Source organism: Cavia porcellus, unplaced genomic scaffold (genome assembly GCF_034190915.1).
Source record: "Cavia porcellus strain 051 isolate PalLab524CR breed Dunkin Hartley unplaced genomic scaffold, mCavPor4.1 scaffold_31, whole genome shotgun sequence".
NCBI lineage: Eukaryota > Metazoa > Chordata > Mammalia > Rodentia > Caviidae > Cavia > Cavia porcellus.
The window spans coordinates 17,489,602-17,550,549 of NW_026947514.1; the positions used below are offsets into that span (position 1 = coordinate 17,489,602).

Sequence of the window (60,948 nt, forward strand, 5' to 3'; positions counted from 1 at the left end):
CAGTATTACTGCCAAGATCTAGGAAAATGGTGTGCACAAGCTCCTTGCCCTCTTCATGCCCTGCAGTTCTCACTGCTATGCTTATAACCACAATAGTGTAGTCATCATAGAGCAGGGATACAGAGTGCGGGTGAAACTTAGGTAGAGGGAAGAAGAAGAAGGAAGTAATGCCTGGCATGTGTGTTCTTTTGATTAGCTTGCAAACTCTTCCTTGCAATTGTATTCATGCAGAAAAATAAAGTTTTTTGTTTTGTTTTTGTTTTTAACATAATGTTCACAGTAACGCTGGTTGTGGTGGCTGAGAGCTGGCGTCTTACAGAGAACACAGCTGCGTGCCCAGTGTTCACTCACAGATAACCTTGGATCCAATGATAATCACAGATATCCTTGTACTCATAATATAGGGCTGGAGATCAGGATAGGACTGCCTGGGATTGTCTATGAAAGAGTGTGTGATTGATCAAGTAATGGAGGATGGACATGAGCAAAACATATACCCTGAAATCTCCCCAAAATGTGAAAGCAAGCAAAAGAATAGGGCAGGACAGGGAAGGTGACAAATGGGAGACTGCAAATAATCAAGGTGTGTTATGCACAGTATGAATCTGCCAAAACAAAACTCATTGATCCATATAAGAAAAGACAGCAAAATGAAAAGCAGTCTGAAGATGGCTATGGAGCAAATGCAGGCCATCACTTACCTACAGCAGGCTGAGCAGCGGGCATCTCCTGCTCACTGCCTTGTTTCCACACCTTGATTATTTTTACTCTCCCATTGTCATCTTCCCTGTCCTGCCGTAACCTCTCACATGCTGGGGAGGTTTCAGTGCATGTGTTTTGCTCGTATCCATCCTCCACTATTTGAACCATCACACACTCTTTCACAGATAGTCCCAGCCTGTCCTCTCCTATCCTCCTTTTACTGGATGTGAAAAAGGCATCGATTCATGTCAAATGGATCCCTTGGCCAGAAGCTACCCCAGAATCATACTGGCTTACCAAAAACCATATTCTTAAAATCAAAAACCAGAAAACAGAAACCAAATAAAACTCCCAGAAAGGAGCAAGAGAACAGTGTTTGCTCCAGACGAGCAAGAGTTTCCAGATAAACATGGATAACTTGTGATGGCGACAGGAATGAGTCTTCTTTCACATGAACAAGAGTCGACTTTCTCTCATGGCTTCCACTGAATGGAGCTGACCCACTCAACATACTTCACTCTTAGGCTGCAGAATTTCGCTCATGCTGCCCTTGTTCTATAGAAATAATTCCTTTCTATGCCCAGGTATAATCACAGTGTTCCAGGAAATAGTATTATCCAACCCTTAATTTCTAAAGGATGCTTAAAAAATGAGTAAGGCATGTTTTTACCATTATTTGTTTTTTAGAAATATTAAAATATATAGTTAGTAAGGAAGAGATAATAAATAGCCAAACTATAGAGAAATGATTTTAAAAGATTTTTATCTGTGTATCTCTCATAAAATGAAAAGCATTATAATATCACTAAATAGAGATCTATATGTTTTTGGATCAGTTCACAATATTATTATCAGTTCTTTTTACAGATATTTGTCCAACAAAGCTGATTTAGCCAACACAGTATCACTACATAATACAAAGTAATAGTAATATTAATACATCATACATCAGATTGAGTATACACTTTTTTGAATTATTCTTTGCATCAATTCTTAGAAAAATGTCATTAAAATAGAAAGCTTACAGTATTTCTAAAGCAAATACCTCCAGAAAAATGCAATTAACATTAACTTTTGTAAGCCAGATGCATTTTTTATTTTATTGCTTTAGCAGTAGCGCAATTATAAGTTTTGGTAAATCTGACACTTAAAAATGTTCTTTTATTGTTTTACTAGTTCACATTTCTACTTTTTGTTGAGTGAACATTTTTTATGTTCATTACATTTACAAATTTTTCCACATCTAAGATTTTATATTGATAAAATTATCTAAGTTATCTATTTTTGGATGGTTGATCAGAATATTCTGCAGTTCTCTATTCATAGTGGTGCTGAAAATTAGACTTACATTTTGAATATTTGGTATTTTCCTTGCCTTATTAAGGTTTAAATTATATTTATGCAAAGTTAATTAATATTTTTGCTTCAGATCATCAATTTTATCAAGTCTGCATGTTTAATGTAATATTTTACATGAGATTATATCTTCAATTTTTTCACCATTTATATTTCTCTTTTCCATGATTAGCCTTCCCAGGTTTTCTTCTTTTGCATAATCTAATTTTGTCTTAATCTATACAGTCTTTTCATATTCTATTAGTACTTATTGTCTTAGTAGTGTGTTTACCGTTTTTTGACTATATGGTTCAGATCATATAATTATCCTTTAAACTAAAACTATTAAATGTTATCTTTTTTTATCTTTTGGTAGTTTGGGATAAATACTATATGTTTTCTATGTATTATATGTCTTTTGGAAAAACTTTTAGATAGATTGTAAATTTATAAATTATCTGGTAATCTTAATTGATTTGTTTCAGTAAGAGTGAATTTTTTCTTTGTTATTGAAGTGCAGTGGCTGTTATTAAAGTTCTATTGCACTCAAATATCATAACATTAAAATATCTTGATCAAGGTTTCTGACATTTTTCCTGCGTCATAATACATCAAATTTTGATCCTGCATAAATCTGAAAGGGAGCCGGTGCTTTTATCTGAAGAGAATGTAATTTTATATCCAGGTGCTCCTCAACATATGATGTCACATTCCAAAAAAATCCATAATAATTTGAAAATATTGTGAGTTGAAAATGCATTTAATATACTTGCTTGAACAGCATCATAACTTAACCCAGTAGATTAGGGATCTTTAATCTTCATAATTGCATGACTGACTGAAAGCTGCAGCTGAATATTGCTTCCCTGTGTGCCTTTAGCCTTGGAAACAATCAAAATGCAAAATTCATAAATCAAAACATCGTTCCCTTAAGTGTCTGTTGCTTTGGCACCACTGTAAAAATGAAAAGTCGTACATTAATCAACAGTAAACTAGGGAATTTGCATACATTAAACTGATCCATGTAGTTAATCTCACCTACGGTATTCATTAAAGACAAATCATGTTAAATTTGGGAGGATTTAATAATTATATATATATATATATATATATATATATATAGAGAGAGAGAGAGAGAGAGAGAGACAAACTCAACTACATTTCTAACTACTAATCATAATTTATATCACCTATGATTACTTACATTATTAAAGTGAACTGTATACTACACTAACTAATAATATGTACTTTATTCTGTGGAATATCTTTGCTTAAAAATCAGTTTGATGATCCAATATGAAAACAGCACTGCCTCTTACTGCTACACAACCTGCCAATTGCATGCATGAACATATTAGAGTTTATCTCTGCCCTTCCATTTCGTTGCCTGAAAAGTAGAGAAGATTAGAGAATGACCTGAACCTCTGATGTATCTCTGAGGGTTCAGAACTCTATAACTATTAACTATGGTATCTCCTTTTATTTGCATTTTCCTGAAAATATGTGCTTCCTTACATTTTGGCATAAAAGATTATTTTTTGTTTTGTTTTGTTTGGTTTTGCACTAGAGATCACACTCATGACCTTCCACTTGCCAGGCGCTGTGCCACTAAGGCATATCCTTGGCCTTAAAAGATTACTCTTATAATCAGCACTCACCAATATTTCTCTTCTTTTTTCTGGAGGAATTTTGCATAGAGCCTCGTGTTTAGTAAACTTTGTTTACTAAATCTTTTTTTGTATGACAAATAAAAACTATAGGATTTGGAGCTAGAAGTTGTGGCATTCATCCTCTTAGTTCTATCCTTTGTCACCTTTGAAAGTCACTTCATGTCTGAGACTGTGTTCTTAGCAGTTGCATAGGAATATTGCCAATAAAAAAAAAAAAAAAAAAAAAAAAAAAAAAAAAACCTTTGGAGAAGTTCTTGAAAGAATACACAAGCACTGTCACCCTTTAGAACCTAAAATGACATTAAACTACTAACACTTCTTTTCTCATTGTGCATTCTCAAGCCTTCACAGAATCTCTTAGGACGAGATATCTCCAGGTTCAGAATATTTTTGAATATTGAAAAGTAGGTTAGTACTTATAACAAACATTGGTTCATTGGGTTGTGCTGAAAAAACTCCCAATTAAATGCAGTAATATTAGCACTAAAATAGACAAATATTGCCTTTAACTGATAAAGACATCTAGTTTCATGACTGTTAATGAAAGGTTTTGTTTACAACCGAGTTACAGAAACTTTTGATTTGAAAAGTTTTTGGGATTCTGGAATTGGTGGTTAGAAGTTGTTAGACTGCATTCCTGTGGTTTCACTATTAAACCTCATTTATCTTTCAAAAGTCTGTACAGATTCCAGTTAAAAAAAATATTCATTAAGTGCTTTGATATGTGTGCTGTATAAACAATAGGAGAGAACAGGATAGATTAATTTGTACTGCAAAAAATTAAAAACTGCTGTGAATCAAAAAATCTGGGAAATGGAATGGAAAGATAATACATAGAATAAAAGAAAATATTTGCAAATTAAAATATGATAAGGCTCTAGTAAGTGGGTGGTTAAAAGGGTTTTTTGGTTGTTGTCTCTTAAATACATAGTTTGGCATAATAAAAGACTATTTCCATATAAAGCCAGTGGGCTGAAAAAGACATTTGGTTTTGCACCTTGAGTCTGTCTGATTGGATGTGTCCCTCAACTCGGAAAACAGTCATAGAAGGAGCTAAGGACAAAATCTGAATTTTATTCAAGTTCTAGGATTCAAATACCACATATGAAAGAAGGGCGTCATAAACTGCACGAATCTTCAAAAATGATCTCAATAAAATTTTAAATGTGCATCATAACACATCTGCTGTTTCCTAAAGGGGCATTTTAATTCCACTCAATGCCAAGCAAATTATTTTGTAATTTTAAAAAATAATAGCCAGAGTTATTTCTCAGTACGTGTTGATGATCATGTAGACTCAACACTCATCATGCCCCCGAATGCCTGTAAAAGATACTAATTGCCAAACAAGGTCACAAATGAAGTTTGTGTCTTACCTTTCGATTTTTGGACACAGAGCTGTCACCACACCCTTCTAAAACACATTTTCACCTACATACACACACTCACGCATTCGTCAAATTCATTTCTTGAACTGTTCTTGATAGCATTTGTTCCACTTTAAACCACCTGTCAAAACAGCCATTTAATTAGGTTAAGCTGTCTGGCTTTGTGAAAAGGTTTACTGTATTCACTTGTCCCTACCATAAAATTAATAGTTTGACCAACTTCTAAGGAGATGGATTTTACACTCTTGAAAGTCACATTAAATCCACCTTTGCCAAATAGGGGAAAAATTGGTGTGTTGCAGACTTTGAATGCAACACTTCATTTATTATAATCTTTGAGTGCCAAAGTACAAATTAGGTAGAACTACAGCTGCAAGAGAGACCAAATGACTGCACCGTGCCTGTTTGACCCTTTTAGTATGTGCAACTACACAATGATGAACAGAAAGACCATACCAAATAATCACCGCCAAATCGCAAACCAAATTCTCCATGAGAATTCAATTGTGCGTTACTTTAATGTTCCATTAACTTGAATATTACATAATTTAATCTCTGCACATCATTTTTAGGCCCCTATTCTGATACTATTTTCTAAGGGTGAGGTTCATTTCATTATTAAAATTCTGGATAATATAATCTGTTAAAAATGTTTATAATGTAATTCATGTTCCACTAAACTACTTTGGGCCAAAATTTTTTTAGCTGATGTAGCAAAGAAAGTAATTCTCAAAGTTGCTGCATTCTGAAGACAGAGTAATTTGGAGTCCAGGTTTGGAATTTTATTCTTTCTCCAGCACATTCAATAGTTGAATCTTCCATTGACTTGGAATAAAAGTGATTCATGATTCCAATTATTATTTAAGGTGTGTACTCTTGAGATCTCCAAGGGAGGATTCAAAATAGACAATAGAATTAACTAAGACAAAGTGCTTTGACTTTTTTTAACAGAGAAAAAAAGAAAGTTGCAAAAATACTATATATTTTACCTTAAAAATTAGCAGACTAAGAATTTGTATAAGCAAAGATGCGTGTAGAGATTACTTTGTCTCAAACATTCATTTTTATTCATTAAGTGAATACGGTATGTTGGGATAGAGTTGCTGAAACTTAATTTTGCAATGATCGTCAATAATATTTTCAGTGACTATGCTAGAAATAAAGAAATCTGATTGCTTATTTCTTCCTTGATGTCTAGAAGCACAGCCAGAAACAGTCACGTTACTTCAAAAGTGTTGCATAATCTTTCAATATTCAAGTGTGATTTTAAAAAGCTTAGCATTCAGGAAAGAGAGTCTTAATGGTTTTTTATACCATTACACAGTAGTCCCAGAGCCAATAAAAGGCTTTTAATAACTATATATTAATGTTTCATTTACTAACCTAATTACTATTCACATTCACTTGAACAAAAATTTTCTTAAAAGGCAATCTAAAGCCCTGTGACACAGAAGAGTGAAAATAAAGCAATTTCTGATGAAAGGCTCCATTTCAGTCTGCAAAATGCTCACACTATACTGGAAGACATAATAAAGTCATCAGATTATTTTACTAATTATAATTAGTTTTGAACAAGAGAGGAAAGATCATCAGAAGCAGTTTGTAAAAATTTTACAAGAAAATGAAAACAGAACTATCAGCAGACATTGGAATGAAATCCAAGGAAGATAAGTAAATAGCAGAACATTTTGATATGCGAGTGGTAAAAGAAAGAAGAGAATAACATTAACAGAGATAGAAAGCACTAAGAACTATTCTGGACTATCAAGATGTTAAAAATGAATTAAACTCATAAATACAGTTAGAAAACAGTTATTTCTACATTCTTATTCATCCATCATTATATAGTATTTTTCTTTATGCCTGGCACAAATATCTGTCTTTTCACTTATGACCTCATTCACTGCTCGTATGAATCAGACTACAAAGCCACACGCATTATTTTCAGAAGAAACAGGAAACAAAGAGATTAAATTAGCCAAGAAGACAAAGTTCCTATACCCCAAAGCCAGCGATGAAAACTACTCATTCTGATTGTTTCTGTGCTATAACATATTAAGCTGGGAAAGGGTAGCTGTAAAGAATAGCTGTATGTATCTCCTGTTTACAAACTGTTCATCTGCTGAAGCTTACAACTTTATTCTGTTATGTAAAATTGCTCTTAGAGTCTATATTGGTCAATGTAAGTCAAAAGAAATAGAATATCATAGACTGATGAGCAGAAATGAAAGTTTATTGAGACATGGAATTCACATCTATGGAAACCTCCTGAAAGTAAGTTTTAAATACAGAAAGTCCAATAGGAATTTCAATACACTTTCTCACAATATAGGTTTATTAAGGTACTATAGAAACATTCAAAAATAGTCAATACTATGAATTATTTTCAGTTTTTATTCATGAAATAGAATGTGATGTCTATATCTCATATATGTTTCTGCTTATTTTGATGATTTCTCATTTGTGCCTATGCAAACAATGCTCAGAAAATACTTTTAAAATTTTCACTATAAACCTACAAATTAAGAATGAGCTAAACTCAACTTGCCTAAGAAGTTGGAGATATACAAAAGAGGATTCTAAATACTATCCAATTTTTAGTGTAATTTGAAGTATAAAAAATTATTTTAATTCCATTTCTTGAAATGTTATTTGAGTCATATTTGAATTTTGAATGTCAATTTTATTTTATTTATAATTGATACATAATTTTATATACAATGTATAACCATCAAACCAGAGTCTCTAGTTTAACTGTGACCTTAAATACATAAATACATATATCTATAACCTCAAACATGTGTCATGCAAGAACATTCAGAATGTTCCTTTCTAGCTATTAGGAAATATGCAAAAATCACAGCGAACTGTACTTGCCCTAATTCCTAATGTAATTTTGTACTGACTAACCAATGTCTCCTTACCACCCCTAGACCTTCCCAGCCTCCAGCACCTACTAGTACACTCTGTATTATCATGAGATCAAATATTTTCTTTTGCACATGTTGTAAAAATATGTACTATTTATCCTTCTGTACCTGACTTATTTTAACCAAAATAATGTATTCTCAGTTTGTCCATGTTTTCATGAATTACAAGATTTCATTCTTTAGGGTTGAGTAATATTCAATCATCTATATGTACATGAACAACTTTTAAATCTATTTATCCATTAATGGACCCTTAGGTAGTTTCATACATTGATCACTATCAATAGTGCTTCAGAAAACACAGCAGTGCAGATAATTTCCAGACACTCTGATTCACTTTCCTTTGTGTATATATCCAACTACTGTAATTGGATTGCTGGGTCACATAGTAGTTCTATTATTATTGAGGAGCCTCTTTAGTGACTATAATAATTTATATTAATTTGATTTTCCTTAAAGTTTTCAAATCTATTTTGAATTTGTGCAAAGAAAGTAGAACTTCAGTCTATAAACAGAGACATAAACATGCAGTTTTGTTGCATGCAGGTAGCAATTTTTCAGAGCAATCCCAGTTGTTGCGTAATATCTAAATTTTCTGGCTTCACTCACAAAAATTTATGAGGATCTTGAAGTAATTATATGACAATAAATGTCTGTTTTTTAGGACCATAAGCATTAGACTGAGGATTCAATTTTTAAATAATAAAAATGATTTTAATTATGATAAATAAAATTAAAGTTTTCATTTTTTGCTTCTGAGTCACTTTTCATGATTTCTATTCAACAAAAACAGAGGAACAATGGCAGTATTAATGAGCAATCTACAATTTCCTTAAAATTCACTGTTGAAAGTACGAATGCAAATGGAAATCCTTACAGTGTCTTACCTAAGAATAAAATCTGACAGACCCTTTATATTGACCAAATGCACTAGATATTAGCAAGATATATTCAAACTTAAATTTTGTTTAAAAAATAATACACAAGTGTCTAAGTACAAATTAATTATTAAGGTGACCAAAAGTTGTAAGGATTTCTGTGTACCAAATTTAAAGTGATTTCGCAGGGTGAAAGTTTAATTAGGCCTGATAAAATGATGTTTCCAATTCATTTTGACTCTCTATACTAGATAGTTCTAGAAAGAAAGACATAGTTTTGCTTATGAAAATATGATGAGCAACTCTCTAACAAAATATCTTTAACTCAAGGGATGGAACTGATTTTACTTGGCTTACTTTATTTCATTGGAAATACTGTTTTACATTAAGAACTGTAGTTTATGAAAATAATATGTGTGTATGTAGGTAGGTAGATACAAATACATACATGCAGGTGCATCTATGTACCTACATGCAGATACGCACACATGAATGCATATGCAATAAAAGAAATAGAATAACAAGGTCTAAGAATAAGAGGTCCAAACCAGAGTTTATTAAATTATGGTGACAGCTAGTATCTATTAGAAATTTTATCTATGCTTAGTACTATTCTCATCACTTACAAATATTAACTTATGAAACAAAAGTACTTTATAAAACGGACAGTCTTATATCAACATTTCTATTTTACAGAAAAAGAAAATCCAAGAAGACAACTTCATTGGTGAGGTTTACATCCAACTCTTGGCTCTGAAGAGTCACCTTAAGCAATATCTGTATTACAGCTCTCTATTATGAAGCATTAGTTCCTACAGTGGTTCCACACATATATGATAAGCAGCATTTATAGAGTGTAAGTTTGAGTTAAAAACTTGAGAATAAGCCTATTCCATTTAGCCATTAATATGATAATGCACATTATACCTTACCAAAAGATGTATCTCAGATTTTCTGAACTATTAAATCCTCCCATTATAAACCATTTTGCAAGAAGGCATGCTACAAGAAATACATTTCAATAATGCTTCAAGCTAGGTGTGATAGCACATGGTTGTAATCTCAGCACTCACTTAGGAGCTTCATGCAAGAGGATTGCCATGAGTTTAAGGCCAGCCTGAGCTGCCTGGTGAAACGCTGTCTCAACAAGACCAAAAGAAAAAAAAAAAGAAAAATGCTTCACAACCCAATTTACACATTTTAAACAAATAATATAAATAGGCCTTTACACACCTTAGTTCACTCTTAAAATTATACTATGGATATTTTAAGTTGGTCTCTCAAAATGTTTCACACTTATTCTTTTAAATATATTTATAGGGGGCTGGGGATTTAGCTCAGCGGCATAAGCTCCTGCCTTGGAAGCAGGCAGTCGTGAGTTCAATCCCTGGTACCGATAAAAAAAACGAAAAAGACAAAAAAAAAATATATATATATATATATATATATTTATAGACTTACAAATCTGTTAATGTTGGTGGAACACATATATATTAATTCTAAAAACTGCCCTCTAAGAAATTAGATTTACTAAATTGTTTCAAATATAAAAATCACTGAGTATCCTCCTCATTCCAGTACCTATTCAGAGATGCAAAAAATGATTTGTCCTTGAAAAAATATTTAAATAACCAATTGTAGTAAATTTATTAGAATTAAAAATTGATACAAACGTATTTTTCTTCTAAAAATAGTTGATTTGACCTTGTAATATCAATATATGAAGTTAGCACATTAAAATTTTCAAATCTAGTTTTGAAGAATCCCACAATTTAGAAAATTTTCTTAACATTAATAATCCGGGACACATTTTATCTGATATGGTTTTGGCAAAAGAGAAAAAATAAAAGACCAATCATGGGAGAGACCAGGACTCCACGCTCAGTACATCTGTTGCATAAACACCACGGCTTTCACATGTGTGACATAGACCCTTAAGATGGTTTAAAATTCCTGCTTAGAAATTTGTGCTTACAAAAAAGTAAGTCTTAACTTTTGAAAGCCAGCTTTCCCTCATCATCAATTTGAATTATTTATTTTCAAGCCCAGTTTAGCAATTTTACATGATTTTTATTCTAATGCCCATACAATATCAGGCACCCCACAAAAATGGGATTAAGCACTTTTTGAAAGTCTGAAACTGCCATAATCACAGTACTAGAAAAGTCTCAGGTAAAGCCCTTATCCGCACAGTTTTCCATCTCGCTGCCCGTTTGTCATGGACAGAAGATTAAGAGAAGCTGACCCGAAACACATTCAGATACACCTACGCCATGCTCTCGGCTCACATCTTCCCACAGAACCATGATGAGTTCTGATGGAAGAAACTGACATTTAAAAGTAATTTTCCTAAAAACCATGTTGTGATGTACGCCTTGCAAGACTTCACGTATTTCCCAGGTTTTTTCCACTCTAGAACACAGAAAAGTTTAAAGTTAAACTTGGTCTGATCATGCAGCATTTTACTCAGTTGCATTGACTCTCTATACTAGATAGGTCTAGAAAGAAAGACATAGTTTTGCTTATGAAAATATCATGAGCAACTCTCTAACAAACTATCTTTAACTCAAGGAATGGAACTGATTTTACCTGGCTTACATTGTCATCCTGAGTTTCCTGTTACTAACTCAGCTCTTGAGTTTAAGGCCAGCCTGAGCTGCCTGGTGAAACGCTGTCTCAACAAGACCAAAAGAAAAAAAGAAAAACGAGTGACAGGTGTCGTTAGAGGTGGAAACGTGACTTTTTCCATTTTAACACTTTAAGGATCTTAAACATCCGTGAGATACCATCAGAATCAACCACGTAAAATGTCACAAGAACACGCTGAAATCAAGTGGAGGTGGCAGGAAGCAGGCTTCTCTAAAGTCACTGGATAAGCAGATGTGCTTTGCTCTTGTAAATCATGGAGCATGTGCATAGCATAACCTGCCTAGGACCCCCATCTTGAAAAACCAAACCAAGTTCAATCTGTACACAAGACAATGAAATGCAAGAGTACAATTCAGCACAATTCACAAAATCTAAGCTATGGGATCATCCGAGGTGCATGACAACAGATACATGGATAAAAAGAAATATCAGTAAAATGGAGTATTATTCAGCCACAAAGAAGAATTAAGTCATGTAATTTGTAGGAAACCATGTATGGAATTAGAAATTACCTTGTTACATGAAATAAACCAGCTTTAAAGAGTCCAGCACCACATGTTGTCCTTCATGTGTTGAAATGAAATAAATAAATGTCATGAAAATAGAAAGTATACTATTAAGAGAAAAGGAAGGGGATAAAGTAGAAAGAGGATGAAAGGATAAATGGGTAATGGTAGAAGAAAGTAAACAAATTATATTGTATTCATGGAGAATATATCAAAATAAAACACACCCTTCTCTATACTAATATTCACTAATACGTATTTCTAAAACAAGAGCTACCATTAATATTTGCTGGATTATTCACAGAAACACTATTAGAATCAGTTCCTTGTTCACTTTTCTTCATGTTTTATTGGCAGACATTTGCAGGACATAATGACTGTATCCCTCGTGGAGGGCTGGCACACACACGCAAGACATTTCTTTTCCTCTCCTTATTCTTCCTTCTTTCCTTCCCTTCATCTCTTAGTCTCTTTCATTTTAGTGAAAGAAATTCGTTCTTGATTCTTCTTATCTCTTCCTTTTTTCTTTATTTATATTGTGGGCATTTTATATAAGAGATCACCTTGTGATATTTAACCTTGTGTGTCTAATGTAATCAGGGTTTATAAGGGAAATGATTTAATAAAGCATGCATAATTTATAGGATTATTTTATAACAGTCACCCAAAAAGCAAAATGGAAAAGAGGTGGGAGGTCTGTTCATGCACTGTAAACCTAAAGATTCAAGCTGAAGCAATGTCTTGTACCAGTCCAGCCGGAGGCATAGAACCCATGACAGTGTTTTATGCAAGTTTGTATCAAGGAGCTGTGCTGGGAAGCCCAAAGTTTCAGTGGTGGAAGCTAGAAATTCTGTACCAGTGGGATGGATGAAGGACCTGTGCCAGCAGGCTGAGCAGCTGCTCCAGTAAAGAGATGCTCCAAGTAAGGACCATCTGAAGCTATCCTCAGAGACAGTGAGGACTGGAACTCTTCCTCTGACGGGAAGAGCTGAGTTAGTAACAGGAAACTCAGAATGACAAGCTTCTCCAGGAGGATCAACAGCGCACCATCCCCCCAACCCCACCCCAGTTGTTTTATGCTGTTGGAACAATCCTCAGGTGGGCCTTCCACACCCAGAGACACGCTGATTCAGGTCAGCTGGGTTTTCCAAGTTGGCTGTTAGTCAACCCATCACAGAATCTGATATATTTCACTTCATATGATAGTCTCAAGGTGCATCCATTTTCCTACAAATGACTCAACTTTTTCCTTTATGGCGCGAAAGTGCTCTATTGTGTATAAATGCCACATTTACTTTATCCATTCATCTGTTGAAGGACAGATAGGGTACTTTCAATAGTTAGCTATTATGGACTGTGTAGCTCTCAGCATGACAATGTATGTATCACTGTAATACGTATCTTTAACTCTTTGGGAAATATGAGTAGGAAAATACATGGATCAAATGAAATTTCTAATTTTAGTTTTATGAGGAACTTCCGTACAATTTCCCTAATGCTTGCAATAGAGTACAGTGTAGAAGAGGTATTTTTTCTCCACAGCCTTGCTAGAATTTAAGATTATTTGATCTGTTGATAGTCCTTCTTTCTGGAGTAAGATAGAATCTCAGTGTTGTTTTAACATTCATTTTTTAGTTGCCAGGGGTTTTGAACATTTTTCATTTATTTATTGCCATTTGTGCCTCTTCTGAGAAGTGTCTAATCATTTCACTTGGCCATTTTTTTTACCGACTTTTCTTTTTTGATATGACATTAGTCCCCCACGTGAAGAACAGCTGTCAAAACTTTCCTGTCCTGTAGCTTTTCCATTCACTTTGTTCCTTCTTCCCCTTGCTATGTGGAAACTGTTTAATATAAGATCTCATTTGCTATTCTCAGTATTATGTTTTGTTCTAATGGGGTTTGGTTCAGAAAGTCCTCACTTATGCTTAGGTCTTCAAGATTTGTACCTAACTGATCTTCCAGCAGACTAAATGTTTCTAACATTTATATCTTTGCTCCATTTAGTTTAGTACATGATAAGAACCACCACTTGGATTCAGTCTTCTGCAGGTCGACAGCCAGTTTTCCCGTCACCATGTATATAAGTATGTCTCTTTTCCCCAGCATAGGTTTTTGGCCCACTTATCAAAAATCAGATAGAAGAATGTGCCTGGACATGTTTCTTTCTCCTCTATTTTGTTCCACAGATCTATAGATCTGTTTCTTTCACAGTGCCATGCTGTTTTTATTACTGTAGAATAACTTGAAGCCTAATATTGTGATGCTTCCTGCTTTGTTTTAACTGACCAGGACTGATTTTCAATTCTGAGTCTGTTCTTTCATGTGAATTTTGGGATTATTTTCTTTACTTGTGTGAGGAATACTATTGAAATATATTTGGAATTACATTGAATATGTGTATCAATTTTGGAAGTATGATCACTTTTGGAATATTGGTTTTGCTTATCCAAGAACTCATAAAATCTTTCCAATTTCTGGTGTTCTCTTTGTTCTTCTTTTTCAGAGTATTGTAGTTTTCTCTGTAGAAGCCTTTCACTTCCTTGATTAGGGTAATTTCTAAGTATTTATTTTTTGTAGAGTCTCTCATGAATGATAGTATTTTCCTAATTTCTTTCTTAGTAAGTTCATTGTTGATATACAAGAAAGACATTGCTTTTTGTGTGTTGATTTTGTATCCTACTATAGTACTGAATTTGGTTAATAATTCTAAGAATCTCTGGGTGCCTATTTTCCTCACGATTGTTCCTTAGCATGAAAAGATGTTGAACTTTGTCAAAGGATTTTTCTGCATCAACTGAGAGGATCACATGATTTTTTCATTCGTTTCTGTTTATGTTATGTATTACATTTATTAAATTGTATATACCAAACCATCCCAGGCATCTCTAGGATGAATCCAACTTGGTCATGATGTACAAACATTTTGGTGATGTATTGCATTGTTTTCCATATTTTGTTGAGGATTTTTTACTCTCTTCACTAAAGAAAATAGCCTCTCTTTGATTGGTTCATTTTGTAGTTTTGGAGTCAGGGCAATGCTAGCTTCCAAAAATGACTTTTGACTCACTCCTTTCCTTTCAGCTTCTTCAAAAATGTGAGGAGTTTTAGCATTTACTCTTTTCTAAAGTTCTTGTAGAATTTGTAGTGAACCCACTGAGATTTGGTCATTTCTTAATGACTCAGTCACTCTGAGAGCCAAACAAGCCAGCCCTAGCTTCTCACTGGAGAGCAGAGTCCCGTGTACCCGTGGCCTGAACTTAAACTTCTCAGGAGGTCTATACCAGCTTGCATGCTTCTCTATGATTGTGTCGTGTGGCTGTCTCTCACCCAATCAAGAAGGTAGCAATGGGAGAGGGCAACAGGGGGAACCTTGAACTGAGGTTGTTTTGCATTTTTTCTGAGGTTCAGTCTTAAATAATCAGTACCTTCCCACAGTGACACCCAGTGGCTGCTCTCTGGCAATATGATGGGTACAGCACTGGGTTCCTTCTCCATTTGTTGACTGCCATATAGAAGGAGTCACTTTCAGAGAAAAGCATCATTTGTTTTTACAGCCTACTCATCTTGGGGCTTTTCTTGGGGCCAGGACTTCTGGCCCACTTTGTTTCTTATCCATGGAACTCCCAGCCCTGGAGAATCACCTTGTGTCTACAGAGTCATTGGAGCTAAGATGGGCCTACAGACTTTGCTTTCCTTTGTTCCTTTCTCTGTGTTATTGTCCATTTTTCCAGCTTCTTTATAGTTCCTAATTTTCCTGTTCCTTCCCAATTCCATCAGCTTCATTTTTTCACATTGCCAAGTTGTTATTTTCCAAGCGTCTGAATTACAAGAGTTGGAGAGGCTGAATTTTGCTGCTTATCACCATTTGACCTTCTGGTTCTCCCCTAAAAGTAGCTTTTCTAATTTTATTTTCTATCAAAATATTTAGTCTGAAGATGTATCTCAGTGTAGAGTATTTGCTTAGCATGTGTCAGACCTTGGATTCAATCATCCTCATGGCAAAACAAAGTTATACTTAAATCTCTTACCATATTGATTCTTACTATGTATCAGAGCAAATTATAAGAAACAACAAAGGGATATGAAATCATAAAAAGAAAACTATCCTGTTCATTAAATTCTTTCAAAATATCTATGTGTACTACCTGGTAGATACATCTTTTCACCTTTTACAAAGAAAACCATCAAGTTTTTTGTGCCAAGTTTTGAATCCATCACTAAAGTTTGGTTGTCAAATAAAAAGTTTCAAATAGGAAAAATGGCAGTAATACACTGCTAAGAACAACTTACCTTTTCCACAGTTCTGACAAGTGCAGTGTTAATGTGTTGTTGAGTGTTATATGTGGATTTTGAGAGAGATGATGGAAAACCATGTGAACCACTGAAAGGACTAAATATGAAAACCACTTCATTCCCTTTACATTAATTTTTGCTGGAAAGGAATATGACATCAGCTCTGAGAAGAATGAGGAAAAATTTATATCACTTCCTTTGACTCAATCCAATTTTTCCTTTATATGTGCCTCTCAAACACATGCATGTAACAAATACAACATTGATCATCTTACTAATGTATTAAGGTACCTTTTACACTGTTTATTCTCTGTGCATAAATGTGAACTTAATTGACTAACTCATAACTTTATTTTTTCCTAATAGTATACTTATCTCCTTAGTTAAGCCTGAATACAGTTATTCAAAAACTATTTTTACAATTTTGGTAGTGTTTACTTACTACTTAAAGTTTCTATTAGGTACATTAGTATAGATATTGGATTTATTATTTTTGTTTTTATTTTGTGATAAACAATGTGAAGCTAAGTTTATATTTGATGTACAGATCAATTGCTTTGTTTGTGCATACTCCATGTATCTATATAACCATGGAAATAAAATGTATTTTTTTTTTGTCTTTTTTGTTTTTTTATCGGTACCAGGGATCGAACTCACGACTGCCTGCTTGCAAGGCAAGCGCTTATGCCGCTGAGCTAAATCCCCAGCCCCATAAAATGTATTTTTTTCAGTACAACCTGAGTTTTTGATAGCCATAGGTGACATGACACAGTGAAAACACTGACCTGTTACACATAACAATGTGTCTTTTCCACAGCTAACATTTAAAAGGCAGTTCGTGATTGTTCAGACTCTTTAATTTCCAAAATTCACACTTTTAAAATGTCTACTTATATTTACCCCATTTGTTTTGAAGTAGAACTATTTTACAAGTGGTAAGATTTTTATAGCATTCAACAACATGTAATCTATCAAAAATATAAAATTAAATATCAGATAAAACCATGATTTTTTACACTTTATTTTTTACTAAAACTATGCAATGCCTTGAAAAATCATGTTCATAGCCACTTATTGTCAATTGCAAGAAAGTGAATCAGATCAAAATATCTGTCAATGAATTAATATATAAACAAAATGTGGTATGCATACAGTAAGATATTTCAATCCTGAAGAATAACGAAATTCTGATGTACCTACAACAAGATGAAACTGGATGACATTGTGCAAAGTAAGCTAAGCCCCGTAAAGGACAAATATTGCATGATTTAATATATGTGAAGCGTCTACAAAAAATAATTTCATGGAGAGAAAATTAAGCATCAGTTATCAAGAACAAATAAGAATTTATCATCTCACAGGTGCAGAGTTTCACTTTGGGATGACAAAAAGGTTTTATAGAGAGAGATGCATAATAGTTATCCAATAATGTGCATGCATGTCATGCCAAGAAACTTCACGCTTAAAAGGACTAAAGTGATAAAATTTATATTATATATTTGCAATAAAATTATATATATATATATACCTTAATTCTATGCCACTTGTGTTAAATATCATTGTCCCATGCCTATCAGCTAATAAATATGTATGTGTTGCCTTTGACATCTATATACAACCATTTTTAAGCATATCTATATTTTTCATTTCCGTTTGTCCCAATCTAATAGATACTCCCATTCCTTGCTTCCTCTGGATGCCATATTAAACTTATATTTACTTAGCATTCAAGACATAATATAATCCTCCAAGCCTTTCTAAGGTATTTCATTGTAGGTAAAGAAATTTAAACAATATATGGAGTTAATTTCTGTGAATTATATTCACTAATATCTTAGTATTAAAATCTCTGTTTTGAGGGTTCTATATCTCCTATGCAACCCCTCCAAGATATAGCTTTGCCCTTGCTTTGAAAAAAATGGTGTTGAATTTAATGTAACAGAACTACTCGACCACACTGCTAGAAACTTGTGTTTCTTCATTTAAAAGAGTGATTACAAATTACCTGGAAGGAGAATGCATCCTTGTTCTAGCATAAGAAGTCATCATTCCCCAGCCTTGCTGTCCTTTCCTAAGTTGGTAGCTGTTGCCTATGTGCTTTGAGTTCAGGCCCTCAAGTCTGCTTGTTCTATCTGACTAAAATGTAGAACAGATATGTACTGTTTATTCTTTTTCAGAATTTATCCCCCCTCTTAGGGATGGAATCCAAGTTTCCCTTTGGAAATATAACTCTGCTTTTCCACATTACTTCTCTTCCTTGCATTTGTTTTTTGTGTGAAAACTCCTAGCCAAGACCTACTCTGTGGCAGTTAATAAACATGTTCCATTGTCCTAGGGGCTGTGATATTCCAGTGGATCAAAGCTACTTGGTAAATTAATTTCATTAACTCAAGAAATGTGTTGAACAGTTGCTAGGCTAGTTTCCATTAAGTCAGATTTGCTAGTGTCATATAAATACTATTCCCATTCGAAGTCTTCCTGAATACAAGACTAACAAGTACAGAAGCACCCCCAGAACCTCCAGATGACTGGTTCAGCACCGGCATCCAGCTTTGCCTTAACCTTTAATATCTGCTTTTGGGTTCTTCAATTAGTTGAAATAATACATCTCAGTCTCCTTTTGTTTAAATAAACTTGAGCTGAGTTCATGTCTCTTGTCACAAAAAGAATTCAATTCTACATTAAAACAGTGTTTCTCTCAGGCATCATTCATAATGACGATGTGAGAAGGAACTCATCTGAGTCTTTGAAGCATCCATATCTTTGTACGCCAACTCTTGAATTACTGAAGAAGAATCTTTAGGATATAGAGACTAGGAATACTCTCGTGTTATTCAGCTATCTGGAATCTGTTTACACCTCTCAATTTTCTTGAATCAGAACCCCACAGTCTCCTTCCATGCCTCCTTCAAATGAATTCTTTATTTCCCTCATCTCTGTCCTTCCACCATTTTGAAATTCAATCTGATGTTGACCTTGGCAATATCTATAATAACTACTATACTTATAATCAGATTTTGAATCTTAGTCTAACTTGGCCTGCTGATTTTCTACAAGAATTATCTTTAAAGAAAAAAAAATTACTGATATCAAAAGTGTAGAAACAGAGATTTAAGAAGGCCTTTAGCAATGAGTTGGCTATAGACTCTACAGTGTGTCTATCGCAGTAATGTTAAAGGTATTCAGAAGTTTCTTTTTGTCTTGAAACACAGAAATTCAGCTATTATTGAAAGAATTCTAAAGTGGGAGGAAAAAATGGCAAGAAGAAAAAAACAGGGATAAATGCAATTCAAATTGATCATAGATTGTTTTAATTGGCAGGAAAAGAGAACGAAAAAATGTTAGTGTTTAGGAGCTCTAGTGAAAAAGTGAAGATAATTAAAATAGAACTGGGTAGGCGATCCAGACAGTCTGGGTTGAAACTTGCTGTGAACTATAATTCAGCAGCCACATCATTGGTGCCCAATGGCTTTTCCCTGGCTGTGATTTTGAGCTATAGATGTTTCCTCCTGGTTGTGCCCTGGTGGTCTGTTTGTTGGAGGTCTTTTTGTTTCCATTAAGTATACTTTTTAACTTGCTTTCCACTTCCTGGGTTGGTTCATTCACCTTAATTATGATTACCTGATAAAGAGTGGAGGTGACACTTCCAAACCACTAGTCCAAACAGTCTCATTAGCCAGGAAGCCCTGCGATTTGTCTGATTTAAATAAGAAGGTGCATTTTGCACAGGGTAAACCCAGAGCAACGGGTCACAGAAATTCTTTTCATCCGATCTATTTACTTGTCTTTGGCATTCCGTATGATCTTTTAAGCAAATGGCAGTTGTAATAAGAGTTAAATGATCCTCTGGTTTTTCAAATGGAAATCAGATTTAGAAGGTGTTAGGTTTTCACAAAACTGCTAAATTCCAAGGCTTAAACATTTCCATTGTTAATCATAAAATAGCTGAAAAAAATATACTGCTTTTGGAAAATATTAAATAGCTACAGAGGATGTTTTGTCATTTTAAAATGTCATAAGAAATCCAGCATAGAAAACAGCTCATGAATTTAATTCTATGGCATCATTTTCAAATGACAGATTAATAACTGAATGATATTTTCAGGGAAGATGTAATGTAGAATAGTTATGAATGCATGTAGTCAAATGAACACTCACTTTTGATATTGAGATAAAATCTGCGACTGGCAGAACCTAAAAGAGAATGCTGAACACAGCTGATGCCTACAGATAGCCCAATTTGGACTCCACTTCTCCCATTTTGTCAGTCTATTGAGAGGTGCAGTGACTTCATCTGCTCTGCCCCCCTAGACTGGACCTTGGGGATGAGTGACAGGCCATCTTCCACATATGTAGATACTGAGGGAGATGGTGGCAGTGAAATCACCTGAAAACCAGAATAGCTAAAAATGAAGCCTGTCTCCTCTTCTTTCATAGGCATCACTTCTAAACTGGGAAAAAGACAACACGCTTTAATGCTCCAAACACATACTTTTTATTTTCAAGAGAGTTAAATGCTGATCAAATCTCTTCACACAGTGAACATTTTGCAAGACTCTCTGACTTACTGATAATACTCACCACTTGGATTATAAAATAGCAACACTAGTCTTTACTTTTAATTACAAACTGGACAGAGTGAGCATACAATCTTAAAAAAATCTACAAAAAATTGCATGAACTCTATCTAGAATCACAGCGGCAGAATATCAAACTGTTAGAACTTCACCTAGCACAGCAATTTTAGATTTGCAATAGAAGGAAGGTAATTAAAGAGCCTGAAGTCCTCTAAACTCAGAAAATTTATGGAAAAATCAGAATTGTGACTTGATTGCCAGAAACTACACCATGGAACACAAAAGGCAATTATACTGTCTTTTAAAATAAGAATCCGTATACTACTGTCTCAACATCCAAAATTCCTCAAATTAAACTGTTATTGTAAAGTTAGGAACCGAAGCCCATCTAGTTATAATGTATCAAAGTTACCACAAAGCTGCTCTTTTTGTAATCAAGCCTGAAGGTGATCAAAATGAACAAAACAGATCATGAGAAAGCACATCTTGTGTTTCTCCTATAATACACCGAGAAAGATGAACACCTCTATGGCCCAATTGTTAACAGAATAAAATTGAATTCAATGATGAAGAAGTATCAGACAAAATAAGTGTACTTTGTGTAGTACTGTGCAGTCCTCCTCAATACGACGAAGTTAAACAACCAAGAAGTCAAGGGTTAGCACTGATTAAGGAGACAGAACAAATAAATACAAATTAAATATTCAGTTTGCATGTACCATTAGGAGGAAATTTCTTCCCCTGGGAAATGTTTCCCCTGAACATTGCATATGGAAAGAACATGCTGTTTCAATAATAAAACTCAGTTGCTCTGCAAAGAAGTTTTGCCCCCATCCCCTGGAAGTGGACATAGCACACATTCTGTCTTATTGTACTGTGTCCTGTGTTCGTGGACATTGTCACTCACAGACATTAGCACTGAACTGTCACATGCTATGCAGTGCACTATAGATGCTGATGACTACACCTATGCGGTTATATCATCTCAGTGAAAACATACATAATTTCACGTAAATTCAGGATTAATATGGACTATTCAGAAGCAATTACCTAAGATAAGGAAGGTGATAAAAATTTGATTATGATCTAGGGCTATGTGAATTTCTTATTCACATGCAGATTGACCACAGAAAAGCAATTTTGGCATCGAACTCTTCAAGTTTATATTTATTCATTAGCATCAATAATAGACAATATACTTCCACAAGTTATTCTTATTTCCCATGGTCTAAAACAAAGTTGGTTTAAAAACAAAATCTCTAAGTACTCTGGTGATCCCCTTTAATGATATTTTCCCTGGATATTTCAGGAATGCTCACCCTTCCTCTCTTAGGGAAATCTCTGAGACACTATTTAGACCCTCTGTGTCCTTCAGATTCTGGTATCATCAGGGGCATGTGACACTGTAACAGTGCTGCTGTGGAAAAGCTTTGTTCCAGGAGTTGTCCAAAGCACACCTCTTCTATTTGTGTCCCCGTTGTCTCTCTTGGAAACCAGTGCCTGTAAAAATGAGAGCTTAATTAGATCATCCCCAGCCCTGCTCTGAGCAATCACATTTATCCCTTGTCATTCTGCTTCCCTGGCCTTGACTTTTAGCCTCTCCTTACATTGCCATCTGATATTGCAAATTGTGCTGGGCAATTTCCTGCAACCAACACAGGAGATTTAGAAACAGCAGGGACTTCTGGAAATCTATCCGGTGTGCCTTGAGAGGCTTCCTGTCCTGCTCACAAGCCCAAAGGAGCAAAGAAGCAAATCTACCTAGAGTAGTGGTGTTTCTACAAATAGGAGAATTATGAGATGTATAGCAGGAAAAGGCTCTGTTTTTCTTTCTAAGAATTACTATCTTGACACCATATAATTAACATTACTTAGCAAATTTCCTAAATGTTATTTAATCTACCTACATTAATATGATATGATTAGTTTCAGAGTCTGGCTTTACAGAATTATTTCCTGAAAAAAATATTCTACCTTGTAACTAATATTCCTAACTTTGTTAGTAAAAAGAAAAAAAAAAAAAAAAAAAAAAGGTTTGCTTTTTTTAAGCTAGGTTTTGGGTAGGAATTAGGTGAGTGAACACAATTAAAGATTCTTTGTGTACAAAACTTTTAGAATCTTGTATACGTATCAAATGACAGAGAAAGCAGCTTTCTATTGAAATTGTTTGTTCTATCTATCAGAATCACTCTCATTTACACACACACACACACACACAACCTCATTCCTTAGGTTTTCTAGAATCACATAGAAATGGTTTTGTTTAAACATGACATAAGATTTTACTTGCTGAGTAAATCTTTTGTGTGTGCAGCAAAGAAACTGTATGATACACTAGGATTTAGAACTGAAAGTCATGGAATCTAATCTCTCACTTCTAAGAGTTCATATTTGGGGAAATCAGTATTCCTGATGAAAAAAAAAAAGAGTTATCACCAACGCATTATTAAAAGTCTTTGTTGAGACTTAAATGAGAAAATATACAGAAAAGTCCCTTAAAAACTAAAATAGCATTGAAACATTGTTAACTGCTATTAGCATTTCTGATTCATGACTGGTTTTGGAATCTCTGTGTCTTGAAATTTCAGGAATAAAGTTTAATTTAAGGGCTGCAGTGTAGCTCCACGGTAGAGCACATCCTTAACATTCACGAGCAATGTGTTCTATCTCCAGTAACAAAGGGAAAAGAAGTCATTCAATACATGTAAGACAGTTAATAGATTCAGGAGAGTGGGTTAGCAACCCATAATCAAACACAGTTAATGTTTCTACAGCAAAAAAACGCATATTCCCATCAAAAGAAATAACAAAGATTTTATGTAGCTTCATGATGACTTAGAATAGGCTTTGCTATTAACACAAATACAAAAATATTCTATTTCTATAGCTTTCCAATTGGAAAGGAAAAACTGTGAAAGCATTCCAATTACTTTATATGAAATTTCACTCTTTTAATTTTTTGCAGCTTTCATTGTTAAAGAATATTTCCTAACTGTCTTGATGTCTTTGTAAGACCTGCTGCTCATGATATATAAACAACTGGACAGTAAAAATTTTAAAAACAGAGATGACTTCCTCAAAATTTGAAAATAAGTATGCACCAAAATACATTCTGGGGAGTGCAAAGGATACTTCAAAAATGAGAAAAATCACATGCATACCTGGTAAGGGTCCAGAATAAGAATACATAAACAATGAACGACCAAAGAATCAGAGGCCTCTGGAAAATCTGTATGTTTAATCTCCTAGACAAAGCATGATTTCACTGGAAAATTATAGCAAGAGTCAATAAAATATAAAAAGAAGTGAAACAATGAGAAATATTGTAGTTTATAACGTTGACACCCCTTCTGCCTTTCTCAGTTTTCTTCCCGTTCAGGAATGCTGAGATCCGTTCAGCCACAATGCAAGATCACCCAGCTGTTAACAGCGCCCCTCACGCCTTCACAGGTCCCCATTTAGGCAGCATTGCCTTCTCTGTTCAGGCTTTGGGTCTCTATCGTCTGTCATATATGTAAACCATTTCCAAATCGCCTTTAAAGGAAGCCATTTGACATGCTAAATTAGAGGGAACTGCAGAGACATTTGTTTTCAGCAGCAACACAAACTCAACTAGACAAAAAAGTGCCGAGCCCAACAGATCTTAAACCGTATTTCTTTTTGTCTGCATGTTAAGAAGCAATAATGTAAATGAATGTGAATCGCTTGACGAGCTGCGTGAAAATGAGCTGCAGATTACAAAGTTGGCAAAAGAGTGCTCAAATGGGAGGGATGTGATGGAAACACACTGGGTGGGGACCTAAGCCTGCGTTAGAGTCTCATTTCTCACTCCTTTCGTTTCCAGTTATAAAGTCCAGTGAAATGGATCTTGGTAATTGCAAAGCTAATTGCTACATCGGTTAAGGCAAAATGAATACCACCACTACTTTTTCTGTTTCTTTCTCTGTCTTCTTCCTCTCCTGCTTTTCTGTTACATCCATGGGATTTTCAGACTTTTTCTAAATGTCCAGAAGGATCAAACTCATCAGTAGTTTTGACATTTCTGTGGTCTATGTGCTCCAGTGAAATTTTCTGTTTTAAAAATGAGATGCAATACCATCAAAAGATGACAAACCAGTGCTGAAACCTTGGTCTTCTGGCTATATGGCTTTCCCTACTGCCAAAAGGAAAAAAAAAAAAAAAAAGATATTAAAAAAACCAGGACTTGTCTCCATAAAGGCTCTACAAGGAAATGAGTGTGAGCAGGGAGCTTATTGGATATTACTGGTGACAGGAAATAGATTACCAAAACCCATCACATGAAAGGTTCTCATTAAACTACATTCAAAGATCTTTTTAAATTAAATTTATTACAATTTGATAACCACTTGAAGCAAATTTTACGGGACTGATCCAGTAGTCAGTTTTTCAAATTACACTGAGAGAAACATCATGTCAGATGTTGACATCTGTTTCCTGTCGTGCTCAGAAAGCATGTTAAGAATTGATTGGATCAAGGAAACCAAGGGGCCACTCACTGTTTTCAGGAGAACAGCTAGATTTCAAAGGGACAGGAGCAGACCTTTTAGGGTCTGTTAAAGGCAAACTTTGGGAATAAGCACAGTGAAGAACTGTGTAAGTTTCATCTAGGAATGCTGCCTATAAATTTCTTGGTACTTGTAAGGGAAACAGCAGAATCAGTCTGGCTTGGGCATCAGAGTCCTCACATCCAAGTTACACTTTATGCCAAGGCCTTGATCCCATCCACTAACTCTGTTCAAGAAAGGTAAAGTGAAATTTCAGGATGAGTTCTTACTGTCATACCTTGTGTGGGTGAGACAGAGTCTGACCCTTTGGGATACATTGATGAGGCTTAAGACAGTTGGTAGGCTATGTCTGAATTTATAATTAAAATGTTTTTGTTTATCTGTTTGGTTTTCCTGAATTCAGTGACTATGGTCTCTACCACTTTGCTTTGTCTTCCTTCAGACTTAACAATAAGTCACAAACAATACTCTATCCACATTAAGTCAGATTCTTTCCTCCCCAAATTGTGGGCATCCATACATCCATCATGTGACATTTTGTTTTATGTGTTACCTTGACCCGACCACTAAACATGCAGATATCTGGTCAAGTATTATTCTGAGAATATATTTCTTATGAAGTTAATATTTGAATTGATAGATTGGTAAATCAAATTTCCTTCCCTGTGGTGGGGGGACCTCATGCAATCAGTTGACTGCCATCATAAAACAAAGACAGAATAAAAGAGGAAACTTTATAACACATGACCACTTGAGCTGAGCCATCAATCTTTTCTGAATTTCGAACCTAAACTGAAATATGAGATGCAATACCACCAAAAGATGACAAACCAGTGCTGGTGGAGCTTTGTACTGGAACTCACGCCACTGTCTCCCCTAGGTCTCCAGCTTCCTGACTACAGATGCTGGGACGTTTGAGCCTTCATAACTATACAAGCCAACTCCTTATCATAAATAGCTAAAATGTACATTGTATATGAATACATCTTATAAACAAGTAAATAATGCAATTAAGATAAATACTATAACTCATATAAATTACATGTATATAAATAGATATATATAAATTTAAATCATATGATATATATATAATTTATATAATATATATAATTTATATAATATATATAATATATATCTATTCTAGTGATTTTGTTTCACTGCAGAACCATCATGCATGTGGTTAAAACAAACCAAAAATTCCTTGGATAGAGAAAAGTGGTGGCTTGCTAGGGGGCTGGGTGCAGAGTCTCTGTGGAGAAATCAGATTAGATGCTAGAACATGACAACATGGAGAGGGCCAGATTAATGGAAAACAATTCTTATTAACCAAGGTGATAACCAAAGGGAAAAATAAAGCTAGGAAGAGGAAAGAAAAGTGCAGATGGGGGCTGGGGATTTAGCTCAGCGGCATAAGCGCTTGCCTTGCAAGCAGGCAGTCGTGAGTTCAATCCCCGGTACCGATAAAAAAAAACGAAAAAGACCAAAAAAAAAAAAAAAAGTTTTAAGAAAAGTGCAGATGGAGAGCTGAAGCCTGATGTACTGATTGAGCCCCATTCCATGCTGTACTAGGCACACCTGGAGGATTTAAGGTTGTGCTGAGACCACAGCCACCAATAACAGGAGTCTGCGAATCCCAGATCCTTAATGCAGCATAGTGAGCAATGGATCCAAGGGGAAATGCTGTATTGGCTCTTGGCGACTGCTGGAAATTCAGACCTGGGACCCTGCAAAGCAGCCAAAGCCACCTGGCTGCACTGGAGGAGACTGCGAGAAGCTCTGGAGCTCTGAAGTCAAACACCATGCAGTTTTCTGACTGATCCACGCTGTGCTGGTAATGCAGTGAAGACAAGAGGCACAGTGTGCAGTGGACCCAAGAGGAAGATCTGCATTGAGTCCTGGTGAGTACTATGGACTGGGTCCCATGGCTGCTCTCACTGGCTGGAGGACATCTTGGAATTGGGCAGACCCGGTGACATCAGGTAGTTGCCCTTGGCACAGAGAGGTCTGGTAGAGCACAGCTGGGATTTGGGCAGAGCCCTGCACCACGGTGACATCAGTTAGCTGCTTCTGGCACAGAGAAAACTGGCAGGGTTTGCTGGTGCTGATTCATGCCTCTGGTTGGGACCCAACAAGCAGACAAAAAACAGTCACAACTCTGTGACTTCTACAAGGTACAGCCTAACTTGTGGATTGACTGTCACAGGGGCTGGAGGCTAGCCTGCACTATCCCTACATCCCTGCCTAACTCAGATAACAGCAAATTGGGAAAGGCAGCAAAAACTCCCATCAGCACACTTTGGAAAGACCCTAAGCAATATGGAGAGGGCCAGAGACCCCCAGGACACACCAGTCTGAAAGAAGCCAGAAACATGACAAGAGATAGAAATAAATAAATAAATAAATAAATAAATAAAAATCTCCAGCTGCCGAACCTGGGAAAATAAGCCCAGGAGAAGTAAACACAGAAGAGAAGCAGCACAGTAACCACCCAATACTAGATAACTTCATGACCTCATAGATGAATTTAAAACTGTACTTCTGATCCAAGTGATGCAAGATATAAAGAGATTAATTAAAGAAACGATAAGCCTCACCCAAGAGAACACAGATGGAAGAATGGAGAAAATCAGAAAAAAAGAGAGAAACCTTTAATGAAGAATTTAAACATATCCTAGAATACATGAAACACATCCAAAGAGATTACCAGGAAAGTAAAAACTCCATTGAAAACTGGCAAAATGCCTTGACAGAAACTAAAGAAATCTCTTGAAGAGAGATTTATGATATATGATCATGAAAGAAAAGACCTCTTAAAAATAATGAGGAACCAGAAAGAAACAATTCAAAGGCTAGAAGATGACAAAAGGATGCATAACTTAGGAATAAAGCACATGAGTGAGGAAGCAGGAGTAGCCAAAAATGAAATACAAAGAATATTCACAGATATATTAAAGGAAAACTTCCCAGGCATAGGAAAAGAAATGATATCCAGATAAATGAGGCATACAGAACTCCAGCCACCTACAATCAAAACAGATTTACACCCAGACATATAATAATAAAGATTCCAGAAATCCAGCAAAAGAACAGAATACTAAAGCAGCCAGGGAATAGAAAAGCAGATAACCTACAACGGGAAAATTATCAAAATAACAACAGACTTATGAACACAATCTCAAATCGAGAAGGGCCTGAGGAGAAATAGTCCAAGCCCTGAAAGAAAATAATTTGCAACCAAGACTGATACACCCAGAAAACTCTCTCTCAAAATTAATGGAGAAATAAGATGTTTCCAAGACAAGGAGGAACTGTGGCAGTTCATGGCCACCAACCCAACCCTACAGAGAGTGCTGAAGGACATTCCAGAGAGAGAGAGAGAGGGATACCAGGATTCCAGCACAGTGGCAGAGAGGCCTCAATGAACAGGGCAGACAGTGGAATGAGGGAGTAAGGTGGACAAACTATAGCAGTAAAGTAAAGTAGCAGACATGAGGCAGAGACAGTAAGCTATAATCTTTAGTATAGATAGCTTTGATACACTATAAAAAAGAAAGGCAGAGGTCATTGTTAATAGTGTATTAGCATTTAAAAGTCACAGTAGTCTTATCGCTCTGTTTAGGTTGAATTTATTTTGTTCCAGTCTGTCCACTCATACGGATTTGAGGGCACAGATATCTGACCCAAAAAATAGCAGATTATACCATGGCAACTATCCTTAATTTCCTATTAACTTAAACTGAAACCCTGTATTACTTACATTGTCTTACTGTGACTGATCTTATTTGAATCTGATTCATTAGACCATGGTTTGGCTGATTTTATTTGAATTTGGTATACTTGATAATATCAACTCTAAAAGTAGAGGTAACTACTCTGAAGGTGACAAGATGTGAAAGATATCCATACCAGTTTTGATTATTAACAGCTCTGAAGTCCTACAATGTTTTCAAGGTTGTGTTTTAATAAAAATAGATATGTAATACTATGCTTAACTATATTAAGACTGATGATGTAGACAAGTCTATTGAAAATAACAAGAGAAAGCATAGTAACTACGGTAGATCACCTAATATTGTGATCTTATGTATCTTTTTCATTGCATGTTTTTGTAGGAATTTGTTTTGCTGTCTTGTTATGATTTGTTTTTTCCCTATAATACAGAAAGGATAGATAAACATGTAGAAATTCACAAATTGGAAGAATTTTTAAACTATTTATGGGAACAGATTATATAATCCAAGATGCAATGAACAAATACTCTGAAGAAGAAAAGACACTAACAAACTCAATGCTAATTCTGTAGCATTATGATATAAAATCTAGCAATACTATAATTCACTGTTCAGAGTGATAATAGTCTAGTCTCTTAAGTTCAATTTCAGCATATGTAAAGACAAGCACAGCTACTACAAAGAGAATGAGAGACACTATGGTAGTCTTATTGTCTTCCCCAATGTCAGATCTTGAAGACCTAAAAAGCCTTCATCATCCTATAATGATTTGATTAGTTCTATAATATGCAGTATGTATTTAATGTGTGTGAAGATGGGGACAACTATTTGGAAGAAAACTAGAAACAATTAGACAGTGAAGATCTCCAGTGGACTTGTTTTGAAATCTGTATTTTTTAAAATTGTTTCCTTTTGAACTGTTTTGTTCTGGTTTGATACATTTAATCTTATCCTCTTTAAGATTAAAAAAAAAAGTGTGTAGGACTCATAACCATATTACTAAGTTTTTGTTAGATCATTGGGCAGAACTGTTGGCAGTGTCACTATTTGAATGTCACTTTACGTACTTTAATTTTGTAACCTGAACAACTATTTCTAAGAAGACAATATGTAACTTATCAGCTGGTGATTTCTTACCGTTTATTTTTCTGTAATTCTGTATTATTTTTACCCTTTTTTTTTTCTCTATGTATTTTTTTGTTTTGTTTTGTTTTGTTTTTTCTATTTAAATTTAAAAAAAAAATTCCTTGGAGTTGGGTGGGGTGGCACACACCTATAAAGTCAGAACACTAGGAGACTGAGTCAAGAGGATAGAAAGTTTGAAACAGCTTGGGCAACGTAACAACTTAGAGAGGTGCTATATAGGAACAAATAATCAAAAGGCGTTTATTTAAGAATGGAGAATAGTATGAAGTCCTTCTGGTGAGTCCCAGATACTACACATACCTGCGCGCGCGCGCACACACACACACACACACACACACACAGACACACTCCATTAAGTACTAATTTAAGCACTAAAATATGTGTATGTTGTGGGGCCAACCAGGTAAATATGAGTTTCGCCTAAAGATTTTCCTATTTTAGTACTTTACCAAAATGAATATGATCACTTTTGGGGACCCACTATTATCTAGGAATTATAATGAAACTTGTCTAAATTTTTTTTTTAAATACCAACTTAAAACTAAGAAAATGGGTTCAGAGCTATAAGCAAGTTGACTAGAGACTTACTCATTCAATGATTCTGATAATGTTCAACTGAGCCCAAATGATACTGAAAATTGCTAGGACTGATCACAAAACAAATATACAAAAATCTACAAAAGGATGTTACCTCTGATTTAAGGTACCAAGAAGGGAACAGTAGGCACATATGTTTGTCACCCAAGTGACTTATCAATCTGTTTATCTCTTCATTTTCTTTTTCTCCTACTGGTACAACAAGATGTTAGTTACCTCTCTGCTCTCCTGTTTCTCAACAAATTCATTGATGTGCAGATGCAGGGAGTTCAAGACAAAAGAAGGTACAAGACGCTCCTCTATAGGTCATAATAGTGTTACTATTCAAATACAGTGTGAAAGGCATGGAAATCCTGAATCTGTACTGTAAAAAAAAATTAGCTCTCATATGGTGCAATGGTTTTCTCCACCTATGGTTTAATTCTGGAAGAAAAATGAGGAAAATGTGGAAATAGTCAAACAATTTCATGGTACAATTCTATTTTCTATTTTTGTAGTTTATTAGCCTAATTTGTAATAGGAGATTGTTTCTAATATTTTCTGGGATTAATGTTGTTTGAATACTTTTATTTTCAAAAAGAAAACCAATAAAGTTTCAGTACATTACTGTCTCAAATTACTCTTCTATAATCACTTGTTATCTGCCGTGTCTCCATTCTTTAACAGTTTATGTTTATAAAATTCCTCAAATTGTCAGTGTGAGGATTTAATCCATGTGGTATATACACTAAATTTCACCTGAAACATCTAGGGAGGTTTCTATGTATCAGTGTAATTTTCCAGGAAGAGTTTCCATAGCTTTTTTCAAATTTCCAAGCAATAAAATTTCATGGAACAAAAATAGATTCTTCCACTGATATGACAGCAAATATAAATAAGATTGGAGAGCACTGTTAATGTAGTTTCACTATGTGTGGGCTAAAACCCACCTATTATAAAATGAGTTGTCAAAATGAAAGAAAGCTAATGAAGTGAGTACTTCCTTCACATTTTTTTGCAAAGGAAGCCTCTCTTCTTTTGAGCACCTTGCCTGAACTATGGCAATAAGTTGCTAGTTATTTTCAGGATGATTGTCTGTAGGGATGTATAACAGTCACCCACTGATTTCCTATATTTTATAGAGTGTTTTAACTGGTGCATTGAATCTGCAACTCAGGTTTCCTGAGTTTTACACCCAAACACTCTCTATCATTTTACACTTTATATTGATTCTTAATATTTTACATATGCACTGATTCATTTTCCTCCTAAACTGGTCAGGAACATAATCGTATATACCTGAACATGATATAGTTGATCACTACATGTAGCAGGAAAAGCCACGCATCTATAATCCCAGCTCTCTGGAAGTCTGAGCCAGGATGATCACAACTTCAAACCCTACCTGGTAATTTAGTGACTTAGTGAGAACCTGTCTCATAAAAATCTCTCAAAGTGTCTGGGGATGTGGTTCTGGTCACATAGATGCCATAGGTTCTATCCATAGTACTGCAAATCTAGTTAATCGATCAATTATCAAATAGGATGGGCTTTGAATTCCAGAGTTTGAGTCAGAATCTGGCCTTACTAGATCTCCAAACCTGTTTCTTCATCTATAAAACAAAGCTATTATCACATTCCTCTCACTGTGTTTTTGATGTGAGGATACGTGTAAATCACTATATGGTGCTATAGAACAGATCAGTACACAAAAAGATACATGTAAATATTGGCATATATGAATGCACCAGTAAGTATTAAGATGCTTATACCTTGCTATATAGAGGATCTTATATGGTATCACTGTCAACAATAGTAGTTTTGACTGCAAAGGAATAGGTTAAAACTAGGCATCTCCCTTTTTGAGCTCTGAAAATGAGGCAAACATTATTATCATGAGAGGAGTAACATGTAAAATAAATGAACAAATAAGTTTTGATGTTTGCAACGTTCATCATGCTGGATATTAGAAAATTCTCCATGCCTGCATCATTCTTAAAGTATATTTTCCCTTTCAACTCAGTAGTCACAAGCAACAGTTGATTTTCATGTCAAACCTTCTCTTTCTAGTCTGTAAGGAAAGGTTAATTTGGCATAGACACAACCTCCCAAGTGCAAACAGCAAACTGCCTTATGCTTTGTGAATAAGCTTTTGTAAACAAAATAACAAGTACCAAGAATGTTTCACAGTAATTGAATCTAAGACAGCCAAACTGATGGGGGGGGGGGCAGGCAGAATTAGAGAAAAACTTCACTACAGAAGCCTTGAAAAGATTTCTAGTAGCATAACCTCCTTGTCTGTGAGCCTCCTCCTGACCCAAATATTTTTCATAAGCAAAATGATGCTGAAATTTTCATCACTATGACCAGGAGATCACACTATACAGTCTTATATCTAGCTGACTATTTAAATTCTCGCAGCAGGCTCTGCACATGTAGAGAACAATTTGTAGAAGAGGCAAGATGGATCTCTAGGAAAATATTAAATTGTAACTATATGGAAAAATCTAAAAAGCAAGTAAACCCCCATAAAACAAAACAACCAAAATAAGGATCACCCCAGAGGAATTCATATTCATCTTGTCTCTCTCTTTACTTCCCTTTTCCCTCTCTCTCTCTGTCTCTCTCTGTCTCTGTCTCTCTCTGTCTCTGTCTCTCTCTCTCTCTCTCTCTCTCTCTCTCTCTCTCTCTCTCTCTCTCCAGGAGGGAGCTTGCTGCCGCAACGCCAGCTGTTTCTGAGGCCTTGGAGCCTGCTTCACCTCTGAGGACATTAGCTTTAACCTTTCCCTCTCTTTGATTTAATCATATAACCATGTAATTAAAATCAAACAGTCAAGTTTCAGGGGCAGAGAAAAAGCCAGGGCTAGGCCAGTGCCATTTAGTCTAAGCAGATGGCAGACATGACACGACAGCTCAGATTGCATGTTACTAGCATTGGTGTAAGGTCCCATTAAACACATGCGACAGAAAGGTGCAGTCAGTCTGCTCAGAGAATGAAAGCTCTTCACCTGCTTCCGTGAGATAAGGTGCAATGTATTTTTAATGTATACTTTTATCTCTCCTTGGCAGTTAAGATGGTTTCCATGTGATAACCAAACCATAAGGTGAGCAAAGCTAATGGGCTTGATTTGTAGACAGCATATGGACTCCTCGGTTCAAATTAATGCATTCCTTCTCTTCTGTTGCCTACAGCTTTTCAAACATTGGGGAAAAGCTTTCGGGATTGAGTTTAAAGATGCTTCTTCAGTTTGCTTAACTGCAGTTAATAGCCAGGTGTTATTTCAACACCTGGTTGAGATCTGTTTTATGATTTTACTATGGCGAGATCAGCAACATCCTTGTTAAATTAACAATGTGTTGTCAAGGATGGTGTAGAAGGGAAGTTTCTACTCACTGAAGGTAAGTAGGTAAATTAGTACAAAATGTTTTGAAAGAGTATGATAATACAAAGGCTTTAAAATACAGACTTTCACTAGCCCAATGCAGTGATTATCTGAAATATACAAGTATCAGTAAAAATGTGTGCACATTGTTCTCTGTATTATCCTGAAAAAAAGTCATCTCAATTTCTACCACTTGTCTACTGATTAAATACATGTGGTGCATCAATAAGATGGAATCTCTTATTTAAAAAGTATATTTTATAAAAAGCTCAAATAAAGATGCAAATATGTTCAAATATATGTGTAAATTTTACTTTTTAAGAAAGAACATCCACACAGATACAAAAATGATGAAACTTCTTAGCTCAGGCTATTAACAATATTGATGATGTTTATTTTGAATTTTATATGGGTTTTTTTTAGATTTTCAACAATACACATATATGACAATTACATATATAAAGTGATTTACAAATTAATATCATGGCGTTTCCATGCCTCTCATACATCTGTGCTGTGTTTCACAGAAAGATTATAAACTAAAAAACTCTGCTGTCATTTTGCCATGAATTTAACAGGACAGGTTTAGCACAGATATAAATGTCAAGGCATTATTATTAATACTATTAATATTACCATTATTTTTTTTTACCTATTTTTGCCTTAATGTTCCTTAAATTGAATGAAATCATTCAGGTTTTTGTCAGATGACCTTGGAAAACAAGACCATAAATGAGACTAACTTAATCACAACAAAGTAACATTGACTTGACATAGCACTTGAGACTACATTTTGGAACATGTAATTTAAGAGTCTGAAATGACAACTGATGTCCCCTCTGTCCCAACCCACATAGATAATGAAGCCGGTGAAAGCTTTGTTTTCAGCATCCACCAGTCATGTACTCCTCAGGAGTGGGGTGGGGCACACCTGTACCTTCACACTGCTTCCTTGTGTTTGCATTTTCTGGGCATTAAACTTTCATCTTCCAAGTTCTGAGGAGAACCACTGAGTAGGTTAGGGTTTACTTCAGAACACATGAGGGTCCTAAGAGCTCCACCCAGCCCACAGGGTAAAATCCCTCAGCTGAACTGAATCTACAATGGCTAAACGCCAAGTGGATGTGGCTCCCATATTAATGTCCAAGCTGTCTACCAATGCCTGTGAATTTTCCCCTTCTGGCTATTCTCCTTGGGCAGAATTCTATGAAGATGGTTCTAAGGTGACCACCTACAACACAATGCCATGCTTCTCATGTACCCAGCAGATGCCCATACCCAGGACATCTGCTGGCCCCTCAGGGACACTACCTGCCTTCTGGACCTAATGCTGCTGTTGATCTTCAGCTCCCACCCTTTCTTCCATTACCTTGGACTACAGAGGATTAATCATGCTAGCTTGATGGGAGATTCAGTAACTGCCCCACCCAAACATAGGATTTCAGTGGGGCTCCAGTCAGTGTGGTGAGTATGCCCCTAAAATAGTGGTGTTCAGTGGGTAAACAGGGCCATTAGTAAAGTTCCCTCCAACTAACTTTAAGATCTTGGTGAGTCTGGAGATAGTGTGGATAATTCCTTTCTGCACACAGAGAACAGCAGACATGGTGAGAAGTGTGCCAATAAGGACTCCTCCAACTTGGAGAAAATCAGAAGGGCTTGGAGAAAATCAGACACACAAGTACACAATAGGGACACAGTAGGTCTCAGCTGGCACAAACACTATAGACAGGGAGATTTGGTGACCTGGACTAACCTGTACATAATGTAACAGTGGGAACTAAAAGATGACCTACATCATTGCTACTATCCTTGTCAGCCCAGGAAGAATATAGAACTCACCCAGCAGGCCCTGCAGTGGGAAGACAGGTGTTTGGCCCACCTCTTCATTGTGGGACCCAGCAATTGGGCAAACATTAACCTTATAGTAGGGCCCCAGGATACACATTACCAACAGTTGACACTAGTGGGATTAAAGGACTAAATATTAGTGCAAAAGGGGAAAATGGCAAAACAAAAAAGCAAAATGCAATGTCAAACATCTAGTCCAACAGGAGCAAGTACAGGAGACACTGAAGTACAGAACATCAAAAGTAATACACTGGAAATGTATGAAAAGATAGAAAGTGAAAAAAAAAAAAAAACTCCATGAGGCCATAGAGGAAGTCAAATTAGAAGTAATCTCTCATGTAAAGTCAGAAATAATGACCTTAGTAAAGGAGTTTTTCAGCACAATTAAAGAAGAAATAAATAACAAAGACAGAAGCATGGAAAACTGATTGAAATCTTGAATGAACAATATTGAAAACAAGCAGAATTCATGAAACAAACTCAAAGAGACATCCAAGAAATAATTTCTTTTGAAAGCTGGCAAAACTGTTTACATGAAACAGGATAAGACTTTGGATCTTGAGGACAGGATTGCAATTAGGGATCATGAAAGTATAGAACTTTTAAAAATAGCAAAGCATCATTAAATAACAACCCAGCAGCTTCCAGATGATGCCAAGAGAAACAATATAAGATTCATCAGCATCAGTGAAGATGTAAGAGTCAATGCAAATGACATAACTAAAATATTCACAGAAGTAATAGCAGACAATTTCCCAAACATGGAAAAAAATCTGATATGCAGATAAGTGATGCATATAGAATGCCAAACAATCACAACCAACATAAATCTACACTCAGACATATAATAATTAAGATCTCAGACATACAACATAAAAACGGAATACTAAAAGCTGTTAGAGAAAAGAGACAGCTCATCTATCAAGGAAAGCTCATTAGAATCACAGCAGACTTTTCAGGACAAACACTCAAGTCAGGATGAGCTTCGAGTGAGGTATTTCAAGCCTTCTAAGAAAACAGCTTTCAACCCAGATTGATGTACCCAGAAAAACTTTCATTCAAATTTAATGGAGAAACAAGATACTTTCATGACAAAGAAAAACTGAAGAAACTCATGTCCACCAAACTAACCTCAGAAAGAGTATTTAAAGACATACTACATACAGATAAAATGACCACAGTCTCCAGAACAACAACATAAAGAAACCACCAGGCAGGACAAGCAATTAAACAAGGGAGTAAAGCAGAAAACAAATCACTGGAACATAACATGGCAAAATTGATCAATACGTATCAGTTATATCTATAAATGTAAATGACCTCAATTCACTTATAAAAAGATATAGTTTGACAGAATGGATCAAGAAATATGATCCCACAAAATGCTATATATGAGAAACACGGCTGACTCAAAAGGAAACTCACAGATTAAAAGTCAAAGGATGAAAAACAGTATTCTATGCAACAGCAACCAGAAAAAGCAAGGGTAACTGTTCTATTTGCAGACAACATGAACTTCAAACCTAAAATTATTAAAAGAGACACAGAAGTCACTACTTGCTCATTATTGGGAAAATTCAAGAGAGAGAACTTACAATTATAAATATATATGCACCAAATACAGGATCACCCAACTATATAACAAAAATACTAGTGGACGTGAAAAACCAAATACACAAGAACATAATTATAACAGGGGACCTTAGCACCCCATTGTCATAAACAGATAGATCAACTAGACAAAGGGTCAGCAAAAAAATAGTAGAAGTGAATCATACTTGTGAATAATCATACTTGTGAACAATTTGACTTACAGAGTGTTCCACTCAACCACATCAAAATACACATTCTTCTCAGCTGCACATGGGACATTCTCCAAAAACAGACATTATATTATCCTAAAAAACATTCTTAAATAAATGCAAAGGTATTGAAATTATTCCATGCATAATATCTGACCATAGCACACTGAAATTGGAAACTTAAGGCAAAAGAAATTGCAAACCTGCATAAATACACAGAAATTAAATAACAACCTTCCAAGCAACCAGTGGGCTACAGATAAAGTTAAAGAAAAAATAAAGCAATACCCATAATTCAATGAAAATGTGGAAACAACATACTATAATCTGTGGTATACAATGAAAGCATTCTTAAGAGGGAAATACATAGCAATAAAGTGCCATATCAAGAAAACAGAACTAGAACAAATAAACAACGTAAGGCTTCATCTCAAGCTTCTAGAAAAAGAAGAGCAAGTTAAATCCCAAGCTCATAGAAGAAAAGAAATTGTAAAGATATTGTTATATTGTTATGTCCTGTTTTATCTCAATCTCTCCCTTATTCTTTAAAAAAATTATTTAGTTATTTCTTATGTTTGTTTTAATTAAGGGGAAAATTTAAAAAATTAGCAGGATATATAATAGTAACTTTTTTTATTTCCTATTAACTTGTTTTGAAGTCCTGTAATACTCCCACGATCTTGTTTTGACTGATTAGACTCTGTTCCATTCTGTATGATAGTATCAAGTTTGAGGGTATAGGCAACTACTTTGAAGGCAATAAGATTCACTAAGATGCCCATTCTGGTTTGACTATTGTCTCCTTTGGAAGTCCTGTAATGTTTACAATGCCTAAGTTTTATTGGTCTTGTTCTCTACTGTTTTGTCCAACTTTATAATATCTAATGAGATAGACAATTCTTTTTAAGGAAACAAGAGACATCAATGATAACCATTGTTGATAACCTTGTACTCTGTTTTACATCATGTGCTATGTCTATCTTTGGTTTTAACTGACAGCTTTGTTTTGCCATATTTGACTTTATTCTCTCCCCCCCAAAAAAGTAGTAAGAACTAAGGAGTAATAAAACCCAGAATGTGTAAATTTTGTTGTAAAAAAGAGAAGGAAAAAAAGAGCTCTAAAGGATACAACAGCAAGTGTGTTTAGGGGTGTTAAATAGCTGACCATATTAATGTTTTTGGTTGCATCATTGAACACAACTGTTTGCAGTCTCTCTGTTTGAATGTCCACTTTGTATTCTTTGATACTGTGATTTGAGCAACTATTTCTAAGATGATAATATGTAATCTATTAACTGGTGATTTCTTACTGTTTTTTTTTTTTTTTTGTAGTTCTGTATTACGTGTACCCTTACACTGCTTTGTTTTGTTTTGTGTTTTTCTCTTTTTCCTTTTAAATAAAATTTTAAAAAAAGAAATTGTAAAGATTAGAGAAGAAATCAATGCAACTGAAACTAAAACAACAATACAAAGAGTGAATGAATCAAAAAGCTGTTTTTTTGAGAGAACAAACCAAATTGATAAACCTCTAGCTAACCTTATCAAGAAAAAGAAAGAAAAAACCAAAATCCACGCAATAAGGACTGAAAAGAGGTAAATTACTACAGATCCTGTGGAAATTCAAAAGATCATGAATACCTACTTTAAAAATCTCTACTCTCATCGATTGGAAAACGCAGAGGAAATGGACAGATTTCTAGAAACATATGAATTACCAAAACCCAACCAAGAAGATATAGCAATTTTGAATAACCCAATATCAGCTATTGAAATTAAAAACATAATCAAAAACTTACCAACAAAAAAAAAGCCCAGGTCCTGATGGATTCACTGCTGAATTATACACGAAATTTAGAGAAGTTTTGATGCCAATACTCCTTAAACTCTTCAAGGAAATTGAAAGAGAAGCAGTCTTCCCTACAGCATTCCTGGCGGCATGTATTGCTCTGATGCCCAAACCATAAAAAGACCCATCCAAAAAGGACAACTATAGGCTAATCTCACTAATGAACAAGGATGCAAAGATTCTCAATAAAATACTGGCAAATAGAATTCAGCAAATCATTTAAGATTTGCTGTGATGTAAGATTATACATCACAACCAAGTGAGATTCACTCCAGGAATGCAGGGATGGTTTACCATACACAAAATCAATAAATGTAATACACCATATCAATAGAGCCAAAAACAAAAACCACATGATTATCTCAATAGATGCAGAAAAAGCTTTTAATAAAGCCCAACACGTTCATGATAAAAACCCTTCAGAAACTGAGAAAACACGGTTCTATCTCAATTGTATACAGGTCATCTATGACAAACTAATAGCCAACATTATACTAAGTGGACAAAAACTGAAAGCTTTCACTTTAAAATCAAGAACGAGACAAGGATGTCCATTATCACGATTCCTATTCAATATAGTTCTGGAAATACTACCGAGGGCAATCAGGCAAGAGAGAAATAAAATTAATAGAGAAGAAGTTAAATTATCTCTATTTGCAGATGACATGATACTCTATATAGAAGACCCCAAAAACCCACTAAAAGACTACTAGAAGTAATAAACAAAGTCAGCAGTAGACAAAAATCATCCCTGTATACAAAGAAAAAACTCACTGAAAGAGAAATTATGTAAATATTACCCTTCACAATAAAATCTAAAAAAATGAAATACTTTGGAATCAACCTAACTAAGAATACAAAAGTCCTATATGCTGAAAACTATGCTACACTAGAAAAGGAGATTGAAAAGGATATTAGAAAACGGAAGGCTATTCCTTGCTCTTGGCTAGGAAGAGCCAAACTTGTTAAAATGGCTATACTCCCAAACAGTTATACAGATTTAATACAATCCCAATCAAAATACTATTAACGTACCTCACAGATCTAGAGAAAACACTCCTAAAATTCATTTGGAAACAGAAGAAACCTAGAATAGCAACAGAAATTCTGGGCAAAAAATGCAAGGTAGGAGGTATCTCAATTCCTGACTTGAAAATATACTACAAAGCCACAATGATAAAATCATCATGATGCTGGCAAAGAAATAGACCTGAGGATCATTGGAACAGATTAGAAGATATAAACACAACTACAAAGACACTCTGCCACCTGATATTTTATAAAAGTGCTAAACATGTTCACTGGAAGAAGGATAGCCTCCTTAATAAATGGTAAAATTGGAAAAATTTGCTCTCCACATGCCAAAGACTGAAACTAGAACCATGCCTGTGACCATACACTAAACTAAATTTTAAAAGGATCAAAGACATAACTATTAAAACAGAAACAGTAAATCTACTGGAAGACAAGGTAGGTAGATGTCTTGGAGACATAGGAGTGGGCAGAGTATTCATGAACAAAATGCAAAGTGCACATGAACAAAATTCAAAGAATCAGCAACTGGGATCCCATATCACTGAACAGTTTCTGCACTTCAAAAGAAATCATCAACAGAGTGAAAAGAAAACTACAGTGTAGGAAAGAATTTTATCCAGCAACTCCTCAGACAAAGGACTTATATCCAGAACATATAAAGAATTGAAAAACATCAGGCCCCCCAAATTCAAAGACCCTCTCTGAAAATGGACATCTGAGATGAACACACAGTTCTCAGATGAAGAAATACAAATGGCATACAGTAAATACATGAAGAAATGTTCACCATCACTGATCATTTGAGAAATACAAATTACAGTAGCAATTGAGATCTCATTTCATTCCAGAAAGAATGGCTGCCATCAAGAAATCAACTGATAACAAATGTTGGCGAGGCTGAGGGAACTGTAGGAAGTGTATTCTGGTGCAACCACTATGGAAATCAGTATGAAAAATTCTCAGAAGATTAGGATTGAAAGTTCCATTCAATCTAGTTATTCCCCTCCTGGGTATTTTCCTAAAAAAAACTGAAAACGTCTTATCACAGTGATATATGTGCACCCATGTTCATAGCAGCACAATTTGTAATGGCTAAATCTTAGAAACAACCAAAATGCCCATCAACTGCAAGATGAATGAAAAAGATGTGGTATTTTTCTACATTGGAATATTACTCAGCTATAAAAAATGACCTTGAGGCCTTCATAGGTAAATGGACACAACTTGAGAGTAACGCCCATTAGTGAAATAAATAAGAATCATATTTATAAATATCACATTGTGTCTCTAGTATAAAAAGTAATAAGAACTGTAGGAATGAAAAAACCCAATATGTGTAATTACTATTGTTAAAAAGGGAGGAAAAGAAAGTGCTATAAAGGACATAACTGCATGTATGTTTAAGTGTGTAGGATTGATAACCACATTACTAAGTTTTTGTTGGATTTTTGAACAGAACTGTTGCAGTCTCACTGTTTAAATGTCCACTTTGTATGCTTTAATTTTGTAACTTGAACAACTATTTCTAGGAGGACACTATGTAGTTTATCACTAAATTTATGTAATTTAGTGATTCTTATTATTTATTTTTTTGAAGTTCTGTATTATTTCTACCATTTTTTCGCTCTTTTTCTCTTTAAATAAAATTCTTTGAGAATGATGGTTCTAGGGGTTCTCTCAGGATATCAGACTATGGTCAAGAGTTTTTTAGTCATCTGACAGAGCAACCTAGCAATTCTGAAACTGAAATCCCACATTTCTCTTACATGGGAGCTTGCCTGTGTAATTAGCTGTTCAATCATCTGACAATTAGCCCAAAAGAATGACAAGTTCTTCCAATTGCTGTTTCAAAAATGTGTAACTGAATATGAAGTTAAAGATCAAGCTTCCAAAGGTGATGAAATGACTTGCATATGATTTCATGCATTTGTACTCTTTCTAGGAGAATTTTATCTTAACCTGGAGATAAAGGGAACACACGGGCAGATTACAAGAGCAGATATTTTTCAAGAGATCTGTGAATGAAAGGAATTATTAAGTGTCTTTTTGTCTAATCTTACAGGTGACAGTTTAATTCTTCTAGTAAAATTACTACAATTGACAGGGTCTATTTTGGAAGTGCTTGGAAGGAAGAAGGAAAATACTGCTGTTTAAGAATTTATTGAGAGAACTGAAAATATTGGCCTACATGCAAACTGCTGCAGACATATAAAGCAAATGCTTTGAAGCTTGTGGAACTCAGGTCGAGTAACTGGGGGAGAAACCATGCAATTTCACCATACAGAGGAACAACACCTAAAAAATGATCCTAGCTACTTTATGAATGAATGAACTAACATTTTATACATTTGATGGTTATCCTTTCAGTGCAGCCGATCCAGATAACCAAGAGAAATAGCAACAGTTACTTGAAAGAGAGGACCTTAACCCCCAGATTATGAAGGAAATAGAACAGATCTATCAGCGGCTGTTGACCTGTACTTGGATAATACTGATGAGATGAACCGGGAGACCAAAGAAGCTTATGAAGAGTTTTGTTTTGAATTTGAGCATAAGCAAAAATTATAAAGTTAAATTTCAACATATCATTTTTATGAAATAGTTTAAGTATGATGGTTTAGCCTAACACAAAAAAGTAAGAACATGTATCAAATACAAGAATGCTGAGTTACATTAATAATATATGCAATTTTAACTTTAATGAACAGTCTGCCAAAATAAATTTTATTCACTATAAGTTATAGTTTATTATGTACAGTTAATTCCACAGCTTTGACTGTAGTAAGACCTGTTTTGAAATAAATCAAATGCTAAAAGTAAAAGTAAAAACAGGATGATAATAAAGGTACAGTTTTTATACTTGGATTTAAAAGAAAAAGAGTCATTTCTCTATGCTTGCCTCATTTTTTTCCTAGAAATCTTACTGCTCAGCCATCCTTGTGTCTACTATGAACACAGAAAGAGAGAATCATACTCATGAATATATTATTAAAACATCACTGAATCACAGGCCAGGAATAGAGCTTCAAAAAGTACAGAGGTTAATTGATTCTGTCAAACGGACTGTGTGACTTGGTTCTTAATAAAGTCTAATATCGCTATCTCTCAGGATGGCTTTGGTGAAGAGAACACAGTATACTTGGATCTGAGTTTATTTCATGTGCCACCAGGATGAGGCAGCAAGCTCAAATACCACTCTGGAGAATACTAATAAGTACCCTGGGTGAAATATTTGCAGCTTTGCTATACATTTTCCTTAAGTCTCCAAAGGATACACTTAAATTGAGATGCTAGACATCACTTGCTAGGAAGTTTGGTGTAACTGACTTAATGGAGCGCTCCTCAGAGACTCCACATAGAACCTCCGGATATTCTTCACCCACGCATGACTAGCCAAATGGCACCTCACTGATGTTCCTGGAAGATTTGTAGTGTAGGATGAGCAAACTGGTACCATTTCAAGTTACATCTGTTCCCTAGCAGAACTGTTTTGTTCATAAGGTTGCTCCTGCATTCAAAACTTTGCATCTGTAAATGTGGAACTACCTTTAGCCTATCTATGCCACCTCCTCAAATGGAACATGAGGCGAAATATGGTTAAAAATGTGTTCTGTGTTCAAATGAATTAACTGTAAATCTCTGTAACTCATTTGTTGCCTTCTTTCTTGTAGCAAGGACCCTGCATATCAGCAGACTTGAATTAATGCCTTGACTGCCCCTAATTGCTTTCATGTGGTTAAAATCATCTTGGATTCATAGTATGGTCTATGACATTCCTCACACAGAAAGCAACCAAAAGGTTAAAACGCTTTCAGAGATAAGTGATTTTAAGGTGCTATTACATTGATTAATGGCCAAGTAATACTTTAATCTCCACTTTCCTTTATTAAGAATAGAGGTGACTTGCAAATCAGAAACTGCTGAAAATAATTTTGATGTCAAGTCATTGATAATTTCCAGGTTTTATAGAGCACTGAAAATATTTTACATTCTTTAGTTAAAATATATATTTATTCTGAGTAACTTAGTTAATATAATTTAATAAAAACAACAGGAAAGTGGCTAAGAAATCCAATTGGTTCACTAATAAATGAAGATTGTAGTTAATTGCATACTAATAAATATTTTAAAATTCTTCTTAGTTGTGTGAAGATTTATATTATTCCATTAGGAAATTACTGCACTAAGAATAAAAGTGTTTTTTTCTTTAATCAGTTTCAGGATGTCATAAGAAAAATTTCTCAGAAATGTTTGTAGCTACAAAGAATGGAACTTGTACTTCAAGATGAAAAACTTAATTTATTTCTAAGAGAAAATTTCCCTTGAATATTCCGCATTGAAAAGGTCACATGCCCAGGAAGTATAAATCTTTCCCTAAATAATTAAAAATTTGTTTCTCCATATAGACATTACTTAAGAACAGTAACAGAGTATCTAATAGTGCTATTTAAAAGATTCTTCAAATAATATACCAGTTCAAATGATAAAAGCATTATCTCGGCTAATTCCATCAAAATTGAATTTTAATTAATTTTTTAAAAAGTTTGGGGAAGGCTTTAATATTAAACATGGATAATTTTTAAAAATATTTTGCTTTACTTCAAATCTAAGAAATATTTGTTCTTTGTTCTTTAATCTTCTTATAAACATCTGATTTAATGATACTCTCTGATCTACATCATCCCTTTAGTGTGCTTTGAATCTTATACTTAATATAGAAAAACTTTTAAAATATAATATTCATTAACTTCCAGTCCTGGTGAGAAACCATATGTAAGTAAGCAGGTGGGATCATAATGTGTTTGAAGTTCTTTTTATTGTTAAGGAAAAAATGAGAAAGTGTTGATTAATTTCAGAATAAGTGAAATATTCATGCTGATTTTTAGGAAATCACTAACATGATAAAAAATAGAACATGTACCTTCCAAGTAAGTTGAAAAGGAAAAAAGAATTCTTCACAAGAAACACAACTTAAGCATATGTAAAAAGAAAGACTTTTTAAAGAAGAGAATTATACTAACAAGAAGAAAAGTGAATAAAATCCAACATTTACAATAGATATTATGAAAATGAAAGGGAAAGAAAATACTCAAAAGGAAAGAACCCCTGGGATAGAGGAAAGGAGAAAAGCAAAAAGGGAAAAGATTATATATAAATATATATGCATACATACATATAAATATTTGTGTATGCAAATATATACAAGATAGGTAACTGTAATACAAATCTCTGTCCATAAAAAAGAATAGTTATGTTTTCATTGTCTGATTGTTTTGATCATTTTTATGCCTAAATCTTGGAATCTGAATAACTACATTCAAAATAACAATATGCAATATATTAACTAGTGTCAATTTCCTATTTCTTTCTTTCTTAGAATTCTGTTTTACTTTTATCCTTGTTTGATTATTTTTGAAATAAAAAAGAAAATACCCACCAAATGAAAATTACATATAACTTCATCAATAACAATGAAAGTATTTTAAACTAAACAAAATATTCTTCTGAGATAGTGAAGCACTACTTTATTATAAAGGAATATTTACCAAAATATATACTGATTCTAAGATCTACTTAGCTAATAAAATAGAATCAAAATATAAGACGTGATTGACAGAAATCGACATACACAGTCACTTACCATATTATACCAATATTAACAGAAGAAGCAGGAAAATTTGGAAGGGACTGAATGAGAGAATATTAGCTTAATCCAATGGAGTTATATAGAATTATGCAGACAACTAATTATAAAAATCACTATTCTCCAGCAATTGACCAAAATACTAAGCCACAAAACCAATTACAACATCAAATAAACAACTGCTATTTTTCAGGCAATATCCTTTTACTTAAGTGGAAATAAATTAGAAATAAGGGGGCTGGGGATTTAGCTCAGCAGCATAAGCGCCTGCCTTGCAAGCAGGCAGTCCCGAGTTCAATCCCTGGTACTGATAAAAAGGAAAAAGACAAAAAAAAAAAAAAAAAAAAAAAAAAATAGAAATAAGGAATAAGAGATATCTTTCTAACACAGAAAGGAAATTTGTAAATATTCCTCTAAATAATTGATGGATTAAAGATCAAATTAGAAAATTTCAGAACTATTAATTTTAAAATTCATAAAAAGTTGAGTTAGATATATAAATTTATGCTTAGAGGGAAATTTATAGCTTTTTATTAAAAAAATATTTGAAAACTATAGGAGACTGAAACTTACAATGCAGGATATGCACAAATCTGAATCAATGAAAAACAAGCAAAATTTGAATAGGTAATAAGAGTAAATAAAAATAACCTTAAACACAGCAGGAATTGAGGAAATACAAATTAAAACACAAGTTAGACTCCATTGTCAACACTAAAATAAAGAAACATTTAAATATTTTGCTGTAGGAAGTAAATATGTGGAAAAGAGGACATTCATATACTGTGGGTGATAAAACTGATAATTTTTGGAGAACAACTCGGCAAAATCTGGTGAACTTGAATATTGCAATTCAAATCCTAAACACAAATGTTAAGGCAACACCCATGCATGACACAAGAATGCCTTAAAAGCATCTTCCCTTTTTGCTTGAACAATACTGATGGTAGATTTTATTCCCAGAACTAGGATGTTCTGCCCATGCTCCTAATTGCCTACAGAAAGCACCAAGGATTCCATAATTAGATGATCATTTCTATGGTGTTGTGTTGACCTTAATTCATCAAATTAGAAGATGTGTGAATATAAAGATTTATTTTAATTAAAATATTGGCACATAATCACACCTAAATATGTTTCCATTACATGATTCTAAATCAGGTGGCCAGGCACAGAATTTGATTTTCTAGTTCATAACTTACCACTTCATTGAATTCAACTCCTATGCATGTTTTGTCCATAAGCAAACTTTATAACTGAAGTCAACAGAAATATGCTGTCTAGGGAACTTATTGATACTCTCTGTCAAAATGCTCACTGCCTCAGTAAAATTGAATCTTGCTCCATAGCAATATCCATAGCAATATTGAAGAATCATAAATGCAAAGGTGTACAATTCAGAAACGATTAAAGAATTTGGGAATTTATAAATGCATTAATGTTCTATTCCACATTTCCTCTAGAAAGCTTCGATGTATTTTTTCTGAGTACCAATTTACTTGAGTAGAAATCATTTGACCTAAATTTTGATGATTTAATAGCTCGTGAAAGAACTTGCCTCAAGCAGATAACAAAATCTGCTGCAGATGGTATATCTCCTATTTGTATCCATTGGTCTTTTGGTTTATGAGCTTTAATAATTTGAAAAACCAGAAGAACCAAGATAGATATGTGTGTCTTCAGGCAACTCTTAATTCAACAATTGTACAAAATGAACTCCTTAACCACATTTGTTTTTAGTGGCACAGAGTATGTTACATTACATTTTTGAATAATGTGTAAGGACAGTTGGTTCTAACAAACAAGGAGCTCAGAGTCAAAATCAGGACACTGTTTTTTGCTATGTTAGCTTTAGACACAAAATTGTAAGATGAAGTCTTTGATATTGGCATTTGTTATAGTGTCCACATCTTTTTTCTATAAATTCAATCACCTTTATATCCCACTATTATTCTTTCGTCAATTTTGAGGTCTTCATTTATCTTTGAGTTGTGTCTATAATTTCAAAGAAGAGACAATTTTTTGGGCAAAGCCAGTAATCCACTTCCATCTTGAGGACCAAATTATAAGGTTTTCACAATTCATAAAAAGACAAAAATTTATAGGAAATTTGCATGGCAACTAATAATGTCAGTACTCTGGGAGACTGAGGAAGGGGCATCTCGAGTTGAAACTTTCCTATGCAATATGGCAAATTATTAAGCTTGTATCTCAGAATTAAAAATAAAAAGAAAGATCTAGGGTATAGTTCAGTGTGAAGGCTCTGGGTTCATTCCATAGTAACACACACACACACACACACACACACACACACACACACACACACGATATTGTAAAAAATGGAAAGAGATGAAAAGGAAAGTAGTTATATGCACAACAAACAAGGAAGAAAAATAAAAGTTATTATTCTACAAGTGATTCCAAGATCACAGCTCTGTTTATGACACCTTTCATCATCTTCTCATTGCACTCACTGGAGATGTCAGTCAAGGCTGTGACTTGTTAAAACTCCGTGCCCAGTGCAGAAAACCAAGTCTTTTTCCTGGAGAGTCTTTACACATAGCGATTCTGCCTGTTTCAGGTTATTAAAGTTTTCTGTGTTATTTTTGACTCCTCCAAAATATCATAGAAATACTAAACTCCAGAAAATTCTCTGGATTCCACATGTACGTTTCTTTTCCTTTGTATAAATAATTCTATTCTCCTTAATCATCAGGATCAACAATGCCAGTCAGTGCAGGGATCTTTGATGACTATTGATTTAGTGGCATAGAAAGTCTAAATACCCAGTGGTAATTTTAGAAATCAAGAGAATTCTTACTGTGACCTATTTGGGAGGGAGTAGTCTTCCTTTGAGTACTAACACCTCTAACTCATCACACCCCACAGTCAAGTACATAAAAAGTTATATACTGTGGTGGTTCCTGGAAAATAAAAGAGTTTGCACCTCAGAGCCCCATGGGCTTGGTTTTCAAAATAGATAGTTTGGCATGATTTGTGTGTGCTATAGTGTTAGCATTCAGCTCTGCTTCAGGAAAGAAGACAAAACTCATAAGATGTGTTAAGTAACTAGTAACCTATGAGATATATTAAGTATAAATAAAATAAGTATGTGTTGTACATGCTGAAAATTAGTTGGGGAAAAAAAGAACAAGAAATGCCTAACATTTGTAACACAACTATATATGAGCTGGCTAGTATTCTTTAAATATTATAAATAAAGCATTTGAGTTACTCAAAATGTATGTGGTTGTATAGATCAATTACACATAAGTGACACTCATCCTGAACTCATGTGTACTGTCTCTAAGAAAGGCAGATAAGTTCCATATTTGTTCTACTTGTTTGTCTGGTAGTTGGAAAGCTGTAACTTGACTAGTGTGTATGTAGTTGTCCTTGTGTTTCCCTAGAGTACACTATTGTCACTAGGCAACTTCTGTCTGTTAGGTTCCTGTCCTTGTTACCATGTCACTGATGGGGAAAGCTGATACAGTCAAAGGTCAGAACCTACAAATATTCTTAAGATTCACCTTTAACCCTCTTCTAAGGACAGTGAAAAATCTGCTTCATTGCTTCCCTCATAACTGTCGTAATTTCTTTTAAATGATTCAATAATCCATATGATTTGAGCATCTTAATTTGGTCTGGGATCCTCTATTCCATGGCTTCTAGGACTACTTAAAGGTAATTCTCCAAATAACATTTAACAATAGTAGAGAAAAATGCCATGGGTTGGTCACTCATTCAGTTCATACATTATATTCTTAAGGACAGCGCTCTCAACTGCCAATGGTGTTTATGGAAGTAGTTCTCAACTGAGGCTATGTTAGTTCATTATAATGTAGTAAAAGTCAGTTGCTTTTGGGAACTTGTGGCACATGATAACATGCCAATGAATCCAATCAGCTAAAGTTCATTTTCTTAATCTTTGTTATATAAATGAATATGCTATTCAAAGACAATGTTGTGTAGATCACCGTGTTAATTCTTTATCACACACATAAAAAAACCCAGGATAATAAACATTTAAAGAAGAAAGATTTATTCTGTTCTACAATTTCAGCTGTTGCAGTCTGTGGTGGGCTGGTCATGTTTCTTTTCGGCTTGTGGCAAAGCAGCTCTCCATGGCTGTGAGTGCATAGAGGAGCAAAGTCTTTAATTTCACGTCCAGGCAGCAAAAGAGAAAGAAGCTAGAGGCTCAGACCACTTGAGGTCATGCCCCCAGTGTTTTCAGTCTCCCTCTTAGGTCTCATCTCTTAAAGTTTCTACCATTTTGCAATAGTACCAAGCTGGGGCCCAATCCTTTAATACGTGGCTCTTTGGGGAATGTTCCTGATCCAAATGATAGTCACCATGACCCTCTTCAGTAAGTGAACAAATTCAGATTTTGGTCACAATAAAGACAAATCCAATACAGAATAATTGTCTTTTACAATAGTTTCCTTTTCCATAACAGAAATTGTCTAGTATCATTATTTACTATCTTATAGATTCCTCCATCCTGAAAGAGAATTTTATACTGTGAATATTAATGTTCTCCTGGGTTTTGGCAGCTACAGTGCTGACTTTACCAATAAGTGTTTGATGTTGAACTGAATTTAACTTACATCTTTTTCACCATGCACTTTTGATTTCTGAATTACTTGAGCAAGCAGGAAAAGGAATGGTGGGTGGTGGAAAAAACCATCTTATCCACCTAAACACTGAGAAATGGGTCATCTAGGACCATCTTGTGAAGAGAAAGCTCATGGGTGTGAATTTTCTTATAGTATGCCACTGAAGAATACTCTTCACCTCTATCCAATATGTCCTTGTAAGCTATCTTCCAAGCTGTGTTTAGATAAATATTTGTTTCCAAGTAAAATGAATGAGCCATATGTATGAAAGATCTGTCCCCTTAGAAGATTCCTCTACACTATAATATGTTTGAGTATTAGATTAAAAAAATCAATAAGTAGCAATGGAAAGATAACATCCATCGTGGCTGGGAATGCCTACACAAACATTGATTTTGAGCACTCAATCGATTTAACGTGTGTCATTTCCACTTGATATAGGAGTTCTTCTGTCCAAGCCCAACGTTAAAGGTGGTTGACGAGAAAAGATGACAATCATGGTTGCACAACTACTCTGAATCTAACAGGCAAGACTTCAGTTTCTCCAAGAATCTATTATCATTGAAAGATCCATTTCTGGAGAGGAAATTAATAATTTAAAGAAGCCATGATTTTACATCAAAATCCTAGAAGTCTTCACTAATATAAAATTTGCAAAAGTTTCCAAGCTGTGTGAACATCTGCCTCAAACACTTTAAACATCATTGAATTTGCTGAATCACTATGACCACACAGCAAAGAGAGCAGCTTGAACCACAGCATGGTCAAACTAAAGATTCCAATTTTCTTTTGGAACAAATTTAGAGCTCTTAACCTTAGAGATTACTTGTAAATGTGTCAATAGCAGAACTAAAAGTTGAATATGCTACTTTCTAATTTCCAGGAAGCCTACTAAGAACTAGGCGTATTGCCTGGGAGATAGTAAACAGATGTGCTCCATCAAATTGTCAAACTTTGTAAAAGAGGGCAATTACCTGGATTTTCTTAAAAACAATCTCCTACCCTTTTGACTTTGTCATGGTTTTTGTCAGTGGCCCCCAGGCCTCATGTGTCTGCATTATGCATTTGTGATTGATTCATTGTCGAGAGCTTGGATTGATGGTGTCAGTGCTATACCCACATAGGGGTGGAGACAGCATACAATGTAATGGCAGGGAGAATATGTGTATCTCTCTTGATATTTCTGCCTTACTATTTGCAGGTGCTATGGCCCCACCATGCTACCCTGCCTTGGAGCCAACTGAGCATGAACTGAAACCTCCAAAAACTGTATGAAATAAACCTTTCCTTTCCCAACTTTGGGCATCAGGTATTTTGTCTCAGCAAAGAGTTAAAAGTAACTAAGACAGACTTCATGTGAACTAACAAGCAACCTAGGATACCTTTTACTCCCAATAATTCAGCTTCAAGCACATGATCCTGTTAAAGAACAGGCCTGTGTATTATGAGAACTGATATAAAGAAACAATCAAGGATCCAGGGAGTTATTCATGATACTCCATATGCTGTAGTTTGATGATGTACCCAGAGATTTTTGTTGGAAACTAGTCCCCAAACTTGTATGCTAATTATATTGGACATTTGAAGCGGAGGCATTTGAGAAGTAATTTATATTAGATGAGGTGATGAGAGTGGGGTATCAATTATGGTGCTACTGGCTTTATAGAAAAAGAGACCCCAGGGTTACCATGCTCGCTCTTACCCTCACTTGTGACACCCTCTCTTGTGTCATCATATAATGAGAAAGCCCTTACCAGAGGCCAAGCAGATATCGGCATCATGTTCTCGGAACTTCCGGCTGTCATAACCATCATATAAACATGTATTCTTTATAAATTACTTAGTCTCATGCATTTTGTTATATCAATAGAAAACAGACCTAGGGGCTGGGGATTTAGCTCAGTGGCATAAGCGCCTGCCTTGCAAGCGGGCAGTCGTGAGTTCGATCCACAATACCAATAAAAAGGAAAAAGACAAAAAAAAAAAATTAAAACAGACCTAGTCACTAAGAAATGTTGATAAGGTGAAAGCAAACTATGTGAGCATTCTTTGCTTACTGAGTTAAACAGAAAATTCTAGCTTGATAACTGCCTATGAGATGTTACAGCTCAATTAATTTTGTCTCAGTAAAATAATATCTGCCACAGAATTAGCAGCTGTAGTTACCACACATGTAAGCTTACATTTATCTGCTTGTTTTCCAAGACGTAGTTAATTCCCTCCTGAAACAAAGAAGCAAGTCAAATTAAGATATCATAGAAGAATCCACTTCTGCGCTGTACCTCAGAAAATGGAATAAGCTTTAATACTGCATTGTAACGACTAACCTGACTTAAATTTGCCAATCTGGATCTTGACCTCATTTGTATAGGTCAGGTACAGCTTAAATTAGCTGAACATCTGTTTTATTCATAAAGTTATGAGGAGCAATTATCCACTCTTAGAAAGTAAGTTAGCCATTTTCCTCCTGCCATACTCTTGATGCTGATTATTAGTACCAAATACTTCATCCATCAAGAACAAATGCAGAAGAAAGTATTCCACTTATTTCAAGTACAAAATAATTATTTTTATACTAAATCATTTAAAATCCTAGAAGAAGGCAATAGAAACCATGAGAGACTTCCTAAACTGTGGCCTCCGAGGCTCTAGTGTGGTAGTCCTTAATGTGGAAGTTAGGTTTCTCTTCTTACTGCATCTTGACCTTAGACACTGGAAGACTGAGCCAGATGAGTACAAATCCAGCACAAACACACATGGTAATATATATTGATCATCAGTATTCTACCTGTCTCTTGTATTCAAGTCCAAACAGTCATCGGAAGAGAACCTTTGCTTCATCTCTGCTTTGGAAACTGCACATGTATATAGCAGGTAAAGCTTAACTGACACATAAAACCCAAAATATCAAGGGATCTCAAAAATATTAGATCATATTTCTGGAAAGACATGTATTAGAAGTCATTGGGAAAAAATGAACACCAATCACCCATATCCAGGGCTTTGCTTAAAATGTTGTCTCTCATGATTTATCACCTATCATTAAATAGCATATTTTCTTTTTTTAATCCTGGGAGACTGTTAGGCATCAAAAGCCTTCTCTATTGTTACATTTCATGCTAGTTGATTTTAGCAGAAATAAGTCACAACTCAATACTTTGTAGGAGATGATATGAGAAAAGTTGTCACCCACAATATGGAGAACTGCATGAGATGTGGGACATGATTTTTTGTGCATTTAAACTCATTTAGTACTTACCTCAAGTCTATGGTTGAAAAAAAGGAAGGAATTATCGTTACAGTTTAAGCAAGTTGCCCAAGTCCCATGGCTACAATGCAGGAGATCAAAATGACCACATCAGTCAGTCAGCTGTAGACCAAAAAGCCTAAGGAATGATCCACACTTAAGTAACACTGGTTTACACCATAATAACCAAGCTCGTTGTGTGAGATTAGGAGCTAGAGTCTTTGTGTTTGTTGGGAAATTTGAGCAGGTTTCTATTTTCTAGTTGAGGACTTAAATTTACACAGTGACTCATCCAACAGAGCAGACAACCAGACCACCATGAATCCAGTACATATAGTCATGGTAATATTGGTAAGAGTCATTTATGAAAAGCAAGGAAAGTTATGGTAACAACACTTTTACAATGGCAGAGGCCTTGGTGAGAAGAATATATCCTTATTATTATTAAATTATTTTGTGCCACCTAATTTGCTTCTAGAGAAAAAGTCTCAGTGGCTTTCCTAATGATCAAACAATTGAAAAACATTGTCTTGGGATATCTATAGTTACTATACACATTTTGTTAACAAAACTTCACTTCTCAAGGGAAATTTGTTCATGATTCATATTAAAAACATAATTGCATCATTCTAAATGTAGTCAACAAACTGGAAGTTTCATTGCTTTACTGAGTATCTAACTATCTCGATAATACCAGTTTGGAGATAAAGTGTTCCTTTATTTTACCTGCAAAATAACTTGCCACAAGCTCACAGGAGAAGCTACACTGGGTAAGTATTTAGATAAACAGGACTGTCAGAAATTCTACTAAGCAGAATGGTGTGGTGAGGAAAACAACCTGATCTGAAATCCTAAGCACTGTGTATAAAGCTCAGTTCTTCACTTATTATGAGACCTTAGCCAGTGGTTCCAGGAGCCCTGATTTTTTTCTATCAGCAAAATGAGTTATATATTTGATGGCAGTAAAAAAGGCTGTAGCAAAAGAACTCTGCTATCATATATACTAATCTTAGCCAACATCATAAGAGAAAATTTTGTAGCTATCTAAGAGAATTGTCATGAATAATTCCTTGATAAGATTTTGGTGGCTGATTAAAAATAAGTAGCAAAATGTAGGAAGAAAATCCTTAGAATTACTGGGAGATCTCTTCTACCTTTACTATAGAAAGTAAATTTGGGTCTTGAAGGTCAGATGTTGTCTAATACTCATCCTCTTTTCCTCATGCAGGTAGACTACTTCCAAGAAAATCTTATTTTAAAACCATAAACCACTTCAGAAAGATAATTCAGTTGTTTTTATCAAGATTTTGTCAACTGCACAAAAAGATATGCTCATAACAACTTCCCATCTGGTTAAATGAAATGTCGGGGCTTGAATATTCTTGTTTTATGCTTTTTTGTTGTTACTTTATAGTTTGTTTGAGTAATTTTCTTAGGAACTTGACAACCACCTGGGAAAGCAAAAGGTGCAATATTGATCAACAATAATAGTTTTGCTACAAATACGCAGCAAAATTTGGGCCTCCTCTATGTTCATGGGCATAATTCAAAACCACAAAATTAGAATGGTCAGAACTTATAACATATGTCAACTTGAGTTCACTTTGTTCAATAAGTATGGGATTCCTATGGGGTCAATCTTAACATCTTCAAATAATTGAGCTCTAACCATGGTGAAATTTAAGACAGTTTAAGCAAAGTGTGGAGGAAGCAGTGGCAATCAGGATTCCCAGAGAAGTAGATTTAGGACAAAGACTAGCATGCAAGAGGCTTATTAAGGAAGGCCTTTCGAATGAACTCCCAGAAAAATCAGGACTAGGAAGAAGGGGGAAGCCAGAAGCTGGAAAGGGGCAGGACTAAGCAGAAGGAGACACAAAGTCATGATGGTGACACAGGGAAACCTAAAATGAGCATATTTGGAAACTGCAAAGGCCCGTTGGTGCTCATCTGACTTGGCGAAGGGTGTCAAGGTCTTCCCGTCATCATACATTTCGGTAACGTAATATGGGTGTTCTCAGAAAGATGACAGAAGCTCATTGAAATATTCTCTTCAACCTAGAAGATATCCAAGAGGGCTGACAGCAGGCCCTGCAACAACATGACTCTGGGGATGCCAAATACCAGGCACGGTTGCTTTCCTTGATGTTATGCCTAAATTCCAGATTCCACTTGATACCTGCCCAAGTAGACTTTGCTCCATGCTCCTCCATTTCTTCTTTATTCTGCTCAATTGTCTTTTATCTCATCCTTTACTGGAATAATTGTTACCAATGATTAGTCACATAGTTCAAGCTCCCATCGTAATGGAGAAGGGACAGTGCAGTTCTTTGGAATCTATACAATGCACATGAAACTTGATGATGTATGGTGTCTCGAATCAAAGGAACAGGATAAACACAATGTAGGACAGAACAGCAAAGATTAAAGACAAGACAGAATCCAAGGTCCTTCTAAATGACACTATAGTATGTAATCACATAGTCAGCTCTGTTGTTAGTACTGGTAGATTACACATGAAAAATCTGCAGGACTGTTTGATGTATCAGGTCTTCTAGGCCATCCACAGAAACTCAAAGGTATCTATTACATTTTAAACCTTACTCCATGTAAGTAGCAGATGAGTATACAAGGGACAGCAGGAATGACAGGTCCACACGCAGAGCCATGTCACTTCTGCTTACAGGGAAAGACAAGTCTCTCTCTCTGAGGAGTTTATGGAAGAGCAGACTGAGATGTTTGTTCTCATTACAGAAGCACAGAAAAGAGCATGATTCCGCCGAGACTGAGAAAATACAAAAGAAAGCTGAATGGAATTAATATAGCTAAGAAAGTGCTATATATTTGATGCTATCTTGGTGATTATAAATGAATTTTCACACCAACGTTATACTAGGTGTTTTTATTATAAGTTTTTAAACATATAAAAACCATCTATAAAGAGGTGAAGTTACTGAGTAAGAAACATAGCTGGACAGTAAACATGTCTGTGTTTCAAGTCCAAAGCAATGTTATATCAGATGCCACGGATGAATCTTGAGTAACTTTCAATAATAGCAGTGCAACTTTCTAGTATGTGAAAGGGCTAATTAATATTTAAATTACTTGCTAAGACATTTGATAACTTCTTGATTTAAAAGAAACTGTCCTAAATTCTGCATTAGGCCTGATTATTTACATTTACACTCATGTCGTAAATGATTTGTGGATTTAAAAATATGCTTATTCACCCATCTGCAAAACATGTATTTTTTTTCCTTAAAAATGGCTGACACATCATAGGTTACTCTGCTGCATTTGATCACTGTTTTGTAAAACATACGTATTACTGTTTCATTTGTGTCTATTCTATTTTGCTAGTTAAAATGTAGCAATTTTATGTAACTATTTTGTGTTTTTCTTTTTCTCTTCCTTATGTTGGTTGGCTTGTAGTTTATTTTGCAGGTCACATGAACTTTTAAATCAGACTTTATTTACAGTGATTGTTTCATTAGTAACAGGTATATTAACTAAAATAAATCATTTAAAAAACCTATTTCTATAAAATTTTGAATTTATCTAAGAAAATTTAATTGAGATTAATAGGAATGTGCTCTTTTTGTCCCCCAGGTAACTTCCCTTTTGATTTACCTGTAGCTAAGCAATATCTGTGATGTTCCTAAATTGCCATGTAGGATTTTAATGTTTACAATAAAAATATCATTAACTACCTTTATCACACCTACTTTAAATTCTCTTAAAGTGCTGTTTTGGTCCTTTATAGAGGTAGTCTAGTATTTATTTAACTTTTAAAAATAATTATTTTGCTAATTTGGTTACATTTTATGGAATTTCCTTTATAGAATCAACTTTTTAAAAATTCACTACGAAGACTTAATGAGGAGAAACACAAATAACACCTTATAAAACATAATGATAGCTTTGAGTCTGTATCATTTTCTAATTACAAAATTAAAAGGCATTAATTCAAAATATCAACCATTAAATTATTATAAATCATTGGAGAGTATGCATTATGCAAATATGTTTAATCAAACAATATTTCATTATTATATTCAGGTGCATAATGTGATAAAAAGAAAATAGAGTTTATTAGCAGGTATTCTTTAGCAGCTATTTTAAAGTTTAAATATTTTGAAATTAATATCCTATTGTTATCTGTTAGACAGTGATTTTAAAAATGCATTGATAGCCCTGGAAAGAAAAATCATCTGCTTATTCTCAAATCATTTTCAATGATTTTAAGACCATAATTGTGCATGTTTTAAAGATTAAGAGAGAGAAGTGGCAGAGTTAGTGTTAAAATATTCTGCCTTATCCAAAATATACTACATTTATAATCTACTATTTTCTATTTGTTTTAATGATTTATTTTCTTTGGAATAAAGATTTATAGCTAGTACATAAAAAACTACAAAGGTAAAAGATATATTGAACATTTTAAGAAAAATTTTCCTTTATACAATTTTATTGTAGTGAAATCTGATAATTTTTAGTGAAATAAAGATCTTAATGTATATAGTTTTCCTTTTCCTGTTTTAGAGGAAAGGCATTAGAATTAGTAAGAATAAATTATGTTTCTATTTGCTACTCTTTCTATTCATTTGCAAATTTTCAGCTATTACGGATTTGAATACATTGTAGTCACTAAAGATTTGACATAAACAATTTCATCGAATCCTCAGAAGTATTCCTACATCATTTCATATGTGAAAATTGATGCCTAGGTACATCAAATAATATAACATAGAAACAGACTCACCGGTGTTTGCAATTCATGCTTTTTGTGATTATAGTTTTTGTTTCCGTACCATATCTGTTTAAACTGCAAGAGCGAATGTGAAACAGTCTGTGTTTATAATTAAGTGAATGAAATGGGAAGTTTGAATATTCTTTGAGTGTACCCTATACACATCTTGAATTTTACAAGGAAACAGGATATAAATCTTCTCTAGTGACTAAATGTAAACTTCATAAAGAACTAATACGTACACAACAGAGTTTAAAATCCAAAGGACTTTAGAAAACCAACCAAACTCCTGTGTGCCCATACAAGAAGTAACAAGCCCAAAATACGAAGGAGCTCACATATGACCCAAGGGAAACTGAGCTACATGATCTAACTTTCCTCCAATTCCACATATTTTTGCAAAGTCACTGAGACTTATTAAGTACTTATTATGTGCCAGGCTGTGCTTGATTTTTATCATAGAGGTGGATATTGGTATTCCTCACAGACAAATGAGAAAACTAAAGCATCAGTATGCTCAAAACTCAAGATTGGTATGATTCGGAGCAGGGTTTCGAGCCATTCTCTACACAGCTTTGATATCATGACGTCAGGTTGGAGTGATTTAGTTTCCCATCCAGTTGGGTATGGTTCTGTAAGCTGTTGCCCTCTACAGACACATTTGGCCTCTATTACTGGAGAAAGCAATTCCCTTCCTTATTACCATTCTTCGGACACACTAGCAAAGTCTACCGTATTCCAATTCATGAGGGCCAATATGTAAAACATTTTACAATAGCATGAGGTAGTGATGACGATGAAAACACAAATTGGTTTAAATAGAATGATCTATATATCACAGAATACCGATAATCCATTCATAATGCCAAATAATTGTCTGGAATTCAATATAGTTAAGAACTAGAATAGAAAATGCTTTTACCTAAGCATCCAAATATCTAAATTGCTGAGTTTATTGAGCAGAAAAGATAGAAAAATGAAAACAATACTATTATAGACCATATTGCACTGCTTTGAAACTATTTTAATTTTTACAAACTGAAAGTGTACAGGAAGCAAAATCAGCATGACCCAGCAAAAGAGAATTTATGCTTCTTAATTATAACCAGATTGCAGAATTAAGAATGGTGTTGATTGCAAAAAGTTAACTGTGTCACAGGTGGTGGTTTAGAGAGCATCTGCAGTGCAGAGCCATGAAAACATTCTTCCTTTGGGTGGCGACTGTTTCCAATATCCGCAGTCTGTATTGGACCTATGCCAAACTTGGCGGTATAGGAAAGCAAGCTAGTGACATGTCATTTAAAATTCTAGATTTGGGGGGACTGGAGATACAGCTCACCCTGAGGCACTGGGTTTATCAGCACCACAGAATTTTTTTAAAGCATATAAAATTATATATTTTTGAGACAAATTTGTTACCTTGACTTTTAAAATGTTTCAATCTTCTATTGTCTTCTGAATACTCATTCACTGGGCCCTTTGATAGCATATTATCTTGCATTGCTTTTCAACAATAGGCACACCTACATGTGCTTCACAGACTAGAAAGAAAATGTGCTGTATTACAAAGCACTGTCCTTTCTTTCTATTTAAAAATTCTGCGCAGTGTTCTCAAACATCCTGCTATTTTTTCTCTGTTATCATAGGGTCCTTTACTTTCTCCAGTAGTTCTGAAATATTAAAATAATAAATAAATAAAAGGAGAAAAGGAAAGCTCCTTTTCAGACTTTCACTGATAATAGTTGTGTAGTTATAGAGCACATTGGAAGCTAATTGTTTTTAAATCAATAATTCCTAGGTACAATTCAGATCTTAATATTCTAGACATTTTTCATTGTAAGTATAGTACGTGACCCTTTGTGAAATATGT

General features: G+C 34.7%; 1 pseudogene; it reads left to right on the forward strand.

Moving 5' to 3' along the window:
• Positions 1-35,347: 35,347 nt before the first annotated feature.
• LOC106028194 (polyadenylate-binding protein-interacting protein 1-like) lies at positions 35,348-43,392 on the forward strand (annotated as a pseudogene).
• Positions 43,393-60,948: the final 17,556 nt, after the last annotated feature.